Raw genomic sequence first — 72,089 nt, forward strand, 5'->3', positions numbered from 1 at the left:
TGGTAATCCCGACAATACTCTATGAGTTTATATTATGGGGGATTTAGCCTAGACTAGTAATCTCGCAGTAAGATGTGAGGTTTGCGGGAGTGCATACTTGAGATGATCACTTGTATGACTTGACGATAAATGGATTATCCATCGAGATTTTTGAGAAATTCAACAGGTATTATAATGAATAACGTGATGAAAGTCCCAAGATGGGCGTGGTGATAAAGGTAAAGTTAATCAATATGCTATGGATATGTATAGGTACATCCATTATACTCATAAGTGATGCCTTATTGAATTGTGATAAATGATGAGTAAGCGAATTCATGCATACGTATGGGTATACATGATGAACAAGTGAAAAGATTTGAAAGACGAACCATTCTTATACTTATGCTTATGAGTTGTGTTGCAATATCATGTTAACTTACATTGTGTAATTGAATATGAGATTTATGCAATAATAATTCCATGATCAATGTGACAATGAAATTATGATAGCTATTGTGATTTTGCACCGAAACAGTGTTGAACAGCAGTAGTAGCCCGAGTTTGAAAAATCACCATAAATGGTGAAAGTCGAACTAGAGGCTAAATAATATATAAAATTAAATCTTAATGAGTCTAGTTTCACATAAATGAAACGGTGTAAGCAAAATAATTTTGTATTATAAGATATTTGAATTCTTGTGAGATAGAGTCGGAGTGATTCTAGACTCCCCTGTCTTAACTTTGGAAAATCACTAGAAATTGTAAAAAAAATAATTATGAGTTAAAATTCATATTAACGAAATATATTTTCAAGAGAAAGAGACAGGAACATTAACCTAGTCTCGTACTACAAGATATCTAATTTTGAGTAGATAGAGGTCGAAGCTGTTAGACAGTGAAATAGGGGAGAGTTTAAAGAATAAAATGTACTTATTATCTAGACCAAAAATTCTGAAAATTTTATGGTATGAAGATATATGAGTCTAGTTTCAGGTAAAATTAACAGATCATAATTTAGAGTCCTGTAGCTCGAGATATAAATAATTTATCAATTATGACTCAAGTAGACAGCTTAACTAGAATATGAATAAAAGTGTAATTATAGTTGTTTTACCTAAAGAAACATGTTGTTATAATGCTTATTATTTTCATATGGACTTACTAAGTGTAAAGCTTACTCCCCCTTCCATTTCTTCTAGTGTCCTCAGGTCGGCTCGGGGTTGGATATCGTCGGAGGCAACCTCACACTATAAAGCTATCATCTTTAGAGTATTGTTGAAACTTAATTTCCTCAAGTGAGTGGCATGTATAGGGACTTAATTATTGATATATGTTTTTATATTTTGGCCAAGATGTTGGCTTATATTAATTCATTGTATATAGCCTTGAGATATGGCTTATAATGATTTTGGCTTGTAAGCTTATTTGTCCATGGTATGTATTAATGTCTTGTGATGTGGTTATGTGATTATGCTTGTTCACTATGTATGAGAAATATATGGTACATGTACATAATGAATGACCCAGGACCATTCGAGATGGTCGTGGCCATAGAGTGAATGTGTGGCATGGTAGTAAGATGATAATGATTGAACATGGACAATTGTTGAATGTGTAGAGATTAAGTGTTGGGTAATAAACACATGTATGACAACATGCAAATTATTTAATTGAATTTCACCAAAGGTTGATTAAATATTAAATTAATGTTATAATTTGTGCCTATGATGTTAAAAGTATGAGGGAAAAATAAGGTCAACATAAGGCTTGGAAAATAGCCGAAGTGTTAGCTACATTGGCGGAGACACGGCCATGTGTCTCATTCGTGTAGAGGACACAGCCTAGTACATGTAGCCTGGCCGTGTGGTATAAATTATTTTGCTGACATCATAAACAGAGAGTTACACAGGCTGAGGACACGGGCGTGTCCCAAGCCACACAGGCGTATGCGACCACATGGCCTCACCCACACGGGCATGTGACTCTCCAAAGCAATAAAATTTATTAAGGTGCCCAAAGTTTATCGAATGTTTTCAATTTTTTCCCGAACCGCCCCGATGTATGTTTTAGGCCTTGAAGGCCTGTATAAGGGACGATATGCATTTGTTTAAAAAATTTTAATTTTGGACGAATTTGGTGACCCAGTTTTGTATGTTTGTGAATGTTTAAGTTTGGTAACGCCTAAAACCCTGTCCCGGAGTTGGATACGGGTGAGGGGTGTTACAAAAAGTACTAGTTTGTAAAGTTTAATTGCTAGTTTTTTTTAACCTAGGGACTAAATGTTGGATCTGGTGTCCTAAGTGTAGTATTTTCATGAATATACACTTGTAATTTTTCTGAACAAATTGGTTAATAAAACAAATCCAGTGACTACATTAATATACATTGTATAATTATCCTTACATGGTTTTTACACGCAAAGCAAAAGGGAAACAAATGTTACTCGGTGGTTGTCTAATGTTTAATTAATACTATGCGGTATTATGTGGTTGGATCATAGTACGAAAAGACAGCTTGTATTAGTAGACGAACCTAAACATGTCCTTAGTCTAATCAAAAATGATCAAACCAATTGAAAGACTAATATGTCATCTATCAAGTCCAAATAGGGAGATGTCTTATCTTGGCCATTAGAGCGGATGACTCCTAGAAGATAGAGACATAGATATGACTAACTGGAGTGACATTACATCAGACATTATCAAAGCAAAATAGATCCTGAATCCGTTTATGGATTTATTCACTTGTGACGTTCACAGTGTGGGGGACAATGTATGTGTGACTCGTACACTTTGATGTAAGAAAAAACCTAAGTTCAAATAGATAAAGAACCAAAAGCTGGTGCATTAAGAGTACGACTTTTGTAGTATGTAGCACCGTTCACAATAGTGGAATTCATAGCCCAAAACATGGGTAAAAGATATCCTTTCATTAGCATTACATGGTTGATGAAAAGAAAATGTGGCCATGGGTTGTCCGTCTTTGTGATGGATGACTTAATCACTATTTGATAATGATTGAATTTTCATGATGGAAGACATAATGGTTACCGTGAGATAAAATAGGATCATACTGGGAGAACAAATATTATCCAAAAGAGATCAAGGATATCCTATGAGGGTAACACACTTGTGACAAAGGCATTGGACAAGCACTGAGTAGTTGCTTTCATAATGATATGCCGTTGGGGAGAGCTTTGTCACAATACTATAATGGAATGACTTCATAACTAAATGAGTTTATAATTAATAGGTGAAAAGCTAAAACTTAATTATAAATCATTTGAGCCTCAAATGCATATGTCCAATCAATCCCTTCCCTAGCTCGTTGAAACCATAAATGAATTGCGTGTTTGAATAGAAACGAACTGAATGAATAGAAAAAGAGAAATGAGAAACATTCAAGAATTATTATGGTTTCCTCCAAAATGGAGAAATAGAATCGTCTGGAAATGAATGTAAGTTTCCAAAAACAAAATGGGAATGAAAATAGAAACTTATAATCCTATATAGGATTACTTAAAAAATGATAGAAGACTGAGTTTATATTTTTGGACTGTTTTGAAGCCCAAAAATGAAAAAAAATCATTTGGTCATAGTGAACATATTGAGTTGTGACATACTAAACATGTTTTCTCGAAATTTTACCAGGACAAAATCGTCAAAATTTTGTTGGGGTAAAATAGGGATGAGAAAATTGTTTTTATATATAAATATTAAAGTTTATTTTGATAAATAGAAAAACCAAATTGATTTGGATCACATTATAGAGTATTAAGTCAAAAAGGGTCCAGGAAGTACTCCTAACTGGACCCAATATGAGAGAGCCCAAAAACCTCTCGTGGACATGAAAGGGGCAGCAACCTTAGTAGGAATACTAGGTAAAAATGTCCGCCCCTCCCCTACTCTGAGTAGGATGTTATTTTTCTATTTAAAATAAACCACTACAACTCAACAAGGGTTCTACCTTCTGTTCCTATAAATAGATGGCATAAATAAAGCTATTAACACAACTTTGAGAGATTGTTATTCTGCCGAAAAGTAAAGAGAATCTATTCTCAATTTATAAACATATTTTTCATGATAATAATTTTACCCGTTTCTATTAAAGAAGAGAGAATTTATGCTTTCACCCTAAAAGGAAAACTTTTCCTAGCTCTGTGTTTTGATTCAACTGGATCGAGCCCACACCCTAAAATGATATGCTTATCCAAAAACACAAGTACAAATTCAGCTAAAGTTTATTGCTATAAATATCACAAATTGGGTCAGTTTTTAAATTGAGATTTCTCTATTACTAAAGTGTATAAACTTTGAAATTGATGTAAATTTTCTTTAATTATAGATAGTAGAGGGCCTTAAAAAGATGTAATTGAGATCAATTTCGAAATCAAAGCTTAAATTCGAAAGATACTACAATTTCGATTTTAGGGACTAAATTAAATAAAATACAAAATTTTAGGGGGCATTTGAAAGATGGAATTGAACTAATACATACATATGAGAGGATGTTATAAAGTGGTTCAGATCGATGAATTGAATTGAACCAAACCAAGGATAATCGAGGAAAAGGCAAATTTATGGATTGGTCCTTAAAGAATACGATTGCTTGTTGTTTTTCCAGGTAAGTTCATATGATGTGTTTGAATTTAAATTGTTTTGTATTTAAAATTATGAATATATGTATGTTTATTTGAAATTTGGATTGTTTTTGATTTGCGACAAAAGGCTAAACTAAATTGTGAAGAAAAGTATACGAACTTCTATGATGAAATTGCCCTAATGAACTTAGCAAAGGTCTTGTACACATGGATACAGATGGATTACTGATGATTACTGAGATCCAACATTTTTTGCGAACTCGAAGATGTTTGTGACACAAGTTTAGCTTAGATAAGTGATCTAATGTCATTTTAAATGTAACACCCCTTACCCGTATCTGTCATCGGAACAGGGTACAAGTTATTAACAAATCATAGTACATACTATTAAATAAAACCGAGACAAAAATATGGCGTGCAATTAGATCATGAACCATTATAACATATGCCTTTAACAATACTAGCCAATTTCAAAGGCTTCGTACAAAATAATCGGTCAAATACTATAATTAATATTTTAAACCTAGGCAATTATGACACGTAACTAAATAACTAAGTCTACTATACATGCCATAATTCAAAATGTTCAGTTCAAATACCCAAAAGTATTGATAGTGTAGGCAGATCTTCAACGATCCTTGACTCCTGTGCAAGTTGGACGACACTATAAGAAAAAAGAGAGAAAAGAAAGTAAGCTTATAGCTTAGTAAGAAAGTATATAAATAATGAATAAAGAATTTAATATGTTTACACAATAACTCAAGTGTATCTACTTTTAATTTCACAATTTACTCCACTTTGGTCAAGCTGTCTCTCCTGCGTCAGATTCACTAATTAAATCATAACTTGAGTTACAAAACTTGAAATTCAAATCCGTAAAATTTCCCTGAAACTAGACTCATATTAATTCTTACTAAATTTTTTTCTAGAATTTTTGGTCCAGCCAACTAGTATAGTTTATTAGTTAAAATATCTCCAGTTATACAGCTCGACTGATCTAACCTCTGTTCACTACGAATTGAATTTCTCCCAGTACACAATTCAAATAGCCATTAAATTTGTTTCGTTTAAAACTAGGCTCAATAAGGAATCTAGACATATAAACTATATTTCTTAATTTATTTTGTACAATTTGAAATGATTTTGCAAAGTTAGAACAGGGGATCACATAGTAATTTTGCACGAGTCACACTCAAATATAAATATCTCAAAATATAAAGTTTATTTACTTTCTCTGTTTCTTTTACATGGAAATAGACTCATAAAGATTTAATTTCATATCTCATTAAGCCTCTAATTAAATTCCGACTAGTTTTGGTGATTTTTCAAATTCACGTCACTGCAACTGTCCAAAACAGTATTATTGCTAATTCACTCTTTCACACTTTCTTTGTATTAACCTCATTTTAGCATGCATATCACAATTCATTTTTACCACATTTCATACATCACAAGTATTGGTCCATGATTACAATGTCACCATAAAACCATCCCGTTGAACAATTCGGATCAATCCTCGATACTTGATGGTTTCAGCACACAGCCCCACCATCATATTTCTTATAATTCGGCTCACTTGTACACATGGTGAACACTTAGCACCACCCATGTGACCTAGCCAATTTATCTCGTAGCTCTCTTGTCTACATGGTGTCCTTCACTTGGAATCACACAAGCGACCTAGCTACATTTATCCTCTCCCGTAGCTCTCTTATCTACATGGGATACATCCAATATCACACATGCGACCTAGCTACTACATAGTATCTCGTAGCTCTCTTGTACACATGATGTGCACTCAGCACCATACATGTGACCTAGCTACGTTTCATCTATCTTATTCAATCTTTCCGAAAGTTCAACCAGGATTTCCCTCGCTATTACTTATTTCCATTCTTCCAATAGTCGATTTATGATTCAAAATCAACTAAAATATATAAAATAGGCTGAAATATAAAAATGTAAATGAAGTTAATGTATTATTTACATACAAACTTACCTCGGTGCAAAATATGGAAATTTTGCAATTTAGTCCAAAACCTTTTCCTTCCCCCGTTCGAGGTCAATTCCACACCTTTCTTGATCTATAACAACACATTTAGCTCATTTAACACTCATACTATTTATTTCAATCCAAAAATCACATTATGGAAAAATTACATTTTTGCCCCCTAACTTTTACAAAATTACAATTTTGCCCCTAGGCGCAGAAATTTAATTTCAGCCCTTACTCTTATGTTTTATGACATGCTGAACATTTTTCTCTTCTATGACAACATCAAATTCTCACTCTAACATGCACTTATGAGCATTAGGTATTTTTACGGATTATTCCGTTTTGCTCGTTTTCGCTAAAAATCGCTTAGAAAATATCGTTCTCCTAACCTCAAACATTCATATTCTACCATCAAACATCAAAATACATGCATATCATTCATGGGTAAATTTTTAAACATAAACCCTAACTCAAAATAATGGTAGAAATAGGTAAATCGAGTTACGAGGATTTCAAAAATGTAAAGAACATTAAAAACGGGGATTGAATGCACTTACTATTGAGCTTGAAAGCTTGAAACAAACCATAGCTATGGAGAAAATGCAAGTTTCAGCCAAGCTAAATGAAGATGAACACATTTTTGTGTTATTTTTTCCATTTTATTTCATTTAATATTCAAATGACCAAAATGCCCTTACTACTAAACTTTCTAAAAATTCCATCCATGTCCAAATTTTTATCCGTATAAAGTATAATGGTCTAATTTCTATTTAAGAACACACACATTTTTCACCTAATTCAATTTAGTCATAAACATCAAATTAAACACCCAATCGATGAAATTTCGCAACGAAATTTTCACACAATTATGAAATCATAATATAAACACTAAAACTTAATTAAAATAATTTTTTTAACCTTAGATTCATGGTTTCAAAACCACTGTTCCGTTTTGGCCCTAAATCAGGCTGTTACAACTCTCCCCCCCTTTAGGGATTTTCATCCTTGAAAATCTTACCGGTAAAAAGGTTTGGGTATTGTTTTTTCATGGCTTCCTCCGGTTCCCATGTAGCTTCTTCTACTCCATGTCTTTGCCATAACACTTTCACTAAAGCTATGCTTTTCTTTCTCAACTGTTTCACTTCTTGAGCCAAAATCTTAATAGTTCCTTATCATAGGTCAAGTCCGATCGAATCTCAATTTCTGTTGGAGAAATCACATGTGAAGGATCAGAACGATAACCTTGCAACATTGATACATGATACACGTTATGAATTCTTTCTAATTCTGCCGGTAATGCCAACCGATATGCCACTGGTCCAATCCTCTCAATAATCTCGTACGGCCCAATAAAACGGGGACTCAACTTGCCTTTTCGGCTAAATCTCAGAATCTTCTTCCATGGTGACACCTTTAAGAACACTTTATCACCCACCTGAAATTCAATCTCTTTTCTTTTTAAATCTGCATATGACTTTTGTTGATCTGAAGTAGCTTTTTCAAGCAATCATGAATTACTTTTACTTTCTCTTCAGTTCCTTTAACTAGATCAACTCCATGAATCTGTTTCTCACTAAGTTCGGTCTAATATAAAGAAGTCCGACACTTGCAACCATCCAAGGCTTCGTACGGTACCATCTGTATACTTGACTGAAAACTGTTATTGTAGGCAAATTCAACCAAAGGTAGATATTTCTCCCAACTGCCTTCAAATTCTAAAACACAGCATCTAAGCATATCTTCGAGTACTTGGATTACTCTTTCCGACTGGCCATCTGTTTGTGGATGAAACGCGGTACTAAAGTTCAATTTTGTGCCCAAAGTTTCTTGTAACTTTTTCCAGAATCTCGAGGTAAACCTCGGATCTCTATCTGATATTATAGACATAGGTACCCGTGCAACCTCACAATTTCAAAGAATATATAATTCACTAATTTATCAAGTGAGTAATCGGTACGTACCGGTATAAAGTGAGCCGACTTTGTTAACCTATCAACCACTACCCAGATAGCATCCTTCTTTTTAGAAGTCAGAGGCAAACCGGTTACAAAATCCATGGTAATCCTATCCCATTTCCACTCAGGCACCATTATCGGTTGGAGTAATCCTGAAGGCACTTGATGCTCAGCTTTTACTTGTTGACAAATCAAACACTTGGTTACAAATTCAGAAATGTCCCTTTTCATGCCTGGCCACCAATATAACTTCTTTAAATCATTATACATTTTTGTGCTACCAGGGTGAACTGACAAACAGCCACTATGCGCCTCATGTAATATTTTCTGAATCAATTCATCATTTTTCGGTACATATATCCTATCTCAAAACATCAAACAGTCATCTAATCCAACTCGAAAATTTGAGTCATAACCCGATTCGCACTGAGTTCTCTTGGTTCGCAACTCACTATCGTTCTTTTGAGCATCACAAATCAGCTGGAGAAATAACAGTTTAGCCCTCATCTCTGCTAAGATTGACCCATCATCAAACAATGCTAACCCCGTATTCATGGCTCTCAAAGTAAAAAGAGATTTCCTGCTCAAGGCATCAGCAACTACATTCGCTTTTCCCGGATCATAATCAATCATTAGCTCATAATCCTTCAATAATTCAAGCCATCTCCGCTATCACAGATTCAAATCCTTTTGATTCATCAAATACTTCAAACTTTTGTGATCAGTAAAAATTCGGCATTTTTCACCATACAAATAATGTCGTCGGATCTTCAAGGCAAAGACAATAGCGGCCAATTCCAAATCATGTGTAGGATAGTTCTTCTCATGTGGTTTTAACTGTCTTGAGGCATAAGCTACCAATTTACCCTCTTGTATCAACACACATCCAAGGCTTGTCAATGATGCATCACTATAAATTACGAACTCCTTCCACGCTCAAATTTGTACTAAAATTGGTGCTTCAGTCAATCGTGCTTTCAGCTTTTCAAAACTCTGCGACATTTATCAGTCCATTCAAACTTAACATTCTTTTGCAGCAACTTAGTCATAGGAGAGGCAATCATCGAAAATCCCTCGAAAAAACATCTATAATACTTGGCCAACCCAAAAAAGCTTCTAACCTCGGATACATTCTTTGGCGGTTTCCAATCAACGATTGCGAAAATCTTGCTCGGATCCACCTGAATACCATCACTTGAGACTATATGTCCCAAAAATCTAACTTCACGAAGCCAAAACTCACTTTTACTAAACTTAGCAAATAGTTTCTTTTCTCTCAAGATCTGCAATATGGTTCTCAGGTGTTCGGCGTGCTCAGTCTCATCCCGAGAATAAATTAGAATGTCATCTATAAACACTACTACAAACTTATCTAAATATGGCTGAAAGATTTGGTTCATCAAGTCCATAAATATAGCTGGAGCATTTCTTAAGCTGAAAGGCATCACAAGGAACTCATAATGTCCATACCTTGTCCTAAAGGTGGTTTTCGACACATCCGACTCCTTAACTCTCAACTGGTAGTAACCAGACCTCAAATCGATCATTGAAAACACTGTGGCCCCCTTTAACTGATCAAATAAATCATCAATCCTCGGCAACGAGTAATTGTTCTTTATAGTCACCTTATTGAGCTGACAGTAATCAATGCAAAGCCTCATTGAGCCATCCTTCTTCTTTACGAACAATACAGGAGCACCCCAGGGAGAGAAACTCGGTCTCACAAATCCCTTGTCTGTTAACTCTTGCAACTGAGCCTTTAATTCTTTTAATTCAGTCGGAGCCATTCTATATGGAGCAATCGAGATCGGTGCAGTCCCCGGAAACAAATCAATGGCAAACTCTATCTCTCTGTTCGGAGGCAATCCAGGCAATTCCTCCGAAATACATCCGAAATTCATAGACTATCGGTCTCGATTCAAGCTTCAATTCGCATACTCAAGATTCATTACAAAGGCCGATAAGCTTCACACCCTTTCCTCATGTATTTCTGCAGACATGTGCTAAATCGCCATAGGCAATTTATTTGATTCATCTGTCTAAACCCACAGAATTTCACCATTTTCACATTTCAACTCTAGTGTTTTCGCTTACAATCTACCTTGGCATCATACAATGTCAACCACTATTCCCAAAATAACGTCAAACTAATCAAATGGTAACAAGATCGATTAGTGGAAAACAAAGGACCTTGAATCATTAATGGGCAATTCTTGCAAACCTTATCAACTAGCACATATTGGCCTAAGGGGTTCGAAACTTTAATCGTAAACTCAGTAAACTCAACAGGCAACTTCTTATTAGATACTAAATTCATACAAATATAGGAATGAGTAGACCCGGGATCAATCAATGCAATAACAATAATATCATAGAGAGAAAATGTACTAGTAATCACATCGGGAGATGATGCATCCTCTCGGGCACGTATGGCATAAGCTCTAGCAGGCGTTCTAGCTTCTGATCTCGCCGCTGAATCTTTCATTACAGTTTTACTGCTAGCTCCACTTCTAGTATTTCTCGGTGGTCTACCTCTGCTAGCGGTAGTACTCTGTCTAGCAGTCTGAAATTTTTCTTCTTTCACTTTTTCCAGACAGTCTCTGATAAAATGCTCGCGATAACCGCACCTGAAACAAGCTCGCTCGTTTCCCCAACACTCACCATAATGTTGCCTGCCACATTGCTGACATTCAGGCTTTCTAGATCGCACATTACCCACACTTGCCACTGAAGTAGCTTGAGCTTTAGACCCCAAATATGCCCTACCACAATCTCTGTGTGAATCCCCAGCTAAAACTGTCATTCGAGGGTTTGTCTCTTTGGACCTCTTTCATTGAGATTGAAATGACTTGCTTATCAGCCTCTTTCTGGCATCTCGAGCCTTAATAGCAGCTTTTCTTCTTTCTTTGTTCAATTCTTCGGCTTTGAGAGCTCGGTCAACCAATACTACAAATTCTTTCAACTCCAGAATTCCCACAAGCACTTTAATGTCCTCATTTAGCCCATCCTCAAACCTTTTGCACATAATGGCCTCGGTGGACACACATTCCTGGGCATACTTGCTGAGTCTTACAAATTCGCGTTCATACTCTGCCACAGACATCTTGCCCTGCTTCAATTCAAGGAACTCCTTCCATTTTTGATCAATAAATCGCTGACTTATGTATTTCTTTCTGAATTCTTCCTGAAAGAAATCCCAAGTAACCTTTTCTTTTGGCACCACTACTACGAAAGTCTTCCACCAATGGTAGGCTGAATCTCTCAAAAGTGATACAGCACATTTTAAGCACTCCTCAGGTGTACATGAGAGCTCATCAAATACACGGGTAAAACTTTCAAGCCAGAACTCTGCTTTCTCGGGATCATCATCGATCTTTGCTCTAAACTCTTGACCCCTTGTTTTGAATCTTGTCAACCGAGGCTTGTTCATTCTTACCAAATCTATGCATTGAGCAGCTACAGGAACCGTCTGAGGTATGGGAGGGGGTGGAGGAGGTTGAGCATTTGGATTTGCTCGAATAAACTCAGAATACCAATTGTTCATCATTTGGAAAAAGGCATCTCGAGCCTCATCTCCCTGTCTCAATGTCTCAGGTCTACTTTCTACAGGCACGGTCCCTTGTGCGGGAGCCGGTGCATTACTAGCAGCATCATCAGCCGCAGCTCCATCAGGATCCATTACTATATTAAAACAAAATATAGTTTAGAATAATCAGGAGTCACCACACTATCACAGTATATTTATGGCATGTATAGCTAGACATTTACACACACTTTATTAGTCCGAGAACGGACTAAACCATGGCTCCGATACCACTACATGTAACACCCCGTACCCGTATCCGTCGCCGAAACAGGGTACAAGGTATTAACAAATCATAGTACATACTATTAAATAAAACCGAGACAAAAATATGGCGTGCAATTAGATCATGAATCATTATAACACATGCCTTTAACAATACTAGCCAATTTCAAAGGCTTCGTACAAAATAATCGGTCAAATACTATAATTAATATTTTAAACCTAGGCAATTTTGACACGTAACTAAATAACTAAATCTACTATACATGCCATAATTCAAAATGTTCAGTTCAAATACCCAAAAGTATTGATAGTGTAGACAGATCTTCAACGATCCTTGACTCCTGTGCAAGCTAGACAACACTATAAGACAAAAGAGAGAAAAGAAAGTAAGCTTATAGCTTAGTAAGCAAGTATATAAATAATGAATAAAGAATTTAATATGTTTACACAATAACTCAAGTGTATCTACTTTTAATTTCACAATTTACTCCACTTTGGTCAAGCTATCTCTCTTGGGTCATATTCACTAAATAAATCATAACTCGAATTAAAAAACTCGAAATTCAAATCCGTAAAATTTCCCTAAAACTAGACTCATATTACTTCTTACTAAATTTTTTTCTAGAATTATTGGTCCAGCCAATTAGTACAGTTTATTAGTTAAAATTTCCCCTGTTATACAGCTCGACTAATCAGACCTTTGTTCACTATGAATTGAATTTCTCCCAGTACAAAATTCAAATAGACATTAAATTTGTTTCATTTAAAACTGTACGCAATAAGGAATCTAGACATATAAACTATATTTCTTAATTTGTTTTGTACAATTTTTAATGATTTTTCAAAGTTAGAACAGGGGATCACATAGTCATTCTGAGCGAGTCACACTCAAATATAAATATCTCAAAATATAGAGTTCCTTTACTTGCTCTGTTTCTTTTATATAGAAATATACTCATTAAGATTTATTTTAATGTCTCATTAAGTCTCTAATTAAATTCCTACTAGTTTTGGTGATTTTTCAAATTCACGTCACTACAACTGTCCAAAACAGTATTATTGCTAATTCACTCTTTCACACTTTCTTTGTATTAACCTCGTTTTAACATGCATATCACAATTCATTTTTACCACATTTCATACATCACAAGTATAGGTCCATGATTATAATGTCACCATAAATCCATCCCGTTGAACAATTCGGATCAATCCTCGACACTTGATGGTTTCAGCACATAGCCTCACCATCATATTTCATATAATTCAGCTCTTTTGTACACATGGTGAACACTTAGTACCACCCATGTGACCTAGCCAATTTATCTCGTAGCTCTCTTGTCTACATGGTGTCCTTCACTTGGAATCACACATGCGACCTAGCTACATTTATCCTCTCCCGTAGCTCTCTTGTCTACATGGGATACATCTCGTACCACACATACGACCTAGCTACTACTTAGTATCCCGTAGTTCTCTTGTACACATGATGTGCACTCAGCACCATACATGTGACCTAGCTACGTTTCATCTATATTATTCAATCTTTCCGAAAGTTCAACCGGGATTTCTCTCGCTATTACTTATTTCCATTCTTCCAATAGTCGATTTATAATTCAAAATCAACTAAAATATATAAAATGGGCTGAAATATAAAAATTTAAATGAAGTTAATGTATTATTTACATACAAACTTACCTCTGTGCAAAATATGGAAATTTTGCAATTTAGTCCAAAACCTTTTCCTTCCCCCGTTCGAGGTCGATTCCATGCCTTTCTTGATCTATAACAACACATTTAGCTCATTTAACACTCGTACTATTTATTTCAATCCAAAACTCATATTATGGAAAAATTACATTTTTGCCCCCTAACTTCTACAAAATTACAATTGTGACCCTTGGCTCGTAAATTTAATTTCAGCCCTTATTCTTATTTTTTATGACACGCTAAACATTTTTCTCTTCTATGACAACATCAAATTCTCACTCTAACATGCACTTATGAGCATTAGGTATTTTTACCGATTATTCCGTTTTGCTCGTTTTCGCTAAAAAACCGCTTAGAAAAGATCGTTCTCCTAACCTCAAACATTCATATTCTACCATCAAACATCAAAATACATGCATATAATTCATGGATAAATTTTTAAACATAAACCCTAACTCGAAATAATGGTAGAAATAGGTAAATCGAGCTACGAGGATTTCAAAAATGTAAACATTAAAAACGGGGATTGAATGCACTTACTATTGAGCTTGAAAGCTTGAAACAAACCCTATCTATGGAGAACATGCAAGTTTCGGCCAAGCTAAATGAAGATGAACACATTTTTGTGTTATTTTTTCCATTTTATTTCATTTAATATGCAAATAACCAAAATGCCCTTACTACTAAACTTTCTAAAAATTCCATCCATGTCCAAATTTTTGTCCATATAAAGTATAATGGTCTAATTTCCATTTAAGGACCTCTACTTAAAACCCCCATTTCAATCAAGTACTTTATGAACTAGAACACACACATTTTTCACCTAATTCAATTTAGTCCTAAACGTCAAATTAAACATCCAATCGATGAAATTTCGCAACGAAATTTTCACACAATTATGAAATTATAATATAAACACTAAAACTTAATTAAAATAATTTTTTTTCAACCTTGGATTCGTGGTTTCGAAACCACTGTTCTGTTTTGGCCCTAAATCGGACTGTTACATTAAAAGTTTAGCCCGGACGAGTAACCTGACATGTATATTTATAACTTGGCGAAGTGATTTTTGTTGTGTCATTAAAGGTTTAGCTCAAACAAATAACCTAACACGAATATGTATTCAGCTCGAGCAAGCAATTATTGCATTGGAGATACTTGTGTATTCGAGTTCATTTACTAAAGTTCATCGGGCTATGTGATTATAGTTAAATGAAAAGTGAAATTAAATGGCATGAGCTTAACGTATATACGGATATATGTTATATGAAGTATGATCATGATATTGAAATGAATTGATTTGGTATATGTTTATATTATATTATGATTGATTACATGATAAACTCACATTTTTTATTGTGAACTGTCATGTTAGGAAACTTTGCCAAGTTAATTAGTTGATATGTTTAATTATAAGTTAAGGTAACTTTCTCCTTTAAATACCTATGAACTTATAAGCATTCGAAATTGATTACCCGTTGTTTTTCCCTTTCATTATAGATTGCCAATTTGTGGAACATGTCGAACAAATCTATGAGAAGCTCACACTATCCCATTATTGATCCGGTAGTCTTTCAAGCATTCTAAAGTCTAGTTATGTGGCATGTATATAGGTGTTATGCTTTTGTTAACTTGATAATGGTAGCTTTAGTTTGAACTTTAGCTAATGTTTGATTTTGGGAAAGACTAATGTTCATATATGTGTGTGTGTGTGTGTGTGTGTGTGTGTGTGTGTGTCTGTGTGTGTGTTTTGGTAATGTGATAAGCTATATATATGACATTTGAATGAGAATTTTGAATTGAAATAGTATGGTAAAATGATGGTATTTAATGGATAAATGTATGATTGAATAGGTTGAATTCATATAATAAGTTGAATTGATGTGATTTGGTATTGGATTGGTTGGTTGGAAAATGGTTATATACAATGTTTGGAATGTGTTTTGTTATGTTTTGTGCATGAAAAAGTTGTGCAATATGCACCAAATAGTAAATTTGAAAGGTTGACATGAAATAAGTACCAAATTACCCAATTTGTACCAAAAACAGAGCCCTCATCCCGATGATTCAACTAATAGTATGTGAAGTCGCAACATCGAGTGGTCTAACATCGTGACGTGAAAAACCGTTTGGCGACGTCACAATGTAGAGGAGGTGACATCACGACGTCAACACTAAATTTTCAAAACTTTGCAATTTGGTCATATTTCATGCTCGGGTCAAGAAAAAGCTTTCATAAGCTCAATTGATACTTACAAAAGTTTGTATATCATGATGTGATTGTATTTATAAAGTGATTGTATGTTAAAAAGGTTTGTTTACTATTTATTCCACGTTAATTGCTCCGGCAACAAATGTGGTATCATGTAGTTCAAATCTGATAATCAAGTCAAGCAAGGTGTGCTACAACATCTTTCAGGCATCGGATGAGGATAATCTTCTTCACGGAAATCAACCACGTCACACTAATGGACAAGGGGACTTGATAATACTCTAGAACGACATATTTTATGTGCTAATTGCATGTTTATTTTGAGTATGATCCTACTAATTTGGGTTATTTTATGATCTTTTACCTTTTAGGGGCTGAATTGGAGGCAAAAAGAAATTTAAAGGAAAAAAGTGCAAATTTGAAGATATAATGGGCCAACATGCAACATAGGGAAAAAGGTGGTGCCAAAAATGCAAGCATGGAAGGCATAAGGGCAAAGTGCAAAAGAAGAGATTTTATAGCACAAGACTCTATTTAATGTTCAGTTATATTAGGATAATTATTTAGATTTAAAATTTAGGATTTATTTTTATTTATCTTTAATTATCTTTAATTATTTGTATTTATCTTTTAGAATTTAATTAGGAATAGGCTAGGTTTCTTAGTACTATAAATAGGGGATGAAATGACACAAATTTGGTCCATCTTATTTTTTTGTAAACACTCCCTCTCCCAAAAACTCTGTCTTTTGTTCTCTCCATATTTTCTTCAATAAAAATCCCATTTCTATTATATTTATTTCTTTCTCAAAAATCATGAGCCACTAAACTAATCTAGCCGAAGGTTGTCGAATTCCCCAAAAAGGTTCATGAGACTTAGAATCCGCGCTTAGCCTTCTCAACAGGGTATTCATCGCTTCTCTGCATCACGGGGATGACGCTTTCATCCATGTCCTTTAATAGGTGATCTTTTCAACTTGTGCAAGGAACGGCCGCTTTGTATGTTTTGGGAAGTTGCACAGTCGGTTCGTTGCTTTCTGCGTCAAAGGTTGGCGAATCCAAGAGACAAAATGGCATGGTATCCACCGTCGGGAAGTGATAATCTAGCAGAAGATAGTCCCACAAAAGCGATTATTGGCTAAAGTCAGGTTCCACCAAATCTTAAGTCTAAATTCTTGGAGCTGGTGGTCGTAGGCGTGCTCTTCCACTATAATTTGCTTATCCTGCTCGAGAAAGGTTACTTAAAGACCAAGGATTGAACCCAAGGCGGATCGAGACAACTGGAGGCTGGAATCTCGCCACATAAGAAACTCTCTCTTTTTCCAAACTCAGTTTATTTTTATATTCTCCATTTTAATTTTCACAATTTATTTAATTTCGCAATTTCAATTCGACTTTAAATTATGTTTTCATTTTATTTTGAAATTTTTTAAATTCTATTTTTTTTATTTTTCAGGAACGCAGGTTTTCTTGGCCAAGAAATTGTCCAGGATTTCAAGAAACAAACATTCGTACAATCCGGTCCCTAAGGATTCGACCCTACTTCCCCTTTACTGTTATTTTTACTATTTTACAGGGAATAGGATATTTTTGGTGCTCTCAATGACCACATCAAATTTTGGCACCATTACCAGGGACCGGTAACATACTAATCTTGTTTTTTGTTTTTTATGACCAGTTCTGCTCCAGGTACTCTTATGTTTGATTCAGAGATTGAAAAGACTGCGAGAGCTAATCGTAAGGAAACAAAGCTAAGGAAAAAGCAGTCAGCGGTGGTTGGGACTCAAAGTAATCCACCGCCAAAAAATAGAATCGACGACGAAGCAGAGTCTAGGGTTAACGAGAACCCTACTCAAACATTTGAAAGTGAAAAAGTAGAAGTCAATTCCCCAGAAGAAGCGCTTAACGCTAGGGTTAACGAAAACCCTAATCTAGCACCTCAACCTATGACTCATACAATTCGGCAACTGGCCGAAGCTTCAACAGAACAGTGCCACTATGCATCGCGTATCCTACTATGGATACTGATTTTGAACTGAAGTCAGGTTTAATCTAGCTACTGCCAACTTTTTTTGGGTTGCAAAACAAAAATCCCCATAAGCACTTGAAAGAGTTTAATATGGTTTTCCTTAGTATGAAACCTCAGGGGGTAACTGAGGATCAAATCAAATTGCGTGCTTTTCCTTTCTCCCTAGCAAATTCAGCTAGGGAATGACTATTTTACTTACCTCCTGGATCTATTACAACTTTGGCTAATCTTTCTTGTTTATTTCTCAACAGGTTTTTTCCAGCATCACGAGTAGCTGAGTTAAGAAAAGAGATAGTTGGAATAAGACAAAAAGAGTCAGAGTCTCGTTACGACTATTGGGAGCGATTTTAAGAAGTTGTGTGCAAGTTGCCCACAACATGGTATAACAAAGCAATCTTTCCTCCAATACTTTTATGAAGGACTAAAACCTATGGAGATTAATATGGTAGATGCCACTAGTGGAGGAACGTTGGTCAACATGACTCCTCAACAAGTAAGAGACTTGATCTCCACGATGGTTGCAAATACTCAGCAATTTCGAGCCAATCCTGAACCACCTAGAAGGGTTCACCAGCTAAGTAAAGTTGATAGACTTACTAATATTGTGAGTTCTCTTCTTGTAGAAAAAGCCAAACCAGCCCGAGTATGCGGAATATGTGCTACACCTGAACATACAACTGATGCATGTCCCAGTTTGTATGATGATACTATGGCTCATTTAGATGCTGTGGGAAATTTCTCTGGGCCACCACAAAGGCAATACGACCCTTACACTAACACATACAACCTAGGATAGAGGGACCACCCTAACTTAAGTTATGCAGCCAATCCACGATATAACCAGCCATACCAAAATCGGGTTCCACAACAGCCACAAAATTAAGGTAATTCTCTAGAAACTTTGGTCAATAAATTAGCAGCTAATATGCCTGATTTTCAATAGAAAACCGAGGCATCTGTAAGAGAATTGACCATATCAATTGAGAAATTGAACTCTCAAGGGAAGCTGACGTCACAAACAGAACCTAATCCAAGACAACATGCAAATGCAGTAACGCTGCAAAGTGGAAAGGTACTGGAACCAATTCCTGGCAGAAATCTTGGCCAACAAAATGCCTAGGAAAATTTCGAAAAAGATGAACAGGTCCGAGTGAAACCTTCATTGCCGAAAATCCAACCTCTATTTCCAGGACGATTAATCAGTGTCGAAAAGGAAAAGAAGACAAGGAGATCCTAGAAACATTCAGAAATGTCGAGATCAATATACCACTGTTGGATGCCATAAGACAAATTCCGTGGTATGCCAAGTTCCTTAAAAAACTCTGCATCAACAAACGAAAATTAACAGGTAATTAATAGGTAAGTGTTGGTGAGAATATATATGCAGTGTTACATCAGAAAATGCCAGAAAAATGTAAAGATAGGGGCATGTTTGCAATACCATGCAAAATAGGCCATTTAAAAATTAAGAAGGCTATGTGTGATTTAGGAGCCTCCACAAATGTCATGCCTTTTTCTATTTATGAATCACTTAACGCAGGTTTTTTGACAAAGACAGGTGTTATCATTCAGTTGGCAGACAGGTCCATTGTGCATTCCGAAGGAGTCCTCGAGGACCTATTAGTCAAAGTCAATGGGCTTATCTTCCCTACAGATTTCCATGTTATAAAAATGGAGGAGGATAATGCTCCTGGGTCTTTAGACATCTTGTTGGGGCAACCTTTCCTTAGTACTGCAAATACTAAGATTGATGTATGAAACGAAACCCTCACGATGGAGTTTGACGGGGAGATTGTGAAGTTTAATGTTTATGGCACTATTAGTCACCCAAGTGAAGTCTTGGATGTAAACTGTGTCGACACAATTAACTCATCAGTAGAAAAAACTTTTGAGTCATCTTATGGAGATAAATCTAAAATGATATTTGATGATTTTGAATTTGTTAATAAATTATTGGCTCCTATGGATATTAAACTTCTACCGTCTGTTGTGCAGGAACTAGATCCAAAATTAAAACCACTTCCCGAGCATCTCAAATTCACATTTTTGGAGAATGATGAGACCATTGCCGACTTAAAAGGGATCAACCCCTTGAAGGAAAATATGAAACCAAGGAAAGAGGCGCAAGGACGATTAAACCCAAGTAAGGTGGTTGTGATAAAAAAAAAGGAGAATTTCCAAACCCATACGAGCGAAAGAATTCAGTTGGAACAGCCCTAATACTAGTTGAGGCGTCAAGCTAGCGACGTTAAATAAGCGCTTATTGGGAGGCAACCCAATTTTTATTTTATTTTTATTTTTATTTATTTTATTCATTATTTTCTTTTGTTTTCTTTTTTATTTATTACTTTTTTTGGATATTAATAAATTTCTCTTCTTTTGTCTAGGTAAACTGAATAAAAAGAAAAGAAAGAAAACGGAGAAAAATTGGTTGGAATAACCTTAATCCTATCCCTATTCCAATCAGGAATAGTGCATCCCTATCGATGACTACCAAAAACCTATAGCCAAACACCCACCCTTCAACCAAACATTCTACCTATGCACCCCCAAGCCCTAAAAACTTATCCTATTTTTTACCTAAACCCCTACCAGCAACCGCACCTTCTTTCTACCCTCTCTACCGTTGCTTCCTCCAACACCATAGTGAAAACCCGATGCCGAGCTACCGCCGAACTTTCCTTCACTGTCAATAGCCGCTGACGCTGATTTTTGGCACCCCAACGCGTCGATTTGGTCGACGAAACGACGGTAACTACATGGGGAGTTTTTCTAAACTTTTCTTTTTTCGCCTATTTGTTTTCCTTTTACTTTCACATCGAGGACAATGTGCTTTAAGTAGGGGGGAGGCGTTCCTCGTTGTTACTATCATTTTATCTGCTCTTTTTACTTGTGCTCATTTTGCACATTTATTTTTTTAAGTATATTCTGCCTCTTTTCATGCCCAAGTTTTTTTACCAAGAATTGCCCACTGTTTGACTTACAAGCATCATTTTTGTCTTCTAATAAAATTATGATTTTGCTATAATTTATTTCATCTCCACTATTTTATTTATATTATGTTAAAATAATTATGATTAATAGAGTTAACCCTATTTTGCTTTTAGTAAATTTGATTAAGTCTAAATACAGAGAGGACACTTAATACAATTGCATGCTTAAAATATGTTCATGACTATTAAAATGGTTGCTAAAACTTATTTTTGACACTTGATTGTCGCTCCTAAGTCTTCCAAAATTAAAATTTTGTTTAATAATAATAATGTTTTTGTCGTTATCAGTGCAGCTTAAGACGTGACTAGCTGAGTAACCGGGGTAGGGCGCTTGGGTTGTCATCCTATTTCGCGTCAAAAGATTATGTGACGTGTTAGGTAAAACTCCGCTAACCGAAATTAATTTTTAAGAATGTGTTGGGCTGAGTAACCAGTGTGACGTGCTTGGCTATCATCTCTCTTCGCGTCAAAAGGTTCGATATGTTCTTAAGAAAAATAAAAATTAGGAGTATGTTGGGTTGAGTAACCAGGGTGGGGTGCTTGGCTGTCATCTCTCTTCGCATCAAATGGTTCAATATATTCCTAAGTAAAAATAAATAAATTTAATTTAATTTAAAAAAAAGAGAAAAAAAAATATTAATAAAGTGTGGAGACTAAAGGTAAAAACGAAAAGGGTGTCCTTATAGGTTTGGTAAATTACCTAATTTTCATGAAATAATCCAAGTCGATCTTAATTTTTGTGTGTGTTAATTGGAATACTTTTTCAATTTTACTTAAAGTAAGCTAAGAATTCTCTTTATTTTTCATATGCATTTTGACTCATTTTTATAAAACTTTGGAGTAGTATTTCTTTTATGGCAGGATTTAATTTTCACAGTGGACACGAACCATACTTGAGGACAAGCATGGGCTAAGTAGGGGGAATTTCATAATACTCTAGAACGACATATTTTATGTGCTAATTGCATGTTTATTTTGAGTATGATCCTACTAATATGGGTTATTTTATGATCTTTTACCTTTTAAGGACTAAATTGGAGGCAAAAAGAAATTTAAAGGTAAAAAGTGCAAATTTGAAGATGTAATGGGCCAACAGACAACATAGGGAAAAAGGTGGTGCCAAAAATGCAAGCATGAAAGGCATAAGGGCAAAGTACAAAAGAAGAGATTTTATAGCACAAGACTCTATTTAATGTTTAATTATATTAGGATAATTATTATTGATAATTATTTAGATTTAAATTTAGGATTTACTTTTATTTATCTTTAATTATCTTTATTTATTTGTATTTATCTTTTAGAATTTAATTAAGAATAGGCTAGGTTTCTTAATACTATAAATAGGGGATGAAGTGACACAAATTTGGTCCATCTCTTTTTTCTGTAAACACTCCATCTCCCAAAAACTCTGTCTTTTGTTCTCTCCATATTTTCTTCAATAAAAATCTCATTTCTATTATATTTATTTCTTTCCCAAAAATCATGAGCCACCAAACCAATCTAGCTGAAGGTTGTCAAAATTCCCCAAAAAGGCTCATGAGACTTAGAATCCGCCCCAAAAAGGCTCATGAGACTTAGAATCCGCGCTTAGTCTTCTCAACAGGGTATTTATCGCTTCTCCGTATTACGTGGATGATGCTTCTGTCCATGTCCCTTAATAGGTGATCTTTTCAACTTGTGCAAGGAACGGCCACTTTGTACGTTTTGGGAAGGTTGCACAGTCGGTTCGTTGGCTTTTTGCATCAGAGGTTGGAAAATTCAAGAGACAAAACGGCGTGGTATTCGCCATTGGGAAGTGATGATCTAGCAGAAGATAGTCTCACAAAAACGATTATTGGCTAGAGTCAGGTTCTGCCAAATCTTAAGTCTAAATTCCTGGACCTGGTGGTCGTAGGCGTCCTCTTCCACTATAACTGGCTTATCCTGCTCGAGAAGGGTTACTTAAAGGCCAAGGATTGAACCCAAGGTGGATCGAGACAACCGGAGGCTAGAATCTCGCCACATAAGATACTCTCTCTTTTTCCAAACTCTGTGTAACACCCCGAACCTGTGACCATCGCCGGTGTCAGACACGAGGGGTTAACAAGCCAAAACCACTTGTGGCACCGACCAATTTGACATTCCCAGGCAAGCTGGAAAACTGCGTCGCTGTCTCCTTAAAAAGCATATCTCGAGTTTCACAACTCGGAAACTGATTCCGTAAATTTTCCCTGAATTTAGACTCATATATCCTTCCATGGATTTATTTCTAGAATTTTTGGTCGGGCCAATTGGTACAGTTTATTAGTTAAAGTCACCCATGTTACAGGGATCGACTGCTCTGACCTTCGCGCATTACAACTTGAATATCTCTCTGTACAGGGCTTTAATACTGGTACCGTTTGTTTCTAATGAAATTAGACTCAAAATGGAATCTGCACATATAAGGCATAACTCCTAATTATTTCTGGATAATTTATAGTAAATTTTTAAAGTCGCGATAGGGGACCCAGAAACCGTTCGGGCCCTGTCTCACGATAACTTTAATATCTCTTAACAAGTAACTCCTATGACCGTTTTGTTTCTTCCATATGAAAGTAGACTCATCAAGGTTCATTCACATAACTTATTCACTATTTAATACCATTCCTACAATTTTTGGTGATTTTTCAAAACCACGCCGCTGCTGCTGCCAGCATCTGTTTTCAAGGTAACCTTTACCTATTTCATGATTTACACGATTCAATTGCCCCTCTTTGCATACATAGCACAAAGTGTGATCATGATTAACCATTCCAATGGCTAATCTTCTCAAAACAATTCCATACCCCATAATGATCAACATACAACGATTATAGTATCATACCAAAACGATATAAGCCATTTTCGCATGGCTATCCAAGTTTACACAAAACCGAAAGGTACATGACCTTCAACAATAGGGTAGTCCTATACATGCCATTTCAAAGTTCAACCAAAATTATACCAAAATGGAGGCTTTGATAGTGTAGATGACTTCAACTTTAATGATCCCGAATCCGATCGCTAACGAGCAAAATCTATAAAATAGAGAGCCAAAGCAACGGAGTAAGCATTTTTATGCTTAGTAAGTCTCAAGCAATAAAATCAGCTTTAACTAAAGCATTACATTCACATAGCCAAATGAATCATTTCATTAATACACATTCACATAATCATACTTACTTCACAATCCCAACTCTTATATTCATACACAAATAACGGCTTCGTTAAGGCCGATAACTCGTTTATCATAGGAGCGAATATTCATACGCACTTACTCCTAGCGCGCAAAGCACACACAACACATACCTTGTTGTTGGGAAATTTCACAAGTGCATTAGCTGAAAATTTTCCAGCAAGCTTATAATTTTCAAATCACATACCTTCGGAGCTTTAACCGGATATAGCTACTCGTTCAAACGCCTTCGGGACATAGCCCGGTTATGGTAACCCGTACAAAGGCCTTCGGGACTTAACCCGGATATCACAACTCGCACAATTGCCTTCGGGCTTAGCCCGGATATCACAATTTGCACAATTACCTTTGGGCTTAGCCCGGATATCACAATTTGCACAAATGCCTTCGGGTCTTAGCCCGGATATCAAAATTTGCACAAATGCCTTCGGATCTTAGCCCGGATGTAGTCACTAGCACAATTGCCTTCGGGTCTTAACCCGGGTATCATTCAAATACTCATACACACATAAATCAATAATCATTACACATCCATATTTCATTTCACATAATTCGAGTAGGGTCATTTCTTGAGGACTTACCTCGGATGTTGTCGAACGGCTTCGACGGCTATTCGATCACTTTTTCCTTCCCCTTATCCAATTGTGGCCCTCTAAGCTCTTGAGCTAATTCAAACAAATTCAATTTATTAAAGTCTCGCTTGCTAACCTTGGCCGAATACACATATCATTGACTCAACATCACATAACTAAGCACTTTAGTCAATTTTCTTTAATTACGCACACATTCGGCCTTAGCTCACAACAAGGTAGCCGATTACCTAAGTCAAGAATAGGCATCATTAAGCTTGCCTCTAACCGAATGCATGCACAATAATTCCCCTCATGTGGCCGATTATACTTAGTCATACTTGCACAAAATCAACAATAAATTGCAAGATTTTCACATCATATGTGTACTAGGCCGAATGTACATGCAAATTTCACAACATTCTTCAACAAATTTCTTCTTTAAACAACATATTTATCACTTTCTTCATAATCAAAATATCATGTGCAATCATATATACACGATAGGTGCAAGGCGAATTTCAAGGTGTCCATAGCCATCCAAAACACAAATTTTAACTAACATGCAAGAAGCATGAACCATGCTCATGAATGCATCATGGCCGAATACATCACAATCATGCCCTTTCAACTTCAATCATGGTTAAACAAAAAAAACTCAATGTCTTACTTAAGATTGCTACAAAGAAATTTCAAGAGTAGTCAATCCATCATTGCATGCATCATTAGCAAGCTTCACATTTAGCATGCAATGGCTTTAACCCAATAACAACCTTGGCCAAATACCATTTCCATGGCATAACAAGGATTTGAACCATGGCTAACATGCACATCAAGTTAGCAACCAAAACAAGCATGAATCTCATGACACAACCTCATACATACCTTAATCTTGATGCAAGTTTAGCCAAACCTCCTTCTAGATCTCTTCTAAACAAAGAAAATGAAGCAAAAATCTCTTCTTCCTCTTAGGAATTTCGGCCAAAGGAAGGAGGGGAAAAGATGAACAATTTTTTTTGTTTTTCTTTCTTAGTCTTTGCTCAAAGAAAGGATGAATGACAACTTTTTTTTTCTCTTTCTTTCTCTCTAGCTACGGCACCATGGGGGGGCATCCATGCTCATTTTTTTCTTTTCTTTTTTTTCATTTCTTAATTCTTTCTACATAATGCACTAACTAAACATGTTGGAAACATGTCCCCTTGCCCATAATCTAGACATGGCCGGCCACTCATCCAAAATAAATGGAGTATTTGACATGCAACTCCATTTATTTTGCTTCATTCCTTTATTAACCTCTTAAAATTAGCTACATATTTTTAAATCCTTTCACATGAGTCCTTTTCTTTCAATTCACAATCAAATTAACTAAATCAAAGAATTCAAAATTCACACATGCATTTTCCCATATTCTAGACAATAAATATTACGTTCGAGCATGTCGGTGACTCGGTTTAGCGGTCCCAAACCACTTCCGACTAGGGCCAATTTTGGGATGTCACAACTCTCCCCACTTAAGAAATTTTCGTCCCGAAAATCTTACCAATAAATAGGGTTGGGTATCGCTCTTTCATAGAGTTCTCGGTTTCCCAAGTAGCTTCTTCTATCCCGTGTTTGAGCCATAACACTTTCACTAGCGGAACCCGCTTGTTTCGCAACTCTTTCACTTCACGTGCGGATACGAATCGGTTCTTCCTCATAACTCATATTGGCTTGAATTTCAACCTCGATGGACTAATCACGTGCGATGGATCAGATCTATAGCGTCAAGCATCGAAACATGAAAGACATCGTGAATCTTTTCGAGTTCGGGGGCAAAATCGACGATATGCCACCGGACCGACTCGCTCGGATATCTCATATGGCCCAATGAACCTCGGGCTCAACTTGCCCTTACTACCGAATCGAGTATCTTTTTCCAAGGTGAAACCTTGAGAAACACTTTATCTCCCACGATGCTCGATGTCTTTACGCTTTAGATCCGCGTCGACTTCGACGATCGGAGGCTATTTTCAGACTTTCACGGATTACTTTCACTTTCTGTTCAGCATCTCTAATCAAATCCACCCCGAAAATTTTGCTTTCACCGAGCTCAGTCCAAAACAATGGTGTACGGCATTTACGACCGTACAAAGCCTCGTAGGGTGCCATCTTAATACTTGATTGAAAGTCGTTGTTGTGCGAATTCAATCAACGGCGATACCGCTTCCCATGAACCATCGAACTCGAGGATGCAACATCTCAACATATCCTCAAGTATCTCGAATTATCCGCTCGGATTGACCATCGGTTTGGGGGTGAAAGGCGGTGCTGAAATGCAACTTGGTACCCAAAGCTTCTTGCAACTTTTTCCAAAATCGCGAGGTAAATCTCGGATCTCTATCCGACACGATGGAAATAGGCACCCCGTGCAATCTCACAACTCGAAACGTACAATTGGCTAGTTTGTCCATTGAAAAATCCGTGCGTCGAGGGACAAAGTGAGCCGACTTAGTCAATCTATCTACCACGACCCAAACCGCATCCTTCTTACTCACGACAATGGCGGTCCGGATACAAAGTCCATGGTGACTCGATCCCATTTCCACTCGGGTATCGTGATCGGTGAAGTAATCTGAAGGCACTTGATGTTCGCTTTCACTTGTTGACATATTAAACATCTCAAACAAAGTCGGAGATGTCTCGTTTCATACCATGCCACCAAAACCGACGTTTCAAATCGTTGTACATCTTCGTACTCCCCGGGTGGATTGCCATTCGGCTACAATGGGCTTCGTTCAGAATTATCGAAATAAGTTCCAAATTCTTTGGAACACACGACGACTTTTGAACCTCAAACAATCGTCATCATCGACTTGAAACTCCGAGTCCTTGTTCGAACACACTCAAATTTCGTTTGCGCCAACTCGTCGTCGACTTTCTGAGCTTCACGAATTTGATGTATCAATAATGGTTTGGCTTTCAATTCAGCTACTAACACACTGTCGGATCGAACAGACAAGTGCACATTCATCGCTCGTAAAGCGAATAATGATTTACGACTTAAGGCATCCGCAACCATATTCGCCTTTCCGGGTGATAGTCAATGACCACTCATAATCCTTTAACACTCGAGCCATCGTCTTTGTCGCAGATTTAAGTCTCTTTGAGTCATCAAATATTTGAGACTTTTGTGATCCGAATACACATGGCACTTCTCACCAAATAAGTAATGTCGCCAAATCTTTAAAGCGAATACGATGGCGACCAATTCGAGATCATGGGTCGGATAATTTTTCTCGTGTGGCTTTAATTGCCTCGACGATAGGCCACAACTCGACCTTCTTGCATCAATACGCAACCTAACCCGAGTAGGGATGCGTCACTATAAATAACAAACTCTTTCCCGTTTGGGTTGCACTAGAATTGGGGCTTCAGGTCAAATAGGTTTTCAATTGATCAAAACTTTTCGACATTTCTCCGTCCATTCGAACTTAACATCCCTTTGGAGTAGCCGTCATTGGCGTGGCTATCGTTGAGAAACCTTTACAAATCGTCGGTAATAGCCGGAAGCCCCAAAAAGCTCGAACCTCAGTAATATTTCTGAGGCTTCCAATTAAGTATGGTCGAAATTTTATTCGGTCGACTCGAATACCGATGCAGATACCACATGACCCAAGAAGCTAACCTCTCTTAACCGAACTCACACTTGTGAACTTAGCATATAATTGCTTATCCCGTAAAATTTGCAAAGACTAACCTCGGTGTTCAAAGATGTTCGGTCTCATTTCTTGAATAGACCAAGATGTCATCAATGAACACGACTACGAATCGATCCAAATATAGTCTGAAGACCCAATTCATCAAATCCATAAATACCGCAGGGGCATTAGTAAGCCCAAACGGCATCACTAGGAACTCGTAGTGACCATATCTCGTTCTGAAGGCAGTCTTGGGTACGTCCGAATCTCGAATTCGCAATTGATAATAGCCCGATCTCAAATCTATTTTCGAGAACACTGAGGTTCCCTTCAGTTGATCGAACAAATAGTCGATACGCGGTAACGGATATTTGTTCTTTATCGTCGCTTTATTAAGCTGACGATAGTCGATGCACAACCTCATGGTTCCATCCTTCTTTTTCACAAACAACACTGGCGTACCCCAAGGCAAAAAACTCGGGCGAGCAAAACCTCTGTCCACCAATTCTTGCAATTGAGCTTTCAACTCCTTTAATTCCGTTGGTGCCATACGATACGGAGCTATCGAAATTGGAGTGGTACCAGGTACCAATTCGATGCCAAATTCTATTTCCCGAACAGGTGGTAAACCCGACAATTCTTCAGGGAAAACATCCGGGTATTCACAAACCACGGGCACAGATTCGGGTTTCTTTTCTGACTCCTTATCATCGAGCACATACGCAAGGTATGCTTCACACCCCTTTCTTACGTATTTCTGAGCCAACATTGCTGATATTACAGCTGGCAATCCCTTTAAGTCCGTAGACTCAATCCGAATTATCTTGTTATTCGCGCACCTCAAATCAATGGTCTTGGTTTTGCAATTTACAACCGCATCGTGCATGGTCAACCAATCCAAACCAAGAATAACGTCGAATTCATCGAACGGAAAAAGCATCAAGTCCGCCGGAAAACAAGAACCTCGGAATACTAGGGGACTTTTCTTGCACACTTTGTTGACAAGCACGTAATGACCCAAGGGGTTTGACACCCGAATTAATAACTCAGTAGACTCAATAGGCAAAGTCTTGCTGGATGCTAAGGTTTCACATATATAAGAATGAGTAGAACCAGGGTCAATCAAAGCAATCACATTAGTATCGAAAAGAGTGAATGTACCGGTAATGACATCTGGTGAGGTAGCATCCTCGCGTGCGCGTATGGCATAAGTCCTAGCAGGAGCACGAGCCTCAGATCTGATGGTAGCATCTCTAGATCCTCTCTGACTGCCACTAACATTGCCCATATTTCTGGGTGGCCTACTTCGAGCAGTAGTAGCACCCGGGTTTCCACTCTGACTTACATTTTGTTCAAGCAACCTCGGGCAATCCTTGATAAAGTGGTCGGCCGATCCACACTTATAGCAGGAGCGATCACGGAACCTCAGACTCCCGAATGCCATTTGCCACAATGCGACACTCCGCTCTCTCTCGTGATCATTTCCACCATCGGCGATCGAAGTGACTCGTGTGGTCACAGGGGTCGATCGCGATCTCGTCTAGAAAAGCCCGGCGCCTCTAGACCGGCTCACATCATCTCGAAATCTCTTCGATACCTGTTGAAGAGACTTTCCCGAGGACCTTTTCGAATTCTCCGGTTTCCACATCAACTTTTTGTTTCTCTTTTCTAAGCTCTTCGGCTTTACAAGCTCGCTCAACAAGTACTACGAACTCTCTTATCTCGAGAATGCCAACGAACATCCTTATATCATCATTCAGCCCATCCTCGAAGCGTTTACACATGATAGCTTCGGACGAAATGCATTCTCGCGCGTACCGGCTAAGCCTCACGAATTTTCGTTCGTAGTCGAATCGACATAGAGCCTTGCTTAAGATCAAGAAATTCCTTCGCTTTTGGTCGATGAATCTCGATGATATACTTTTTTCGAATTCGGTTTGAAAGAATTCCCAAGTCACTTGCTCTCTAGGCACCACGAGTCGAGTACTCCACCAATAGTAGGCGAATCGCGTAGCAAGGAGATGGTACACTTTAAGCACTCATCGGTGTACAAGATAGCTCATCGAGCACCGGATAGTGTTGTCGAACCAAAATTCAGCTTGCTCGGCATCGTCGCTATCCGTAGCCTTGAATTCGGTGGCCCCATGTTTACGAATTACATCGATTGGGGCTTACTTGACCTTATTTGGTCGATTCACGGAGGTATTGTAGGTGCTTGGGGTTGCATTAGTCGGGAATGGAGGTTGTGGAACAGTAGTGTTAGTTCGAATGTATTGGTTGAACCAATCATTCATCACACTATAAAAGGCTTGCCTAGCCTCATCATTCAATTGTCGGCCATAGGTTGAGAGTCCGCCATGTCCCTTGCGTGGGGGAGCAGCGCCACACTCTCCACATCATCACTATTGCTCGGTTGGGATCGGGATCCATTGCTATAAACAAACACAAATTCAAATTGTCGAAATCTCCACACTATCAATTTATCACTTAATGGCATGTATAGCTAGACCCCAAACATATTACGGTAGTCCTAGAATTGACTAAACCGTAGCTCTGATACCAATAAAATTGTAACACCCCGAACCCGAGACCATCGCCGATGTCGGACACGAGGGTTAACAAGCCAAAACCACTTGTGGCACCGACCAATTTGACATTCCTGAGCAAGCTGGAAAAGCTGCGTCATTGTCGCCTTAAAAAGCATATCTCGAGTTTCACAACTCGAAACCGATTCCGTAACTTTTTCCTGAATTTAGACTCATATATCCTTCCATGAATTTATTTCTAGAATTTTTGGTCGGGCCAATTGGTACAGTTTATTAGTTAAAGTCACCCATGTTACGAGGATCGATCGCTCTAACCTTCACAGCATTACAACTTGAATACCATTCCTACAATTTTTGGTGATTTTTCAAAACCACGCCATTGCCGCCGCCAAAGATCTGCTTTTCAAGGTAACCTTTACCTATTTCATGATTTACACGATTCAATTGCCCTCTTTGCATACATAGCACAAAGTGTGATCATGACTAACCATTCCAATGGCTAATCTTCTCAAAACAATTCCATACCCCATAATGATCAACATACAACGATTATAGTATCATACCAAAACGATATAAGCCATTTTCGCATGGCTATCCAAGTTTACACAAAACCGAAAGGTACATGACCTTCAACAATAGGGTAGTCCTATACATGCCATTTCAAAGTTCAACCAAAATTATACCAAAATGGAGGCTTTGATAGTGTAGATGACTTCGACTTTAATGATCCCGAATCCGATCGCTAACGAGCAAAATCTATAAAACAGAGAGCCAAAGCAACGGAGTAAGCATTTTTATGCTTAGTAAGTCTCAAGTTATAAAATCAGCTTTAACTAAAGCATTACATTCACATAGCCAAATGAATCATTTCATTAATACACATTCACATAATCATACTTACTTCACAATCCCAACTCTTATATTCATACACAAATAACGGCTTCGTTAAGGCCGATAACTCGTTTATCATAGGAGCGAATATTCATACGCACTTACTCCTAGCGCGCAAAGCACACACAACACATACCTTGTTGTTGGGAAATTTCACAAGTGCATTAGCTGAAAATTTTCCAGCAAGCTTATAATTTTCAAATCACATACCTTTGGAGCTTTAACCGGATATAGCTACTCGTTCAAACGCCTTCGGGACATAGCCCGGTTATGGTAACCCGTACAAAGGCCTTCGGGACTTAACCCGGATATCACAACTCGCACAATTGCCTTCGGGCTTAGCCCGGATATCACAATTTGCACAATTACCTTCGGGCTTAGCCCGGATATCACAATTTGCACAAATGCCTTTGGGTCTTAGCCCGGATATCACAATTTGCACAAATGCCTTCGGGTCTTAGCCCGGATGTAGTCACTAGCACAATTGCCTTCGGGTCTTAACCCGGGTATCATTCAAATACTCATACACACATAAATCAATAATCATTACACATCCATATTTCATTTCACATAATTCGAGTAGGGTCATTTCTTGAGGACTTACCTCGGATGTTGTCGAACAACCGACGGCTATTCGATCACTTTTTCCTTCCCTTATCCAATTGTGGCCCTCTAAGCTCTTGAGCTAATTCAAACAAATTCAATTTATTAAAGTCTCGCTTGCTAGCCTTGGCGAATACACATATCATTGACTCAACATCACATAACTAAGCACTTTAGTCAATTTTCTTTAATTACGCACACATTCGCCTTAGCTCACAACAAGGTAGCCGATTACCTAAGTCAAGAATAGGCATCATTAAGCTTGCCTCTAACCGAATGCATGCACAATAATTCCCCTCATGTGGCCAATTATACTTAGTCATACTTGCACAAAATCAACAATAAATTGCAAGATTTTCACATCATATGTGTACTAGGCCGAATGTACATGCAAATTTCACAACATTCTTCAACAAATTTCTTCTTTAAACAACATATTTATCACTTTCTTCATAATCAAAATATCATGTGCAATCATATATACACATATAGGTGCAAGGCCGAATTTCAAGGTGTCCATAGCCATCCAAAACACAAATTTTAACTAACATGCAAGAAGCATGAACCATGCTCATGAATGCATCATGGCCGAATACATCACAATCATGCCCCTTTCAACTTCAATCATGGTTAAACAAAAAAAAACTCAATGTCTTACTTAAGATTGCTACAAAGAAATTTCAAGAGTAGTCAATCCATCATTGCATGCATCATTAGCAAGCTTCACATTTAGCATGCAATGGCTTTAACCCAATAACAACCTTGGCCAAATACCATTTCCATGGCATAACAAGGATTTGAACCATGGCTAACATGCACATCAAGTTAGCAACCAAAACAAGCATGAATCTCATGACACAACCTCATACATACCTTAATCTTGATGCAAGTTTAGCCAAACCTCCTTCTAGATCTCTTCTAAACAAAGAAAATGAAGCAAAAATCTCTTCTTCCTCTTAGGGATTTCGGCCAAAGGAAGGAGGGGAAAAGATGAACAATTTTTTTTTTTTTGTTTTTCTTTCTTAGTCTTTGCTCAAAGAAAGGATGAATGACAACTTTTTTTTTTCTTTCTTTCTCTCTAGCTACGGCACCATGGGGGGGGCATCCATGCTCATTTTTTTCTTTTCTTTTTTTTTCATTTCTTAATTCTTTCTACATAATGCACTAACTAAACATGTTGGAAACATGTCCCCTTGCCCATAATCTAGACATGGCCAGCCACTCATCCAAAATAAATGGAGTATTTGACATGCAACTCCATTTATTTTGCTTCATTCCTTTATTAACCTCTTAAAATTAGCTACATATTTTTAAATCCTTTCACATGAGTCCTTTTTCTTTCAATTCACAATCAAATTAACTAAATCAAAGAATTCAAAATTCACACATGCATTTTCGCATATTCTAGACAATAAATATTACGTTCGAGCATGTCGGTGACTCGGTTTAGCGGTCCCGAAACCACTTCCCGACTAGGGCCAATTTTGGGATGTCACACTCTGTTTATTTTTATATTCTCCATTTTAATTTTCGCAATTTATTTAATTTCTCAATTTCTATTCGACTTTAATTCTATTTTTATTTTATTTCGAAATTCTTTAAATTCTATTTTTTTTATTTTTCAGGAATGCAGGTTTTCTTGGCCAAGAAATTGTCTAGGATTTCAAGAAATGAGCATTCGTACAATTCGATCCTTGAGAATTCAACCCTACTTCCCCTTTACTGTTATTTTTACTATTTTACAAGGAATAGGATATTTTTGGTGCTCTCAACTACCGCATCAGGACCTCTCATATAAATACCATAATCAATGATGATGAAGAGATCAATTTTCAATACCATAAAGTCATTCTAAGCAATTTCTATAACACCCCTAACCCATAACCGTCGCCGGAATAGGTTAAGAGGCATTACCGAACTTATAACTCAATTCAGAACAATCATTTATCAAATGTCATCTCATGTCAGTAATTATCTTTCATTCATAATCAATATTTACCCAAATCAAGCATACAAAGCTTTAATCATGTATTCGAAACTAAATTGATAACATATTAAAACTTTGGAAACTTAGAAAAATTTTCACATTTCAAGTGTCACACGCCCGTGTGAACAAGCCGTGTGCCTCACACGGTTACTAGACACGCTTATGTCATAGGCCGTGTGAAAATCGGGCATACATACTAACTTGTACCACACAGCTAAGGACACGCCCGTGTGTCAAGCGGACACGCCCGTGTGCTAGGCAGTGGGAAAATTAGGGAGGTTACTGACTTGGGTCAGGCCACACGCACATGTACTAGCCTGTGTACCACAAACGGCCAGTAGACACGTCCGTGTGTCTAGGCAGTGTCAAACCTGTAGGGTATACTGACTTAATTCGTAGGGCTACCCAAAGGGACACACAGTCGTGTACCATGACCATGTGTCGCACACGGCTGAGACGCACGTCCGTTTCCCTGCTCGTGTAGACAAAAATAGGCTATTTGCAAAGCCATTTTGCCACCCTAAAAACACAAGCATTTACAATCATAATTGACCACATTTTCACAGCTCAATAGGCAGCCAAAATACTCATTTCAATACACATTATAAGCCATATCAAACCTACCAATTACATATCCAAATACCTATCTGATAACATGCATAATCCATTCATTAAACAAGCACATATTAGGACTTTACTTAAATAATTTCATTCAATCATTCCTTGCCCAAAACACACCATAATTGAGCACTTTAATTCAACCAAAACATATCATAAAAATAAGCCAAATCATATGGCTTACTTATACACAAAATATACCAAAACTATGATATCAAGTAACATAACTATCATTCTTTAAACTAGCCTATACATGCCATATTTACAAATTCACAAGTTCAAAAGCACCAATAGGAAATTGAATAGTGTGATGTGCAACTCCAACTTGTCCAGAACGAGAGAGCTAACGAGCCTCTATAAAACATAGAAAAAGAAACAGAGTAAGATTTATAGCTTAGTAAGCCGTATAATTTAGAACTAAACTTACCATTTATACATAATCAAAGAAATACTTAAAGTACAACTAATTCAATTAACAACTACCTAATCACAAGTATTCATCACATGTTAGTCATTGTAAAATTTACATGAAACCATCCATTAATACAATACTTTGCATCATTCCAAATTTCTTATATCATATATAACATTAATAACATTTATAAACCGTAACTCATCCATATAAACAGTATTTGTGCCCGTTGAACCTATTAGAAATTCAAAGGATACTCGGGTGAATAACATTAGTAATCTGTCATTTATGCTCTTTCGAGCCATGATCGGTAAGCTCCTCATGAGCTGATGAACAATAAGCTCTATTGAGCTGAAACAGTAAGCTCTATCGAGCTAAATAGTAAGCTCATACAAGCTAAAATGGTAAGCTCCAATGAGCTGAAAACAGTAAGCTCTTACGAGCTAATATATCGGTAAGCTCATACAAGCTATGGTGAGTCCGCAAAAAATGCAGGAGCTCGACTAAAACGGTAACCCTAGTGACAAGTCACTCGTATCCTATGAATTCATATAGTTCAAACAAGGCTAGGTAACAAATACTAATGCATTTGTAATTCAAGTATATCAATTACTCAATCACAAATATTCATTTCAAATATTTTCAAATATATAGAATTTCGATTCTAATTATGTAACACCCCTAACTCGTGACCGACGCCGGTGTCGGACACGAGGGGTTAATGGCCAAATCCTCTCAAAATACCAACCAATTTGACATTACCAGTCAGTCTGGAAAACTGCGTCACCGTCGCCTTAAAAATCATATCTCGAGTTTAAAAACTCGGAAACTGGTTTCGTAAATTTTCCCTGAATTTAGACTCATATACCCATCCATGGATTTATTTTTAGGATTTTTGGTTGGGCCAATTGGTACAGTTTATTAGTTAAAGTCACCCATGTTCCCGGGATCGACTGCTCTGACCTTCTTGCGTTACAACTTGGATATCTCTCTGTACAGGGCTTTAATACTGGTGCCGTTTGTTTCTAATGAAACTAGACTCAAAATGGAATCTGTACATATAAGGCATGACTCCTAATTCTTTCTGGATAATTTATGGAAAATTTTCAAAGTCGCGACAGGGGACCCAGAAACCGTTCTGGCCCTGTCTCACGAGAACTTTAATATTTCTCAGTATACTGCTCATATGGTCGTTTCGTTTCGTCCATATAAAATAGATTCATCAAGGTTCAATTTCATAATTTACTCACTATTTAATTCTACTTCTACTATTTTTAGTGATTTTTCAATCTCATCTCACTGCTGCTGTCCGCAACAGTTACTGCAGTAGACTATGCCAATTTCATGAATCTTTCCTTGGCCTTAATCATCCATCATACATGACACAAATTATGGCCACCTTATCAAAATTAGAGTTTCTAAGACTCGTGGCTATAGGTTCTAGCATCCCACTCGACGACCACATAGGCCATTTTCACGTGGCTTAAAGTTTACAACCCACAATTCGACAAAATATAATAGCCTATACATGCCAAATGTTCTTCAACAACAAAAACAATACCACAAGATTTCAGCCGTTGTGATGACTTCAGCGACGGTCCCGATCACGCAAACAATACGAGTCCGAGAGACCTAAAATGGGTGACAAGAAAAACACCGAGTGAGTTTACAACTCAGTAAGTCATAAGCATTCATCAATCCACTGATAAAGTTACTACAACATGTACAACAAACGAGGCTAGGTAGTCATCCATATCGAATCTATACCTTAATACCTCGGACCTTTCGGTCCAATCTCGTACCAAATCATACATCCACATTTCATATTTTACACAACAAGATAATCAAGCATTTTACACATTAACTCATTTTCCAGCACAACCATACAATTTCAATCATCACATAGATTTAAGGCTTATCAAGTTCAACCCCAAGCATGAACGTATTCTCTATTCGTCATGAGCTCGAGGTACTTACCCTATCCGCTGTCCATACTCAATTCAATGGAGACACACCCTCCATATATATAGAGTACGCACACACAGTGCTTACTACTCGATTTCGCACACTTAGTGCCACGTAATTTAAGCCCGCACACACAGTGCCATACCCTCCGAGCTCGCACACCCAGTGCCGTATTTTTCCAGCTTGCACACATAGTGTCATATTTTTCCAGCATGCACACTTAGTGCCTTATATTTCCAGCACGCACACTTAGTGCCATATATTTCCAGCACGCACACTTAGTGCCGATCTCGTCACCGTACACACATATTGCCCAAGACACTTAGTGCCGAAAGCAAACTTTCTACACATTTCACTATTTCTTTTACATTCAACAAATGTCATCACTCCATACACATACATTTTCATTTATATATATATATCATCCCATTAAACACAATTGCATAAATTTTACAATCATTTAAGCAATATCAAATACGTGCTTAATGACTTACCTTGTTTGGGGTAGAACGGTTCCAAATCGGCTACTGTTTGCTTTCTCCTTTCCTTTATCCAATCTAGTTCCCTTTGCTCTTGAGCTAAATCAAACAAATTTACTTCTCAATCTAACACATACATACGGCAACCATACACATTTCGAAATCAATTCATTCGTATCATTTGTCCATGCATTAGTTTTTAACACATTCGGCCACTAGGGCAACCTATTTAACTTTTAAGATTCATTTCTAATTTTAGTTAAACAATGCGAATGCCATTAACTACTAATGCCACACACACATATGCATAAAATTAACCCATACATGACCTATAGCTCATTCGGTCATTCATCTTTCAAACCTATCAAAGCTTCATATCACACTTCCTTGGCGAACACACATACAAGCACAATTTAGCATTTTTTATTTATTTCATGATACATTCGGCCTTGACATAATTTCATTAAAAGTCCCTATTAGCCACTTCACCCTTCAATTATATCATCTACTTATCATTTCTTAAGATTACCATCTTAATGCCCATTATAACCACTCTCATAATCTAAATCTAAAAATCGGCAACACCCACCTTTTAGCTATCTTAGCGAATACTTCTCAACACTTAGATTAAAGTATGCACCTTAACTTAATACAACTTTCATTATCCCATGTAGCTGAATGTACCAAGCATTTATCATTTGCACATAGATTCTATAGCATGGCCGAATACTCATGCACATACACATAACAACAAGAACTCAAGGATCTAAAATCTCCTTTTATTAAACATTCATCTCACTTCTCTTCATGCTTCATCACAACAACATTTAAACAACCAACCAAAAAAGACAACCTCCATGGCGAACTTCATCTCCATCAAATAGCAAAGAAATCTAAGCCATGGGCTAGGTAGGTTTCAAACTAACAACTAAAACATGCATGAATCTTAAAGAATGACATCAAACATACCTCACTCTAGTTGCAAGTATGGCCAAGCTTCTCCAAACCCCCTCTCTCTCTCACTCACGGCAATTGAAAGAAATTTGAGGAAGGATGAGCATTTTTTTGTTTTTCTTGTTCAATTCACGGCAAATGGGGGAAAGGCATCCACACACACTTTTTTTTTTTCTTTTCTATTTCTTTTATTATTTCCTTTCTTTTACATAAAATAATGACCACTTCATGGAAATTTACCACATATTGTAATATATGCTCCATCATGGCCGCCACTATGCATAAGAAAAGGAGTATTTGACATGCAAAACCACTATTTTCACTACATGCTTTAATAGGTCCTCATAGATTAACCTATCACATTTCTACAATGTTTCATATAAGTCCATTTTTAATAAATTCACATAGAAATGATCAAATTAATGCATGAAACTTTCATACATGCATTTATTAACATCATAAACATAGAATATAACAATTAATTATTTATAAGACTCGGTTTCGTGGTCCCGAAACCACTTTCCGACTAGGGTCAATTTTGGGCTGTCACAAATTATACGAACTTACCTCGTATCCTCGAATAAAACTATCGACTATTAGTCCACTTTTCGTTTTCCCCGATCTAGTTCTAGTATTTTCTTATCTATACAATATCAAATTAACCCATTCAAATTTTTATTCGATTCAATTTAGCCTAAAGCATTCATTTTGGCTAATTTACAATTTTACCCCTAGACTTTTGACTATTTTACAATTTAGTCTTTAATACGTAAAAATGCAAAATTACACAATTAAACCATAATCCCATGGTAGCCGAATTTCATAGAGACTTCTAGAAATCCATTTATTTTATTATTTCACACTTTTAACTACCACATTTTACAGTTTCACAATTTAATCCCTATTTGACATTTTTGTCAAAAATCACTTTGTAAAACTTGTATATCTATCATTAAACCTTCATAATCTATCATTAAACATTTAAAAACTCAAGCATTCAACAATGGCATTATTCAAAATCTATAACAGTTTCAAAAACGAAGGTAAGGGCTAGCTAGATTAAGCTTGAACGAGCTCAAAAACGTAAAAATCATCAAAAACAGGTTAAAAATCACTTACCAATGGCTACTTTAAGCTTAACCGAATCCTAGCCCTATTTTCTTCAAAGAATCGATTTTGTGTTCTCTTTTTGGAGAAGATGATACAAATTATACATTTGTTTTTCATTTAATTTCCATTTTAATCATCAATTACCATAATAACCTTGGTAATAAAACATAAACATCATTTAAACAATGTCCAAGAATGTCCACTTACATTATAAATGGACTTATTACCTCATAAGGACTTCCATATTAATAACTCATAGCAATTAAACACTTTTAACAATAGAATGTAACTTTTACACATTACGCGATTTAGTCTTTTTTACCGAATTAAGCATTTAAACGGTAAAATTTCTTTACAAAACTTTCACATAATTAATCTATCATGTTGTAGACCTTATTAAAATAATAAAATAAATATTTTGACTTCATATTGGTTGTTCTGAAATTACTATTCCGATTTGACTTAAAAACGGGCTGTTACAATTTCCCTCTCAGCCTGTCCTCTTATCCTAGTTCCAACTCTCGACCTCCTTAGGTGAATCGGCCTCCATAGCATTGCCCTTATCTCCTTCTTGACCCACCTAGTCCTCCTCCCTTTTTGTACACTATATTAACAATATCAAAAATAAAATTTTAATATAAATATAAATACTATTTAAATAGCTATTAATCTATGTGAGGTTTAACATACAATATCTTTGATAAAAGTTAATCCAAAATTTTCACAGCCTAAACAAATGTTTTTCAGTATTGGTTCATCATCTTCCAATCATATTTTGTGTAACACCCCTAACCCATATCCGTCACTAGAATGGGGTTACGAGGCATTACTGATCATAAAACAATTCAGAACAGACTTTCTTTATAAAGTTAATCATCTAGTAATTTTATTTTTTTATACATTTCATTTCACATACTTATCAAATATGTATACTTTAACTTTGATGACATTTGAATAATTCAAATATAAAATATTTTAATTATCAAACAAATGTTATGTGTACACTTTATACAATCAAACATACATTATTTCCTTTCATATAAGTGAAATATTCCGTAGTAACATTCGTTTGCCTTATTACTACATTTGCATAACATGAATAAATAATTATACAATTCACTTAGCATATGCTAAAACATATCATCAACTTAACTAATTAAACCACTCAAATAAATTATCCAAAATGTTCAAATAGTGTGCCACTTGAAAACGATACATAAACATATTCATTTCATGTCTATTCGGCCACCAAGATCTACTAGTACACATTAATTGATTTTCAAATAATTATCAAATCCAAATAGTCATACCTATCATTATTTTATAACATAAGCATACTCCAATGTACCACATATTCTTGACATACATTTTTCGAATTAATGCATTACATATTATAACTCAAACACAAACATCATTTACTTCATAACCGAAACACCACCTTTTATCCTATTACATATATACTTCGAGCTAATAAATGAGTCATACCATTTCATCTTGTGCAAAAATATGTATACATATATACATATATAAATATATATACACAGGTACCGAATCACCAAGTTGACCTTAACCCTTCCATATATTTCCACCAAATAACCGAGTACACAAGTACATTATATGAGTTTCCAAGTTAATTCATGATACAATCTATACTTCACAAGAATAAATCAATAACCAAATATAAACATATATCCCATACACAAATCTTATCTACTACATAATAAACATATCAAAATAAACCTTTTTCTATATTCGAACATAACCTATCATACTTTAATACCAAATCATGATTAACACCTTAACCAAATTGACAACCAAATTCACTCATACTTTTATCTATCCATATGTCAAAACTGAATCAACAAAATGCACATATCCAAAATTAGTAACCAACTTCAATGCACAAAATAGATATCATGAATACCATTCGTTCATGACATATAGCATAATGTCCAAATGAACGTAAGCCATAATCAAACAAAACTGTAATAAAGCATTGAAGTTAGGCCATTTTCGCATGGCTTAAATTATACAAAACCAAAATCTAACATTTCAAATTACAATCTAGCCTATACATGCCATAAGTTCGAAGATTCAGCTTATAAAATATTGAAGACAGTCGATAGTGTGATAAGCTTCTCTGACGATTCCTGAAGCTCAAAACTTGAATCCAAAATCTATAATACAGAGGTAAGCATGAACACACACGGAGTAAGCTTTCATAGCTTAGTAAGTCATAAACAAATAAAAAACTTAATTACATAATCAAATTATTTAAACTAAACCAAATTATACTATAATAGTTACTTTAAGCCTTAAGCTTATTTTATATGTACTTTCACATGTATATTATTCATGGCCGAATGAACATATACATATTTTAACAAACTATCATTCAATTCCCAAGCCAAAATATCTTTATCATAACTAGTACATATACTCTTATATGCATAAATTCATAGGTCAAAGATAATGATCACATACATATTTATATTATATGACCGAATACATATACATATATATATAAGCAAAATATTCTTCAATTTCAAAGCTAAATATCATCATGTGAACACATATACTTATACTCATGAATCAATTTACAGCTTCTTATGCATAAGCATAGTAATGACCGAATGAACACTTTTATATATAAAGATACATTAACAAACTATCATTCAATGACCAAGCCAAAACATCTTTATCATACTAAATACACATACACTTATGTGCATACACTCATAAGTCAAAGTATAACAATTATATACATCTTTATCATACTAAATACACATACACTTATGTGCATACACTCATAAGTCAAAGTATAACAATTATATACATATTTATATCAACGGTCAAATATACCACCAATTGCATATATTCAAAAATAGTTTCAATAATGTTCATATTATTTATTTACAAGGCTGAATACCTTTTTCACATTTACATATGTACTTACTTTACTTCAATCATGTCTTACAACAAATATTAAGTAACTTACTCACTTAGTTTCAAATAGGTAATAAACCAATTCATACCTGACCATTTTAGCTCACTTTTGCACATTTGATCTCAATTTATCGATGCCTATTGAACCATTCGGAATTGGATAGGACACTCGGATAATCACACATATATCGTACAATGCCAACATCCCAGACGTGGTCTTACATGTAACCACATATCGATGCCATTGTCCCAAACAGGGTCTTACTCGCACACATATATCGGAGTCGCATATCGATGCCATGGTCTTACTCGCACATCACATATCGAAATCCTATATCATGACGTGTGTATCCTAACTATTCCTAAAGTTCATACGGGCTTTCGGACGTCGTAACTCGATCGAAACGAATGCTTAAACATGGTTACCAAGCTTATTCATATTCGGCATAAACATATATAAATTCATATTTTTCATACCAGCATATATATTTAACATTTATCTACAATTAAACACGTCTATTTGCCTATAAACTTACCTCAGATGATGTAAAACGGAATGGGACGACTAGTCGACAACTTTCATTTTTCCCTGATCCAAATTCGATTTCTTTAGTTCTTAATCTAAACATATTCAAATTAAGCTCACTCAAACATATTTTCATTCAATTTAGTCCAAAAATACATAAATGAGAAAATTACCATTTTACCCCTGACATTTATAATTTTTACAATTTAGTCCCTATTGCACAAAACACAAAATATGCAAAATCTCAAAATACCCATGTTAGGCCGAATGTTCCTAGTGCTCATATAAGCCCATATAATTCATTTATTTCACATTTTAGTCCCTCAAATTATTATTTTTGCAATTTAGTCCTAATTACTTCAAATCATCAAAAACTCCAATACAAAATATGTTAATTTAAAACATATCTTTCATATTTCATCATCAAACAACAAAAATCACAAGCTATCAAAAATGGCACAATTCAAAATACTCATCAAAATCAAAAATTAAATCATGGGTCTTGAAGATTCCTAAGCAACGATCTCAAAAACGTAGAAATTATCAAAAACCGAACAAAAACAAACCTTGATTGAGCTTGAATATATGTCGAACCTAGCTTGGCTTTCTTTCTTTTTCTTTGTTTTAGTTTCGGTTAAAAAGAATAGAATGAGCATGGCTTATTATTTTATGATATATGTTATATTATATTAGTTTATTAAATTAACTTTAATGAAATAATATAAAAATCATATAACACATGTCTATTACCGTCCACTTTTTCTTTTAATGGGCTAATTGCAACATAAAGGCTTCCACTAATAAAGCCAATAGCAATTAGGCCCTTTTTAGAAATTACCACCCAATTTTCATTTTACACGATTAAGTCCTTTTATTTAATCGGGTATCTAAACGACAAAATTAAATCACGAAAATTTCACAGATATAAATTCACACAAAATAAACATAGAAAATAATTTTTAAATATTTTTTGACTCGGATTCGTGGTCCCAAAACTACTATTCCAATTAGGGTCTAAATCGGGCTGTTACATTTTGTTTTAAGGTTTATTAGTAAAAAAAGTGAAAATTTTTAAAAATTTAATTAAGCAAAAAAAATATAAAAATATAAAATTATTTAAAAAATATTAAGAATTATAAGAAATTATTAAGATATATTATTTTTATTAAAATTAAAATTATTATAAACCCTATTTAGAATGAACCTAGACAACCATATGTCTAGGTTCAAATGCATCTGGACAACTAACTTGTTCAAATGCATCTGGACAACTACTTGTCCAAATTCATTCCATGCGTAGTTTTTAATAATTTTAAGTTGCAATTATATCAATCATTTTGATTGAAATAAATAATTATAAACACTAAATTTAATAATTAATTCAATTTAAATTCACAAATCAAAATAAAATAAAATTTGAACTTAAAAGATCGTTCGACCTTGTCTAACATAAGGTCGCATTATTGGTTTTTATAAGATTGATAATAGAATCTTTTCAAAAGGTTGGCCGAGACTTGGTTGTAAAGTTTGTGATTGATTTGGCCCTTATCTTAAAATGTCATTAACGAGATGATTGAGAAAACAAAGCTAAGGTGAGATGATTGAGAAAACAAAGCTAAGGTTTGTATTCTCAAATGTTAAAATAGATGCCGATAATGGCAATATAGAACGATTACAAAGTAATAAGAAAAGAAAAATAAAAGATACAGATTTTATGTGGAAACCCTTTCGGTGAAAAATCAGGAGAAGAAATTCACTAATGTTGAAAACTGGATGATATAAGAGGAGTTTCGACTACATTTATTTAAAGGTTAAAAAATATTATTCTAATCAATATCATATAGAATAAGTGTAGTTCTATACGGATTCTACTTGTGCTGCATCCCCTTATTTTGTCTTTGTATTTTCTTTAACAAGGATTAGGGTCACAGAACTCTAACATTGAAATTTTGATATCAATTGTTTGAAGCTGAAATCGAGCCGAAAATACTAAAATGAGTCGAAATGAATAGTGAAGTAAGCATATATGGTCGAAAATGACAGATGGGATGGGCCCCCTGTTAGGCTGTTGGATCCCAAACCATATATTTATGAAATTTCAATCGTTTTCCAGGCAATGTTTCAAAGGAGTAGGAGTGGAAGAAGTGGAGATACCGGCTAACAATGAACACGTGATACGAATCTTTTGAAGTGCACAATGTTCCGTCCTTTCTATTGGAAAAGCATTAAAAAAAGGGTATCTTGAAGATTTAAAGAGCTTTGTGTGTGGCAAAAGATGTGACGAATACCAAATCCATCTTTCCTACCTTGTTCGCCCGTCACTCATCATGCAACACAGCACACGCCTCTTTTAACATTGGCTCCTCTTCGAGAACAGTTTTCAGAAATGCGATCTGCATAGTAACCCATTTTAACCTTTCCAAGCATGAAGAAAACTGCTTGAATGTCTCTATTATCTTTCCATGCTTTGGTTTGTTGATTGTTGAGTGGGGATGGTTTTCATGAAGAAAAGGACTAGTACTCCAAAACCTATTCGTATGCACCATTATTAAATAAATCTTACTCAGTATGGGAAGCATGATACTTGTATAAGCTATTTTGAGGTCTTAAATCCAAGATTGGCACATTGATATTCGGTGTAAACTGCTATTTTGAGGTCTTAAATCCAAGGATGGCACATTGATATTCAATATAAACTGCCATCAAACTTTACACTTACGGTTAACCAATCGGTGCTTTTGCTGCGAAGAGGTCTAGACCCCATAAATGGTAGGTCATTGGTTAGGTACCCCTTCGGATGACAAAATGGGTGGGCACTCGGATAGGACAATATCTCAAGAGAGATGACATAGTTTATATTTTTTTAAAATTTAAATTTTTAATATTGATCCAAATGATATTTATTAAGTTCAATACATTAATTTTTTCTATTTCTAAAACTTTAAACACTAAACATGTTATAATATGTGCAACTCCATGAACTTGCTATGTTCATGTAGTACTCAAAAAAATCATGCTATTTTAATAAATGTATTATCAGCTATTGTTTATATTAAGATTAAAATTTTAAATTTTAAAAAAATAAAACATAAAATATAAATTTACTGAAAATAGAATTTAATTTAACAAATTTAATTACTACAGTTTAAATTCTTACAAAATTAAAATTAGAGATTACCTTAAAAACTAAAATCAGAAATTAAATTCATAATTTATACGTGATAAATGAACGTAGCAGCAGATAAGATTTTTCACAACTTCAAAATTAAAATGTTGATTATAAAAGAACTAAGAGATGAATCATGACGATATTCATTCTTCCAAAATTGTTATTTTTAATTTTTTTCCAACAAATAGTTGTTGGTTTTTACTAATTAATTGTTTAAGTAGTGTTTAATCAATTAAATTTAATTGTATGTGGCTTTCTATGTAGGTTGGATTTTCTCATATGCGGTTTCAAAGCATCTAACCTAATATTAATTCGCAATTGTAGGAGAAACCAAAGTATAAAAGTAAAAGTGCGTTTCATAAATTAATTGAATTGCTGTTAAATTTATTATGAAAAAATTATTTAGTAAATTAGTAAATATAAGTACTAAATATAATTATATTGTTGGATAAAAGTAGATATTGATTTTAAAAAATTATTTATTTTAATCTTATTAATATAATATTTTATATTATTTTAAATAGTTTTGGATGAAAAATAAATATGGAAATTTGAATATCTCATTTTAACCAAAAAAATATTTATTTTAATTCTTAATAAAATAAAATTAACTTAATATTTTCTACATTAAATTATAAGTAGCTACCAACCTATTTATCTTATTCAACACTTTTTGTTGAAATTTTTATATTAAGTAAAAAAATTATTACCAAACAAAATTTAACATATTCAATTTTTAAAATTTTTATTTTAATGATTCATCAAACACATTGTAACTTAAAATTTTACTAAAATAAGTTAACATCAAAAATTGATTGTCAAATAAAAAAGTTATCATAGGAAAAGTTAAAAGAAAAACACTTTTAGTGAAAAATTAAATAATCAATTAAGCATTTGATTAACATCAACTTTCATTGATCATGATATTTTTGTTAATGTGGCTAAGGTCTAATTAAATAATGATATATAGCATGTCATGGGATTACATGTTGACGTAGTAACAAATGTCACGTTAGCACATTTTTTGATTTTTTTGAAAAACTTAAAATATTTTTTATTTTTATAAAGAAAATAACACATCTAAGATGAAGCTAGACAAATAGTTATTCAGTTATCTAAGTTTATTTGAATTGGTCAATCACTTGTATAGGTTCTTAATAGATGTGGTTCTTTAAATAATTACTAAAACATACAAAATAAAAATAAAATAAAATATTATGAAAATTTATTTATAATTATAAGAAGTTATAAAAAATTTCTTGAAAAGTATAGACGGACTGTTATCCGTTATTGGATTATTTTTGTTTCTATATTTTTTAATTAAGTTTAAAAGTTATATTTAAGGATTTAGGGTTTTAGATTCTAAAATTTATAGTGTTAGATTTAAAATTTTATTAAAATATTAAATTAATTTTCTAAATATTTTAAATTTATAATATTTTATTAATATTATTAAAATATTATTATTGGACAGGTAACATTTGTTCATAAATTTAGAGTTAAAGTTAAGGTGTTGTTGGATAAACTGAAAAATTAAATTTTGAAATGTTAAATATTAAATTTAATTTATAAAATTTAACAGATTAGAATATTTGATCATTTTAATTTTTCATTTTAAAAGTAAAATAATTAAAGGATTATATTAAAAGAAATAAAATAAAATAAAAGAATTGAAACATTAAGTGAAAATATCTCTTTATCTACCTATCATTTTCCATTTTTTTAAAAGTTCTATAATTTACTTTTTATTTTAAATTATCAAACACATATAAAATTAAATCACTAAAAATATTAATAATTTTTTAATTTTTTTCAAGATGTCCTCATTTTAATCCTAAGAAAAACAAAGTAAAAATATGGTATTATGACGAAGAGGGCAATTTTGTTTCTATATTCTAAAAAGGAGTAGAGCTTCTTTTAGGGTGATATTTACAGACAAATGTGAAGTTTATTATAATAATCATAATAAAAGTTCTTTTAAATTTAATATATTTAAAAATAATTTAATATTTTTATAAAATTTTAAAATCCGAAATCATAAATTTTATTTCCAAAACTTTAAACCCTTAAATATACCTTTTAAATTTGTTAAAAAATAAAAATATAACAAGAATCTAATGGCTGAGGATTTATAGTTTTTCTTTCTTTTATGTTTATTGAAAGATGAGAAAAATAATAACTTTTGTAGCCACTGGAGAAAAAAATATAGGTGAAGATTATTCTAAAAATAAAAGATTCACCTGTTTTCGCTGAACAAAAAAAAAAACCTGTTATAAGTGCCCGACCCGTTTTCAAATGTAGCCCAACCCAATCTAAACCCGAATCGTTTTAAATATGGTTCGGAAAACAGTCCAAAACCACCAGAAAAGTTTTGATATGGATGTTGAATTTCTGCCCTGAGCCCACCATTGTTTTCGCTTCTTATCGGGATCCAATTACCAGTATAGCTTATGAGAGGTCTCGTATCTTAAAAATAGGATAAGAAGAATTGAATTTGTAGTTGATTGATTGACTAAATTTAAGCTTGAATATGATTGATTATTAAAGTTTTGGTTGCACGATGGATGATAAGAATGTGCTTAGTAAATTATTGTTATAAATGCTTGAACAACTTGTTGAACATTGAGACAAGTTTAAAATGACCAAAACGGTAAGGTATGAACCTATAATGCATTTAGAAATGTATAAGATTCAAATTTGACATGTTGAGTAATATGAAATTGTGACTTTAGGTTTACATGCTAGTATAGCTAACTAATTAGAGTGTTAAAGTGGGTTAATGTATGTTATAGTGTAACTGAGCATGATTTGTATGATCTATGTATGATATGCGATATGATAGAATAGGAAAATTGGTATGAAAACACAAAATAATATGTATAGGTGTCAATGTGTCATTATCTTTGCAATTGAGTCCTGATTTTTATGCAATGCAATTGGAGTCCTTAAATGGTATAAAATAACTCGAAAATGTGCATGATTAAGTCTTATATGGATTATTCCATATATTTACTCTCAATTTTACAAAAAGGGTTTTACTACATATTTTATTAAATTTATGATTTAATCCTTAAACTTTGCTTGAAAAATTAAATGAGTATTAATTATTATATATAAATTAAAGTGAAATGTGCTAAAGAACTATAAAGTTAAATAAGTTAATAAAAATTAAGTAAATGTGTAAGTTAATAAAGAATAAGTAAGTTGATCCCAAAATAAATATATAGAATTAAGTGACTAAAATGAGCAAGAAATAAGACATAGACTCAATAGTTAAGTGTTAGCTTTCTCCTCCCTAGAGATCCTAAGTTCAAACCCCACGCTTCTCATTTCTTTTCCTTTTAATTTATAGCAATCTAGGATAAAAATAACACTAAAACAAATATTATTTGAAGTAAAAACTAAACAAGAAATAGACTTAGGGTTCATTTCTAATTGTCCCAAGTTTAAATCCCTTTTATCCTTTTTATTTTATAATTTCGCCAAAGACACTCCAAAACATATATATATATATATATATATATATATATATGATTAAGCGTCAAAAACTAATAAGAAATTGGTAGTAGCCCAATGGTTAAGGTGTTTGTACTCTCTTAGAATTTTCAAGTTGCCTCCTCCTCTCATATCATTTTAATTTCAAAATTTTGGTAAAATATTGGAAGAATTGTAAGTGCAACCCCTAAGGTTCACAAACCTTAGGGATTTAACCAATTATTTCCTAATTAGAATTCATATACTGCCCTTCCTCAGAATTCCACTACCTTTTTCTTTTCGTTTCCTAATTAGGTTTTCATATTTCCCCTTTTCAAATCCTAATAGAATTTGCTCTCCATCTTCCATTCAATCGTTCTCTCTATTGGTTTCGTAATTGTCGTCAAATAGCATCCTTAACTCTTGTGAAGAATTGGCAAGTACATCTCGTTTCTGATGTTTAGATCCTGAATTTTCGTAATATTGTCAAAACTTTTACGATTATTTCCAAATCTTTTAGTAATCTTGTCAAATCTTGAAACCAACCATTAATTCATACGTAAATATCGTTTGAAGGATCGAATTTAGGTGAATCGGATCAGAATCGAACATAAGCAACGTCAGTTGGACTCCTGACGAAAGGTATGTGTTCTTTTACAAGTGAATCGAAGCAAACTGTGGTTAGGAATAAGACCACAAGACCTCCCAGATGAGCATGTGGACAAAACGGGTGGACAACACGCCCTCTCCCTCCATAACCATGTGCCTAACAAACCCTAGGCTAGTTCATGAAACACACAGCCAATACCCTTCCACATGGCCATGTGACTTCTATTTTATAGTTTTACCCAGAAATTTATGTTATTTGCAGTTTAGTCCTTGGATATTCCCAAAACTATTTTTAGTGTTTTATTTTATTCAATTGAGTTCCTAACAATGTGAATAATGTTAGAATCCATGATCTGATTGACTGAATTATTATATATGCATGATATGTGAATAATATATGTGTATGTTGCATCTGTATTTTTTATTGTATGTTCAACATGCCTCACGATACTGTTAAGTCGTATCCATGAAAAGCATATGTTTTGCTACTGTACTGTTTAGTTAAAATCATATATATTGCTTCCATATCGATATGTATAAGCATATTATTTGTTATTATTTTGATCTGTAATAAGTATGCCATATTACATTGTATGGGGCGGGACACTTTGAAATGAGGAAGTTCTGGCAAATTAATAATCTGTAACTCTAGTGGTTCATCCACAGATTATCTAGAAGTTTTTATCTGCAAATATATTGTGCATTCAAAACCATCTAGCAGCATATTAACCTGTAACACCTCTAACCCGTATCCGTCGCTGGAACAGGGATTACAGAGTGTTATTGGAGTTTACAGAACATTCCAAATAATTTATACTAGTTACTAAACATTTTTCGATATCAATCATAATGTCCCTTTAATAGACCCTCGAGGCCCCAAATGAAAAGTAGAACTAAATCGAAATCTCATAAAATTTTTCATGAATTTTCAAAAAAAAAAATTCCTTATGAACAGCACCCACATGCCCGTGTGGTCTAGGGACACGCCTATGTGGTCGAACTGTGTGACTACACATGCCCGTGTCCCTAACCCGTATAACTCTCTGACTTATAAGGCATGAAAAAATTAAAGTCACATGGCCAAGTCACACGCCCATGTGCTAGGCTGTGTGGTAAATTTTATTTTCAAAATTTAGGTACAGTTTTCACACGACCATGTAACACGCCCGTGTCCAAGGCCGTGTCAACCACACAACTGAGACACACGTCTGTGTCTCTACCCATGTGCCCAATTCTGAGCATTCTGTTTCTCATTTTTAAGATGCAGGGGACACACAGCCGGACCACATGCCCACGAAACAAGCCGTATGTCACACACAGCCAAGACACACGCCTGTATGTCTACCCGTGTGAACAAAAATAAAGCAATTTCCTAGCCTCATTTGTCACCCATAACTTATCATTTTCCCGCACCAAAACTCACAAGCATATATCCACCAATCCAACATCATATTCACATAAAATTTGTTATCAATCATGTAGTATTATCTCATGCATCAATGGATATAAACTTACTCTTATTATAAACTTATACGCTAACATAATTCCAATAAACTAACACATAACAAGCACTTATGTGATCACCAAAACATCACTTCAAAAATAGCCAAACTTAGACCATCACTAGCCACTCCAATGGCTAGATTACAAAACAACAATTACAAGCCATCATTGGCCAAATAAGCTTATATATGCTATTTTGGCCATTATACCAAAATAAGATTTCTAATTATACCAAAATAAGATAGTGGATAGTGTGATCATTACTCCGACCGACTTCCAACCTTCGCGAGCTTTTGAGTACTATAAAACAAGGAAAATTAAACGAAGTAAACATTTTATGCTTAGTAAGTTCGTATAACGGAAAATAAACTTACCAATCATATTTATCATTACAAGCATACATAGTCATACTTTCCATAAAATTTGGGTGAGTTTACCTAAACACAAACACTTAATCAAACAAGTTAATCACATAACCTCATATAAATATCAAGTAAACATAAATGAGCTCGTCACATTACCAACTTCCATTAATTTCACCTTCCCACACTTCAAGTAGTATACTCATGTGCCAAAGTACCCGTTTGGGTACATAATAAAAAGGCACACTCTTGAGCTACACATTTTACAACAGGATTACCAGTCCAGGTTAAATCCTATTCGTAGCATATGCTCTAGAGAGCTTAATTTGGAATACCCGTCCGGGATAAATCCAATCTATAACATAAGCTCAAAAGGGCTTACATTAGAATTACCCGTTTGGACTAAATTATATCTGCAACATATGCAATATTATTCTTATTCAAGAAATCACCTTAATCCATTGAAATTCAACATTCAACCTAAACACGACAATTTGTCCATATTTCAAAACTTATGACTATTTCATTATGTATATCATCTCATACATATCAACACAATCATACAATTCAATTCAAGCATATTAACATACATATTTAAGTTACACAAACTTATCTTGAAATTGGTTCGTATTTGAATTTCAACTAATCTGAAACATTTTGCTTTCCTCGATCTAGTTCCGTAGTTGGCCTTTTCGAATCTATATGGGTAAATTTAACTATTAATCTATCACATTTCATATACACTTGCATCCTATTACATCCTAGGCAAAATTATCATTTTGCCTTTATCTTTTTCAAAAATTCTGATTTCATTCCTAGGCTCGAAAAATAAAATTCATAAAATTTAACCCTATTTCCAAGCCTAGCCAAAATTTATATACTACATTTACAGCACATACATTTCACAAATTTCAGAATTTTCCATGGGTTTTACCACTTTTTCATTTTAGTCCCTAAATCAAGTTTTCATCAAAAATTACTTTGTAAAAGATGTTTATCTATGAATAACTTTTCATTTTTCTACCATAAATTTCTAATTGTCATCATATTCATCCATGACCCAAATTTCATACCTTGATAACTTTTCAAATAAATCCCCTAAATAGAAAAAGTAAACTATCTCGATTCCAAAAATATAGAAATTACTAAAAACGGGACTTGATTTCATACCTTTTTAAGCTTGAAAAGTTTTCTTCCTCTCTCCTATGGTTTCAATAGAAAATTTGGGGAAGATGATATGAAAATAGATGATTTTTTTTTAATTAATTATCATCTATTAATTTTATTGGTTTCCAATTTAGTCCCTACCCTTTTCTAATTTTTCCATGGATGAGTCATTAAAATATCTACTAACTACTCTTCAATGGTCTAATTACCATATAAGGACCTTAAGTTTTGAATTCCATAGCTATTTGGTACCTATAGCTACTAGAACCCAACTTTTGCATTTTATGCAATTTAATCTTTGCCCTAATTAAACACATAATCAATAAAATTTTCGTATCAAAATTTTCATGTGACCTTCCTATCATGATGCCAACCATAAAATAAAATAAAATAATTTTTTATTTTTGGCTCAGATTGGTGGTCCCAAAACTACTATTCTAATCTCACCGAAAATAGGCTGTTACATAACCTGCAACACTGGTGGTTCATCCACCTATTTTCTGGCTGCTCTTATCTGCAATTTTGTTGTGTATCCACAACCATCTGGCAACATATTAACCTGCAACATTGGTGGTTCATCCACCCACATTCTGACAACTCTTATCTACAATTATGTTATGCACTCACAATCATCTGGCAACGTATTAAACTACAACTTTTGTGGCTTATCCAAAACTCGGTGTGTAGGGATGGACGAGTTCTAAGGAACTTTTACTATGGTATGTAGCGATGGGTAGGATCTTTTCTCTTAAACCAAAACTATATTGCATTTATAAAGCATGTGCATACAATTACGAGATTTTTGAGATGATACATATACATATACATTATTGAGTTGATCTGATATCGATATTCTGAAACTGCCATTATGGATTATTCTCTGTGATGTGATTTTGCATGCTAATCAGTTACATTGATTTGTTTGTGATAGAACTCACATTGAGCTTCATAGCTCACTTCTCTTCTTTTTTGTTTCCATCTTTACAGATAACCCACTAGGTTAGGATGCGAACAAGGCATCTAGAGGGTGTCGACTCATTTTTAATTCATTAAAATATTTTAGATTTATTATTCGATATTTTTACATTTCAAAAACTGTACTGTTTTATTTTGGAATCGTGACATGAGACTTAGGATTTGGGTTTTTTTTATAGCCTGCATGACTTATAATTTGACCTTAGGACATCGAAATATGGATTTTAATTATTATTGCATGAAATATAATTTTATTTAAATTAAGTAAATTGTTACTTTTCCGCTTCTAAGTAATAATTAAATATTGGATAATAAATAAATTAAAACTAACTAAGTTTTCAAAAGGTAAAACACTGTTACAAGAAAAATAGATTTTTGTTAACCTAAGAGTTGTTTTTCTAAAAATAGACTAAGATTTCTTCTAAAATAAACAAATGTTTTAATGTGTCCATTTTAAAAAACTCTGATAACTTACTGGACCATTTCGATTGCTAATCTAATCTTTTGAATTCGAGCCTAATGTTTAAAAGAGGGGGATATTGCTTCCATAGAGCCAATTCTTACACCATTTTCAGGAATTACCAAATTTTCAAGCTTTAATTTTTAGGTTTTCAATTCACTTCGAAGGAAAAATAAAATTTTGATCAAGGGAATATAGGATTATTGAGGATATTCTTACATTTCAAAATCCTTTGATAATATGATATTACAAGTAATTACAATATTTAGTAATATAAGGTTAATCTCAATACTATCTATTTTAAAGTAATCTTACGTTACTTGGTAATGTGAGATTAGTAACAACTTTAGTCTATAATGACTTTAATCCATTTTCATTAAACCAAAATAGAAAAATTAAACTACAAGATCTTACATTTTAATTAAATGAATCAAACATGATATTGACATATTTGTAAGGACGAACTCAAAATTGAAAGGAGGAGAGAATTGAATTATAATTTTTGAGATGTCAAAATATAATATATTTTTTATTTTTATTTTTCATTTTAGAGGATAAAAGTACAAATCTATAATTTTATCATTTATGAATGAACCAAATTGCAATTCCTCCCCCCCCCACAAATTTGCCGATGCATATTAGTAATACGCTAATAGTATTGCATTCTAATACTTAGTTCTCAAATTTTCATACTCAAATTTCCATTTCTCCAATTATGTCATAGTCTACCAGGCTTGATTATGAGATTCTTTTTAATTTCTCTTTTATTTTTTTTTTGCCAAAGAAGTAAAAAGGGGTTTGTCATTACCTTCCATCAATTTTTCAATGCATTTTTACCAAAAAAAAAAAAAAAGTTAACATATAAGTTGGTATCTAAAAATGGTATCTAAACTATTTCTTTTTTTTTAAATTAGTACCTCCGTTAATCAAATCGTTAACTCTACTTAAAAAAGGCTTAACCTACAAATTGGTATCTAATTTTTTTTTTCATTTTTGCACCTAAATTTTATTTTCGATTACAAGTGGTACTTAAACTAACTTTTTTTTCCCAAATTGGTACCTCTATTAGTTTAATAGTTTGTTAAACAGTTAAGTCTATTTCAATAAAAAAAGATAAACACTTAAAAATTGACATAAGGAAAAAAAGAAAAAAAATATTATTTTCTCTTACATATGTATATATTCATTTTATTTTTTATTTTTATTTATTCAGAATCAAACTGATGGTTGAACTGGTCAAGCCACGAATTCCAGTTTTGATCAAATACTGAAAAACCATAAAAACAAAAATAAAATAAAAATGAAGAAAATCGGTTTAACCAATCTGTATCAATTCATCCCTTATCTTCGAACTAGTACCTTGATCGACTGATTCAGTTTGGTTCTAAAATGCTAATTTTGATTGATGAAATAACTTTTTTCGGTCTTGTCAGGTTGAGCATGCAAGCAGTGAAGTTTGAAAATAGAATTAATCACTGACCTTGAGAGGTCAAATTTTGAGTATTGTTGGTATTTCCAAACATTATAAAAGAAGAAGAAAGGAAAACAAAAAGAAAAATAAGAAAAAAAAAAGAAAAAATAATGTAAAAGAAAAAAAAGTGAAATCAAATAATTAAAAATATTTTTAAGTTTATTCATTGAAATTTTTAACTAATATAACATTTTGGTGTAAAATGAGTAACAAAATAATAGTTTAGGTACTACTTGTGACAAAAAAATATTTAGGTATCAAAATGAGAAGAAAAAAAACATAATTTAAGTACCAAGGTATCAACTTGGGGAGAAAAATACTTTAGGGATCGCTTATGACCAAAAAAGGGTTTAAGTACCCAAATGGAAAAAAAGTATAGTTTAAGTATCAATTTGTGTCAAGTAAAAAAAATTATGCACTATCAATTAGGGGTAATATTAGTTCCGTTTGGTTAGATTTTTTGGATTTTTTGAACTATCCATTATAATACGGTTTGGTTTGGTTCAATTTTTAGTTTACCATATTAATTATTTGTTTTGGATTTTTAGACTTATATTGACAAAATGAACTTTGTCTTATGCCTTTATTTCAATGTTATTTGACAAAATTTCAAAAATTCATAAAAATTTTTAAAAGACAATAAATTTTCAAGAACTTTTAAATCATTTTCACTATTTTAAATATAAAATATTTATATTTATATAATAAAGAATAGAATTCGATTAAACTTCAAGCAATTGTCATTTTTAAATTTATATTTCATAAACCCAAGTAACCTAATTCGGGTTAATTTTCCATTTTTCTTCGGAAAATGATACAACAACTTAAAAATTACTCAAGTAGAGTACTTATTTCCAACTTTGAAATGTCAATTAACATTTGTTCAAAAGAAAAATGCCATTTAACGTCTTTCATAAAGCCTTTGAAACTTCAAAAAAGTTGAATGGATTAACCAATAACCATGGATTAGGGGTAAAGGTGCAACTTATGCTATAGCCCATAGAGCATAGACCCCAAAATTCATTTAGGAGAAAGTAGATGGGGACTTTCGGCTGAAGAGAGAATTTAGAAATGTTAAAGCAAAACTTGGTTTGACTATAATTTCTTTTAGGCCCATCAATTGTTGCAAATGGCTAACATTAACGTGCACCAACTATCACACTATATGTGTAGACCCAAATCTCTTGGACTTGGTTACCCGCCCACACAACTCGCCTAAGTGAGGTTTTTGGAATTTTTCCAATAGTTTATTATAATTTAGTTTGGTTTGATTCTCACTTGTCTCATATTAACCTTTTCTTGTTTTGTATTTTTAATTTTATTTTAGTAAAATGAGTTTTTTTACAGCTTTTGAATTTTATTTGACAAAGTTTTAAAATTATTTTCATAAATATTTTTAAAGAATAATAAATTTTCAAGTAAATAAAAAAATCAATAACTTTTATATGATATATTTTAATATATATATATTAAGTTATTTTCACTATTTTAAACATAAAATATTTATTTTTTATTATCAAAATTATTTGGGTGGTGCTCTGAGATCCTTGGTGTCAGCTTGTAAAATAAATAGTAAATATTTATTAGTACATAAAATGTAATACTTCTTTTAAACGAGAATAACCTAAACTTGTAGACATAATATGCTCACGAGTTCAACTTGAAATATTATACAAAATTTAAAAGGTGAGATGATTGCCAAAATGATCCATACAATCAATTTTAACTCTTCCTAAAGTATTACTTTTTTTTTTTTATAGTGTATACGCGATGGAGGTTTTTTAACTTATGAAATTGTCATTAGTCTCATTTATTTATTTATTTTAATTTTTAATATCAATTATGATAAACTCAAGTGAGAATGAGTAAATGGAAACAGATAGGAGATAGTGAGATACATTGAGATGTTGGGCATTAATGTTATATAAGTTGGATGGATATTTAGAAGTTGTTATCCATTGGTTCAAATGCAACCAAAATAGAATGATGTTCATACCCTTATCATTACATTCAACTCCAACATCAATTCCAGTCTCCTCTGAACATAAGAGATAGGGTAGGGTTGCACACTGTGGGTTTTGCCAAATTAGACCCAGAGATTGGTTGGTTTTTGCCGCCAATATTAAATGACTTGGGTGGCAGTATTGACCCCCTAATGCCCTAAACCAAGAAAAAAAAAATCTACCAATGGTCCTTTCTTTCTGCCCATATAGGGGTAGTTGAGGCCTAAATTTCATTGACATATAGCTTGTATTGGCTTTTAACGGTAATCCCATAAGACTCCACTGCCAACTAGGGTTGAAATTCAGCCTAAATTTTGCAGGTAAGAATAGGACCACTGTACCCCCAACTATGTCACAAACACTTATTGACTGCCATTGGCTTTTCTTTTGATCTTTTCCTCACTGTTTAATACAAACTCTTGATTAGTTTCAAATGCTGTCTAAGCAGCTAGATCAGCATCAAAATGATTTAACATTAAATTTTGGCACCAGTGGTTCATGTGTCCATTTCTTATATTGTCCACATCAGTGTTTGAATCTAGTGACTTTGGCGTGGTTCATTCAATAATTTTTGGCCAAGGCTTTTGAGGTCCCCAAGTTCGACCATTCTTTGAAAACACATTTTCCATCAAAAGATCGAATAAATTTATCCTTGCATTAATACTACTACTACTTACGTACGCATGTTAAAGCATTACAATGAGTTCATGAGCCGTCCACATTAGGAGTTTGATTGTATATAATCGACATAGCACAAATTACAATAGGCAAAGTTAATTGCAAAAAAACAGAGGGCCAAACCTATACTAGATTAGAATTGGCAACGTACATAGATGGCTGCATTAGGCTGCAGGTTTACAGTTTCTTCCGCCGCCCTTCAATAACATCGTATGCGACATATATTATATCATGATAGTAGTGCCAACCATTGAAATGTTTGGGAGAAAGAACAAACTACAAAGGGTAATTAAATGCCAACATTTTGGTTCAAAATTTGTGGGCTGAAACTATAATATTGAAAACAGTTATCCTCGTTTACATGTTCTCCGCCTTAAATTTAATCCAAATTAGGTTGAATTTGTTTTATTGAAAATGACTCTTAGAAAATAATTTATTTTTTTGAAAAAGTTAAATATTTTCTGGTGTTTGGATGAATCTGTATAAAATATTTTTGTTGTTTGGCAGATTTCTTGAAAATATTTCATGAAAGTTGTTTTTAATGAAACAAACATACATTTAAGATTTATAATAAGTAGTGAATTGATTACAAAGTGATATTAAGGTGAAATTAAGGTGAAATTATAGTAAATAATGAATCTTCATGATGTTAAAGATTAAATTGTAAACTTTGTGAAATTTATAATTAAAACAAGAGAAGTGATATGCATGAAAATTTGTTATGTAAAATAAGATATTATAATGAATTATTTGATTAAAGTGTTTATATGGTGAAAAATAAATTACATGGCAATAGGGACTAAATTGAAAAATGTACAAAAATTTAAGTGTGAAACAATTTAATATGTGACTAAAGAAATTATGGTAAAAGTTTAATGAATATGTTATGAGATGATGAAATATGCATAAAGTATTGTAAAAGTGAAATTGTGGAAAAATATGGAATTTTTATGATGACAAGGACTAAATTGTTAAACTTGAGAAAATATGTGGATGAAATAATAGAAATGAAATACAAAGAAATTTGATATATGAAACAAGATATTGAGGCAAATTATGTGATTAAAGTGTAACAAGAAAGAAAATTAATTTAATATGATTAACTAATGAATATTGAATTTTTATGACAAAAGGACTAAATTAAAAGTTATGAAAATTTATAAGAAAATATTTGATAAGTGAAAAATATAGTAGAGAATATAACATCCCGGTACTTTAACCCGATGTTCGTGATAAGTATGATGGTATTACAATAAATGAACTTTATTAATTTAAAAAATGAATTACAAAAAATTTAATAAAACATTCTACAAGAATAAAAAATAAGTTTACGTTGATTGAAAAACTTTTAACATTGATCATCTTATTTTATATTAAACAAACTTCGAAAAATACTAAAATAATTTTTGCAAGAATTTTTACATTGAAACAAGTCGAGTTTTGTTTATCAAACAGAGTCTGACAAACTAAAATAATTAAATGGCAGTGACCGTGCAGGCTTCAGCCCCACAGCCACAAATATACAAGGACTGGAAATGACGATTAATCATTTAGGCAGACGATAGACAGATGGAGGAGAGTGATAAGTCAATGTATATCCTTTGATGAAAAGAATGAAGTTTACAAGGTTAATAAAGCCTGGGTTCTATTAAGGTTTTAAAATTACAACTCATTAATGCTGAACAGGTCGAAAAGGACGAAATTGAGCTTAGAGAAGTTTACTAGATTTTCTCAAATTTTATTTTTTATTTATTTTTAAAAAATATTTTAATCATGAATAATTGGAAGTAAAAGACTTGAAAAACAATATATATAATACAAATAATAAGTAAGACATTACAAATTAATGCATAAATATGCTCGCTAAAGGAGAAAAATAAAATAATACTATCTGCAATAATAGAAGAATTTGGAAACAAGCTAGAGATATATTACTTTTTATCAAATCGTCAAAAATTGCACCATAATCCTCTTAATTAACATCAATCAATCAAAAATTACTACCAAAATCCAAATGAACCCACCACATTAATAGTATACAAGATCTTTCGAATATTACTCTCAATAAATATAGCAACACCCTTTATTTAATAAATACCATATAAATATTAAAATACAACTTAAAACTATAATCATAACTAAAATCACTATTACTTAAAAAAAGTGAAAAAACTATCACAGTTTTCTTTTAAAAATCAAGTGGATAAAAATAAAACCACTACTGGTTTGAGATAAAATAAAATGAACTAAAAATAAAAACTACCGAAAACAGAATTCACTTAAATTAAATTTATTTCATTTTAATATTTATCATGTTGAAATATATGTTGTACATAAATGTAGAATACCGCTATTGAAAGAAGAAAAAGGAAAAGTCAGACTAAGACAATTGTCCATGGAAGGGGAGAAGATGTCCAGTGGGCACCAATTTTCTTCTCTCTTTTTCATTATCACTAAATAATATTTTATCAGTCTTCTTTTTTTAGAAAAAAAAAATCTTTTTCTTTTTGGGTTGAAATACTTTTCTACCACCTACACTGCTAACTACCAAAGGCAAAGAACAAAAGATCAACAAAGACATAACAAAACAAAATAAAAAGATATTGTGCTCCAATTTCAACATTCTCCACTTTTCGCCTTTTAGCACCGGATCTAATTCTGTATCTAAATACCTTTTTAATCCTTCCTACTGTCTCTAAATTAGTGGGGTGATTTTGCACCCTGGAACCAAGCGTGGATCACGGCTCAAACTAAACCTCATCTCGCATTATATTATATAGATAAAAATGTTACATTTTGATTACTTAATTTTAAAGAGTTATAAAATAGTTATTAAATCATTCGAATGTTTTTATTTAAGTTATTGGACTGTTAAGCCTTTTTAAAAAAAGTCTAGTTAGAGAGCTCAAAGTGACAATTCGATAATTAATATAGTGGATCAGTACTCATCGACTAATAGAAGAATAAACCTTAGATCTAAGTCAATCTGATAGTTAGTGTTGGAAATTGGAAAAAAAAAACACTATTTAGAATTGGGTTTACAACTTCGTGACACTCAAAGTTGTTTCATAAGAAAAATAAACTATAAAAGAAAAAAATAATGAGAATTTTCGATTAGTGTAAATGGTGCAAACAAATAAGGCCATGTAACAACAATTTTAACAACACAATAACTTACATGAAAACTTTCGAATAATTTAGTGACCATTTTGTAATCTTTTAAAATTAAGTGATTAAAATATAAACTTAATAATAATTTAGTCACCTTATAACATAATTTACCTTAATATATAATCACTTTATATGATTTGTCACCATCGGATTTCCATGAAATTAATAGTCCAAAGACTAAATCTCCTTGTATTCTTTACAATTAGCTATTACTTTACGACTGTTCTCATAAAGATAGGATTCGATAATCAATTAAGTAGTTTTATAATTCAAGTTATTATTATTATTATTAAAATCTAAATTCTGTTGCATTTTTAATCTTATATCTTGCTGAATTGACCACATGATAATAAGTTGAGACGCGATTCAAATAAAAATATTGTGATTAAGGTTGGGATGAATTGGGTTTGATCTGATCTCTTAAATTTTTAATTATTTATTATAATTTAATTTTTGATTTTTCATTTTTTTAGATTTAATTTGACAAAATGAATTATACTTTTTTTTACATTATTTGACAAAGTTTCAAATTTATTTTTATAAATATTTCTACTGAATATATTTTTTCAAGTAAATAAAAAAGGAAGTTATTTGGTATACTACTAATGGAGTTTTTAGACTCCACAAGTAAAGTTAGGGGATTAACAAGTATCCTATAGGGGTATAGTTGTAACACCTCATACCCGACCTAGACAACAAGGCCAAGTCCAGAGAGTTACATCAAAAATTCCACATAACATAGCTTCTAAATCTTAGTTAAAAGTCTTTCCAAAGCAAACAAGAGTTTAAAAACATAACACGTAGTACAAAAACTAGTATCTTAACCATCATATGTCTTGAAACTATTAGAAATGAGACAATGGTAATAATAATAAAGATAATATGGATAAATGTATGGCCGAACTCTCGATCCGCTGACTGATCAAGTCTGGGGGTTACCTGTGATTCAGTCAACAGAAGAAATGAAATAATTGTCTTATAAAGAAATAAATATATGTTCAAAAAGATTTAGGTTAGAATCAGTAAAGTCCCAAATTCGAGTTCAGAACAAAAATAGATCCAATAAGTAAATCATTCAGTTTAACAGAACATAACAGTTCAGACATATAGTAAGCTAGATCATTCTCATATACAAAGCATATCAAAATAGATGCAGTTTTCCTATTCCCCATAGCTACATACCATCTTCAACCAACCTAACACACCAAATAGGGTATTGAATACCCATCCAACCTTACCCACCATACAATGTCGGTATGACATGTTCTAATAATTGCAAACTAGCTGCAGGATCAGAATATAGATACCAGTGATTTAGCCACTGTCTCAAAACAAAATACTTTCTTCTTTGCTCAATTCTTACCCAATGCAGATTTCAAATATTAGCTAATATAGAGGCATAGTTCGTACAAAATAATTAATATCATTAGCAGACATATTACGCAATGCACACATACAGATTTCTAGTATTTAGTCTTAGATCATAAAATAGTAATTTATACAGTTTAAGTCACATCATACGGGTCCCATAGAAGGCCTGCATTAGTTTCAAATGATGCTTATGGCCCGAGAAAAAAATTCCACATTTTTTGTCCACACACTCGTGTGGTTTCACATGGCCTAGATAGCTAGCCCGTGTGGCTCCACATAGCCTAACACACGCCCATGTCACTTGTCTGCATGGTCCTAATGTACAAACAGTGTGTCACATGGCTTGGACACATGCTCGTGTCATTGGCCCGTGTGAACCCTGCATAAGACATTTTCGCACATGATCTGGAAACAGGCCCGTATTCTTAGCCCGTGTGTCTCTAATTTGTGAACAGTGAGTTACACGGCCTACTATATGGTTTGGCACATGGCCATGTGGCTCACACAACCTACCACAAGGTCGTGTGGTATCGACAGTCCCATTTTTCGACGACTATAACTCAAAAAAGAAGGGGTTTTCAGTACCCACCAGATGTAGTGTCTGTGCAAGGGCAAATCCCGAGACTCCTAAAGCTTAAAACAAAATTCAATCACTCAATTAACTCAACAAACGCTTGACTAGATCAAAAAACCAAAACTTGTTGAAGATTTTGATACAAACTTCCAAACGAACAACAACAATACTGTAATAGCCAAATTTTGGGTCTAGTCGGAACAGTGGTTTCGGGACCACAAATTCGACGCAAAAAAATTTATTTTTATTATATTTTTATGGTATAAAATTTTATGGAATGATTTCCTGAAAATTTCGTTCATAAATTTTGATATTTGGGCACTTAATTTAGTCAAAAGGACTAAATTGTAAAAAGTGTAAAAGTTGAGTTCTACATGCTAGAGGTGTCCAATTGCTATGAAATTTTAAATTGGAGGTCGTTAAATAGTAATTAGACTATTGGTTAAGTTGTTGGACAAAAATGGACATGGTTAGGTATGTTTCTAAAGTTTTTCATTAAGGGCATTTTAGTATTTTAGTAATTAAACGAATTAAAAAGCCAAATTAAAAGCCAATTTTTGTCCATCTTCCTCCCATGGCTGAATTTTACAAGAAGAAACCATGGCTAGGTTTTTTCAAGCTTTCAAGCTTGATTGTCAAGAAAAACGAGGTTTGTAATTAGAACGGGAAAAAAACGAGTATTTGACGGTTAGGTCCTTTTCGCCATTTTTATGTCAAGGTAAGTTCGTATGTTTAATAAGCATTAAATTATATATGTATAATTGCTTAATTGATATGATTGTGGTAAATGCCATATTATTGAAATAAAATGTGAATGTTATTGAGTACGACACTACGGAAATGACCGATAGAGGTTCAATACAGTGAAAGTCTCAGTTGAACCTTAGGAATAGATAGGATACAAATGTCATGACATTAGAGCTACTGAGATTACGTGTAAGACCATATCTGGGATATGGCATCTATATGAGATTTCGTGTAAGACCATATCTAGGATATGGCATCGATATGAGACTTCGTGTAAGACCATAGCTGAGCTATTGGCATCGATACGAGATTACATGTAAGACCATATCTGGGATATGACATTGGTATGGTACTGTGTGTACGAGATTCCCGAGTATCTTTTAGTATTCCAAATGGTTCAATGGGTAATTTAATAGAAAAGAAAAAGCATGTAAGTATTACGAATTTGTATAGGTATGTACATAAAGTTTATGAGCATTGAGTTCATGATATTGTGACTTCATGGTTTCAATGAGAATGTTTTTGCAAAAGCCTTATGATTATTAATCTATACTTGTGATGCACGAAATATGTGGTAAATTCGGTTGGCGATCGTTTAATTGGCTTTCAGGTCAAATTGGGTTATGATATAGTGATAATACTCTAGAACATCATATTTTTATGTGCTAATTACATGTTTATTTTGAGTATGTCCTACTAATTTGGGCTATTTTATGGTTCTTTGTCTTGTAGGGACTTAATTGAAGATAAAAGGAAATTTGGGGGCAAAAAACGTGAAATTAAAGATGAATTGAGCCAGCATGCAAAATAGGAGAGAAGTAAAAAGAAGAGATTTTATAGCACAAAACTCTATTTTAATTTCAATTATATTAGGATAATTATTAAGGATTTTTATTTAGATTTGATTTTAGGATTTATTTTCATTTATCTATATTTATCTTTAATTATCATTATTTATTTGCATTTATATTTTAGAATTTAATTAGGAATAGATTAGGTTTTTTAGTACTATAAATAGGGGATGGAGTGGCACATATTTGACATCTCTTTTTTTCGATAAACACTCCCTCTCCCAAAAACTCTGTCTTTTGTTCTCTCCATATTTTCTTCAATAAAAATCTCATTTCTATAATATTTATTTCTTTCCCAAAAATCATGAGCCAATAAACCAATCTAGCCGAAGGTTGTCGAAATTCCCCAAAAAGGTTCATGAGGCTTAGAATCCGCGTTTAGCCTTCTCAACAGGGTATTCATCTCTTCTCCGCATTACGGGGCTGACGCTTTTGTCCATGTCCCTTAATAGGTGATCTTTTCAACTTGTGCAAGGAACGACCGCTTTTTTACATTTTGGGAAGGTTACACAGTCGGTTCATTGGCTTTCTACGTCAGAGGTTAGTGAATCCAAGAGACAAAACGGTGTGGTATTCGCCGTTGGGAAGTGATGATCTAGCAGAAGATAGTCCCACAAAAGTGATTATTGGCTAGAGTCAGGTTCTGCCAAATTTTAAGTCTAAATTCTTGGAATTGGTGGTCGTAGGCATCCTCTTCCACTATAACTGGCTTATCCTGCTCGAGAAGGATTACTTAAAAGCCAAAGATTGAACCCAAGGCGGATCGAGACAACCGCAAGCTGGAATCTCACCACATAAGAAACTCTCTCTTTTTCCAAACTCTATTTATTTTTTATATTCTCCATTTGAATTTTCGCAATTTATTTAATTTCGCAATTTCAATTCAACTTCCAATTCTGTTTTTATTTTATTTTTCTAGAAAAAAAATTTTAATTCTATTTTTTTTTTAGGAACGCAGGTTTTCTTGGGCACGATTTTGCCCAGGATTTCAAGAAACAAGCATTCGTGCAATCCGGTCCCTGAGGATTCGACCTTACTTCCCCTTTACTTTTTTTTCATTATTTTGTAGGAAATAGGATATATTTGGTGCTCTCAACAACCGCATCAAATTTTGGCGCCGTTTCCGGGGATCGGTAACGTACAAATCTTTTTTTTTATTTCTTATGACTAGATCTACTCTAGGTACTCTTGCATTTGATTGAGAGATTGAAAAGACTGCAAGAGCTAATTGCAAGGAAACAAAGCTAAGGAAAAAGCAGTTAGCGGTGGTTGAGACTCAAAGTAATCCATCGCCAGAAATCGGAATCGATGACAAAGTAGAGTCTAGGGTTAACGGAAACCCTACTCAAACATTTGAAAGCGAAAAAGTAGAAGTCGATTCCCCAGAAAAGTGCTTAACGCTAGGGTTAACGAAAACCCTAATCTAGCACCTCAACCAATGGCTTAAACAATTCGGCAACTGGCCAAAGCTCCGGCAAAACAACCGCCACTATGTATTACGTATCGTACTATGGATACTGATTTCGAACTAAATTCAAGGTTAATTCAACTACTGCTAACTTTCCCTGGGTCGCAAAACGAAAATCTCCACAAGCATTTGAAAGAATTTCATATGGTTTGTCTTAGTATGAAACCTCAGGGCGTAACTGAGAACCAAATCAAATTGTGCGCTTTCCCTTTTTTCCTTAGCAGATTCTGCTATGGAATGGTTATTTTATTTACCTCCTGGATCTATAACGACTTGGGCTTGTCTTTCTCGTTTGTTTCTTAACAGGTTTTTTCCAGCATCGCGTGCAGCTGAGTTAAGAAGAGAAATCGTGGGAATAAAGCAAAAAGATGCAGAGTCTCTGTACGACTATTGGGAGCGATTTAAAAAGTTGTGTGCAAGTTGCCCACAACACGGTATAATGGAACAGTCTTTGCTCCAGTACTTTTATGAATGCCTGAAACCCATGGAGATGAATATGGTAGATGCCGCTAGTGGAGGAGCATTGGTCAACATGACTCCACAACAAGTAAGAGGCTTAATCTCCACGATGGCTGCAAATACTCAACAGTTCTGAGCCAATCCTGAACCCCCTAGAAGGGTTCACTAGCTAAGTAATTCAACATTAGAAGATAAAGTTGATAGACTTACTAATATTGTGAATTCTTTTATTGCAGAAAAAGTGAAACCAGCCCGATTATGCTGAATATATGCTACCCCTGAACATACAATTGATGCATGTCCCAGTTTGTATGATGATACTATGGCCCATTTAGATGTTGTGGGAAATTTTCCTGGGCCACCGCAAAGGCGATACGACCCTTACGCTAATACCTACAACCCAGGATGAAATGATCACCCTAACTTAAGTTATAGGGCCAACCCACAATATAACTAGCCGTACCATTACTGAGTTCCACAATAGCTACAAGATTTAGGTAATTCTCTAGAAAATTTGATCAATAAATTAGCAGTAATATGCTTGATTTTCAACAGAAAACCGAGGCATCTATAAGAGAATTGACCATATCAATTGAGAAATTGAACTATCAAGGGAAACTGCCGTCATAAACAGAACCTAATCCAAGACAAAATGCAAATGCAGTAACGCTGCAAAGTGGAAAGGTACTGGAACCAATTCCTGACAGAAATCTTAGTAAAAAAAATGCCTAAGAAAATCCCAAAAATGATGAACAGGTCTGAGCGAAACCTCCATTGCCGAAAATCCAACCTCCATTTCCAGGACGATTAAATCAATATCGAAAAAGCAAAGAAGACAAGGAGATCCTCGAAACATTCAGAAATGTCGAGATCAATTTACCACTGTTGGATGTCATCAGACAAATTTTGCAGTATGCCAAGTTCCTTAAAAAACTCTACTCCAACAAACGAAAATTAGCAGGTAATGAAAAGGTAAGTGTTTGTGAGAATGTATCAGCAATGTTACAGCAGAAAATGCCAGCGAAATGTAAAGATAGGGGCATGTTTGCAATACCATGCAAAATAGGTCATTTAGGAATTAAGAAGGCTATGTGTGGTTTAGGGGCTTCCATAAATGTCATGCCTTTTTCTATTTATGAATCACTTAACGTGGGTTTTTTTACAAAGACAGGTGTTATCATTTAGTTGGCAGACAAGTCCATTGTGTATCCCGAAGGAGTCCTTGAGGACATATTAATCAAATTTAATGGGCTTATCTTCCCTACAGATTTCTATGTGAAAAAAATAGAGAAGGATAATGCTCCTGGATCTTCAGACATTTTGTTGGGGCGACTTTTCCTTAGTACTGCAAATACTAAGATTGACGTACAAAGCGGAACCCTCACGATGGAGTTTGATGGGGAGATCATGAAGTTTAATATTTATGGCACTATTAGTCACCCAATTGAAGTCTTGGACGTAAACCGTGTCGACATATTTCACTCATCAGTAGAAAAATTTTTTGAGTCATCTTATGGAGATAAATCCAAAATGATGTCTTATGATTTTTCTGTTAATAAATTATTGGCTTCTATGAATACTAAACCTTCTGTTGTGCAGACACCAAATCTGGAATTAAAACCACTTTCCGAGCATCTCAAATGCACATTTCTAGAAAATGATGGGACCATACACGACTTAAAAGGGATTGACCCCTTGATGGGCACACATAAGATTTTCCTGGAGAAAAAAACAAAACCAAAAAAAGAGGCACAAGGACGATTGAACCCAAATATGGTGAATGTGGCAGGAAAGGAGAATTCCCAAGCTCGTACAAATGAAAGAATTCAGTTGGAACAGCTTCAATACTAGTTGAGGCGTCAAGTTAGCGACGTTAAACAAGTGCTTGTTGGAAGGTAACCCAACCTTTACTTTTATTTTTTTTTACTTTTCTTAATTTTTATTCATTATTATTTTATTTCATTTTATTATTATTTTTATTTTACTTTATTTTATTATTTATTATTTTATTTTGGATATTAATAAATTTATTTTCTTTTATCTAGGTAAACTGAAGTGAAAATAGGAAGAAATTGGAGAAAAAAATAAAAAAATTGGTATGGAACAGCCATTATCCTATCCCTATTCCAACCATGAATAGCGCATCCCAGCCCATAACCACCCAAAACCTGCAGCCAAACATATACACCCTCAAACCCTAACAATTTATCCCTTTTTCACACAAACCCCCACTAGCTGCCGCACCTTCCTTCTACACCGTCAATTTCTCCAACACCATGGTGAGAACCCGAAGCTGATACATCGACGAACCATCCTTCACCATGAACAGCCGCCGGCGTCAATTGCCATTGCCCTAACACATCAACTTAACCGACGAACGCCTTCCTCTCCTTTCTCTCCTCCACGCGACGCCAAACCTTCTCCTCCTTACATCTTTGCATAAACAATAGTAACGACATGGGGAATGTTCTAAACTCTTTATTTTCATCATATTTATTAATATTATTTTTCACAGGAGGCATTTCTCATTATTTTTGTCATTTTATCTACTGCTTTTACTATTGTGTTACTGTTGCTACTACCTTATACTCGTTTCTGCCCATATATATATATATATATATATATATATATTAAGAATATTCAGCCTCTTTTCATGCCCAAGAATTTGATCATGACTTGGCCGCTATTTAACCCCCATGATGATTCTTATCTATTGAGTTAATTATGATTTTGCTTGATAGATTTCATCTCCACTGTTTTCTTTCTTTTAGTTAAAATAATTATGATTAATAGAGTCAACCCTATCTTAATTTTAGTAAATTTGATTAAGTCTAAATTGTAACAGTCCAGTTTAGACCCTAGTCTGAATAGTGGTTTCGAGACCAGAAATCTGACTCTAAAAAATATTTTAATATTATTTTCTGTGTCTGTGATATGTGAATTTATATCTGCTAGATTTCTGTAATTTAATTTGTCTGTTTATGTGTTTGATTTGCAAAAAAGACCAAATCGCGTAAGTTGTAAAAGTTTCCTTCTAGTTGCTAAAGTGCCTAAGTGCTATGGTTTGTTAAAGTTGAGGCCCTTTCATGTCAATAAGACCATTAAATGATAGTGGGAGACATGGTTTGGCAATATAGTAAATAGATAAATTTTTAAATGACGGTTAGGTAATTAGATAATATATGTTATTAAATAAAACAAATGCATGAAAATTTGTTCATTCATGCATATCCTTGCCGAAAATACAAAATAAAAAGAGAGGAAAAGAACAAGCTAGGTTTTGGCACTTTGATCCTTGATTAAGGTATGGATTTTTGTCCATTTTTGATAATTTCTACGTTTCTGTGATCGTAGCTTCATGTTCTTCAAAGCCCATGTCTGAATTTCTGTTTATGTTAAAGATTTCATTAAATTCCATTGTTGATTATATGATCTTTGTAATGTTTTTATATGGATTATGAAAGATATATGTGAGATTATTAAGCTTTGTCTTTGAATTTTGATGAAATAGAGCTATTTGGGCTAAATTGTGAAAATGAGGTTTGAAGGAATAAATTGAAAATTAAATATGTTATTTGGGCTGGTATGGAAGCCATGTATATTCGGCAAAGTTATAGTCTTGGTGAATTTTTGCATATTTGTGATTTTGTGAAAAATGGACTAAATTGTCAAAGTGTGAAAATGTAAGGGCTAAAATGCAAAGTTCCCTAAATATGTAACACCCCGAACCCGAGACCATCGCCGGTGTCGGACACAAGGGGTTAACAAGCCAAATCCACATATTTCACCCACCAATTTGACATTTCCAGACAGGCTG

General features: G+C 33.9%; 1 long non-coding RNA gene across 1 annotated transcript; it reads right to left on the reverse strand.

Moving 5' to 3' along the window:
* Nucleotides 1-40,721: 40,721 nt before the first annotated feature.
* Nucleotides 40,722-44,434, reverse strand: LOC128290246 (uncharacterized). Its single transcript, XR_008279920.1, has 3 exons — nt 44,327-44,434; nt 43,771-43,823; nt 40,722-40,892 (listed from the first exon to the last, which is right to left on the reverse strand). It is a non-coding gene; the product is annotated as an uncharacterized LOC128290246 (long non-coding RNA).
* Nucleotides 44,435-72,089: the final 27,655 nt, after the last annotated feature.

This window comes from Gossypium arboreum, chromosome 3, assembly GCF_025698485.1.
Source record: "Gossypium arboreum isolate Shixiya-1 chromosome 3, ASM2569848v2, whole genome shotgun sequence".
In the NCBI taxonomy this organism is placed as follows: domain Eukaryota; kingdom Viridiplantae; phylum Streptophyta; class Magnoliopsida; order Malvales; family Malvaceae; genus Gossypium; species Gossypium arboreum.